At 46.5% G+C, this 72,089-nt stretch overlaps 2 protein-coding genes and 1 pseudogene across 6 annotated transcripts; 1 reads left to right on the top strand and 2 right to left on the bottom strand.

The window, feature by feature from the left end:
• The window catches only part of LOC123441385, an 8,308-nt pseudogene extending 4,315 nt beyond the window's left edge, over positions 1–3,993 (bottom strand).
• A 15,294-nt stretch (positions 3,994–19,287) lies between these two features.
• On the bottom strand, positions 19,288–48,078 carry LOC123442630. 5 transcript variants are annotated; one of them, XM_045118729.1, is made up of 8 exons: positions 47,928–48,078; positions 46,989–47,823; positions 29,157–30,707; positions 26,423–27,431; positions 25,397–26,172; positions 20,323–21,202; positions 19,497–20,180; positions 19,288–19,385 (listed from the first exon to the last, which is right to left on the bottom strand). In XM_045118729.1, the coding sequence occupies exons 2-7, from the start codon at positions 47,771–47,773 to the stop codon at positions 19,518–19,520; spliced, it is 5,664 nt and encodes a 1,887-aa protein (XP_044974664.1). In that variant the 5' UTR covers positions 47,774–47,823; positions 47,928–48,078; the 3' UTR covers positions 19,288–19,385; positions 19,497–19,517. The 5 variants fall into 5 exon arrangements, with proteins under 5 accessions (XP_044974664.1, XP_044974668.1, XP_044974663.1 ...); XM_045118733.1 differs by having other exon boundaries at positions 19,288–20,180; positions 25,397–25,523; positions 25,668–26,172; XM_045118728.1 differs by having other exon boundaries at positions 19,288–20,180.
• A 178-nt stretch (positions 48,079–48,256) lies between these two features.
• LOC123442629 (disease resistance protein RGA4-like) lies at positions 48,257–53,984 on the top strand. The gene is made up of 2 exons (XM_045118727.1): positions 48,257–49,140; positions 51,537–53,984. The coding sequence occupies exons 1-2, from the start codon at positions 48,398–48,400 to the stop codon at positions 53,623–53,625; spliced, it is 2,832 nt and encodes a 943-aa protein (XP_044974662.1). The 5' UTR covers positions 48,257–48,397; the 3' UTR covers positions 53,626–53,984.
• Positions 53,985–72,089: the final 18,105 nt, after the last annotated feature.

Genomic DNA, 72,089 nt, shown 5'->3' with positions numbered 1-72,089 from the left:
CCTGAATCATAGCTTGTTTTAGGTTAGAAAAAGCAGTAGTTTGAAGAGCTGTCCAGTGGAAACTGTCTTTCTTCATAATATCATGCAGTGGCCTAGCAAGGGTACCAAAGTTCTTAATAAACCTTCTGTAATATCCACAGAGACCTAAGAATCCTCTGAGTTGCTTAACTGTAGTAGGAACTGGCCAATCAGCAACTGCAGTTATTTTGGCAGGGTCAGTTGATACCCCTTCTCCAGTGATGACGTGGCCCAGGTAGTCCACTTGTGTGGAAGCAAACACACATTTAGATTGTTTAACAAAGAGCTGGTGTTCCTTTAGGAGCTGGAGAACAATTTGTATGTGCTCCAAATGTTCAGAAAGGGATTTGCTGAAAATGAGGATATCATCAAAAAATACCAACACAAACTTCCTGAGATATGGACCAAATATGATGTTCATCAGAGCTTGGAAAGTCCCAGGTGCATTAGCTAGTCCAAAGGGCATCACCAGGAATTCATAGTGACCAAAATATGTCATGAATGAAGTTTTGGGTATATCTTGCTCATTCATTCTCACCTGGTGATAGCCAGATCTTAAATCCAATTTGGTGAAGTATGTAGCTCCCTCGAGTTCATCCAGAAGATCCTCAATCACAGGTATGGAAAACTTATTTTTGATGGTTGCAGCATTAAGTTTCTTGTAGTCAATGCACATTCTCCAGGTGCCATCCTTTTTCATGACCAAAATTGCAGGGGAGGAATATGGACTTTCACTGGCTCTTATAATCTTATCTCTGAGCATGGAGTCAATTTGTCTCTCCAGTTCATTCCTTTGCATGTGTGGTACTCTGTAGGGCCTAGAGTTTGGTGGTACTGATTGGTCCTTAAGGGGAATCTTGTGGTCATGGTCTCTCTTTGGAGGTAGTCCCTTTGGTTCCTGAAAAACTTCAGGGAGCTGTTGCAATACTTCCTGAACTGGTGGTGGAATTTCCTGTGGAGCTGGTGCTTTGAGAGAAGTGTCTCTGATGAGATGCAGAACATACCCAGGTGCCCCTAGAGCTAATAATTTGTCCACTTCATTTGCTTCTATGGGGGTTGCATCAGCTAGTGTGTCACAGGCTCTAATTGTCACTGGAGTTTGCTTATCCATCATAACAGAAATCTGTCTTGGGTTGTAATGAAAAGCCACACGGCTATCTTGTTCCATCGAATCACTGCCTAGAACTATATCATTTCCAGGAAGATCCAGTACTCTGAACTGTTGTGTAAATTTGGTATTTCCTGCAATAAAAGTTGTGGGTGGAACATAGGAGCCAGACCACAGTGTCCTTCCTCCAGCAACAGTTACTGCCCTAGAAGTGTCTTTCAAGATGGTGCAGTTAGTAGATAGGGCAAATTTGAGGCTGATGAAGGTTGAGTTGCTTCCAGAATCTACTAAAGCAATCCCCTGTTTTCCTCCAATCTGCACTAACAGAGATGTAGTGTTGACATTGTTAGACTTCATTGCTTGTGCAGATAGTGTCATACAATTCTCCTCTTGTTGCAGCTGTACTTCCATCTCCTGTTCCTCTACCTCTTCAGTATCTTTTGCTTGTTCAGTGGGATCTTCCCCAACCAATACATTTAGTGCAGGAGCCATTTTGCATTTATTTCCATGAAACCATGCATCCCCACATCTCCAACACTTACCAGGTTCCCTGGCTCTTTGGTTGACAATAGCAGGTTTAGATTCAGTTGGTTTCTCCTGCAAGGTAGTGGTAAATTTCTGATAACCAGTGGTAGACTTAGTAGTTCCAGAGTAACTAGTGTAGGATATCTTCTCAGCAGCTCCCCTTTCCAGGTCCACTGCTAACCAATAGGCCTCTGTTAGCCCAGTAGGTCTCAAGGCTCTAACTTGGAACTTGATTTGAGAACGCAACCCATTGACATAGCACCTTACAAACCAAATTTCATCCATGATAGGGTTATCAGACTGGACCTCTGCCATTAGCTCTTCAAATTGGTCAATATATTCACACACAGTGAGAGTGTTCTGCTTGAGGGTGTTAAATTTGTCAGTTAGCTCATAAGAGCTAGCTGATGAGAATCTGCGCAAGATCTCTCCACAGAATTGTGCCGAGGTTAACTGCTTTTTAAGGATCCCAGAGCGTCTTAACCAAACATTGGCTCTTCCTGTCACATAAAGCTGTGCTAAGTTAACCTTGAATTCAGCTGGTCTCCAGCCATCTGGAAGTATTTCTCACACTGTCTGATCCACCCTGCTGGGTTATCTCCATCAAAGCGGCGAAAATCCATACGTGGACCTTTAGTGATGCTCTTCAGGAATTGTGTACGCATCTCTTGGTCATAATGCTTCTGGAAGTCATCCCAGCTCTCACGAACTCATGGTGGTTGAAACCCATGGAAACCAGGTGTTCTGGCCATCTTATATGCTGCAGTAGGAGTGGCATTGCCCAAGTGTATTTCCACTGGTTGATTGGCTCCGAACCCTGGTGGAATAGCAGGCCTGGGTACCTGGATGGGTGGTAAGTGGGTTGGGATCTGTGCTGCGGCCAGTCTTGATTTTTCCTGTTCCATCACCAGTCGTCGTCGTATTTCTTTAGACATGTCTCTTTCCACTATTGATGTTTCTTTTTGTGGCAGATCAGGTGATGATTTGCCCTGTTATGCTGAACTTGAGGCTTCCGTGGTTCGAAGGGATTTGAGAACGTCTGCCATAGTCGACAGCTGTGAACTAAGGGTTGAGACTGCTTTCTGCACTCCATCAAGAACAGAGACCATTGTGTCCTGTTTGAGGTTTATGCTGTGGACGTCTTTCCGCAAGTCATCAACCTCGCCTCTCAGATCTGCAGTTTCTTTCGGATGCTGCATGAATTCGCCCTTCATGACGAGTAGATCCGCAACTTCCGACTCCTCCAGGGTAGATTTGGAATGCCCCATCATGATACAGTGGCACAGAGAGGAATTTTACGGCTGGAATAGCTCCGGTAACCCGATCTGGCACTGAATCCTACCGCAGCCTGAGAAAAACGCCGTCGAAACAGCACCACCCGTTGCTTGACCTGGGATTTTACTGGAGGAGCAGGGTGCTTCTTCAACCAGTCTCTCTCAACGAGCTGCCGTTGAATTAGTCTACCGCCGCCGTACCCGCCGACCCCGCCACCATCGCCGCCAAGTCTGCCGAGAACAAGGGAGGGAAGGGTGGGAAATTACTTGTGGTAGCTACGATCTATCTCTTTCTCGGAGGAAAGACTCCGCTCATGATACCAATTGTCACACCCTAGCTAGGAATTTCAGCAAGAATGCGATGAACTCGTTCACAGATCGAAAGAAGAAATGGGAAAGTAGCCCCTCTAGGGTTTATATTGATATAAAGTGTACTGTAAAGTAAATAAGCTTCTTAGCAATTCTCAATGCTCCTTACAGACGCGAGCACCTGACTTTATAGCCTGCTGGCGACAGACAACGGCAATCGGCAACGGAACTTAAACAGTATCGGCAAGTGAAACGTTACAGTGGCGGCGAGCTGCGCGAGCCGTTGGATACAAGCGATCTCGACCGTTCGTTAACTGAAGATGGCGCCACACTGGTCTTGTAGGTTCAGTACTGACACAGTTGCCGCGGGGCAATAGGCCAAATTGCTACACGCCGAAGTGGGAAAGGCTGGGGTTTGGGAGCAGCCCCAGGGACGGCTGCTTCCCGACCGTGTAGACGAAGAAGCGGGTGGGGCCCCTGTACTGTAGGCTGAAGAGGACGAAGGCATCCTCGGCACAGATGAGCCAGGCCTTGTGCTCGCGATTGATTCCAGGGCAGTTGACGGAGAAGTGGGAGATGCCCGGCGAGTCGACGAGCCAGAAGGATACCTCCACGGCCTGGCCGTCCTCGGTGCGGCACTCGGCGGTGGTCGCATTCCGGTCCATCGATACGCGCCCCGTCCTGCAGAGGATGGCCGAGTCGGGAAACCCGGGGGGGCGTCGGGGTCAGGGGGTTGAAGGGCATGGTGGGGAGCGCCATGGGTCTAGAGGCTAGGGCAGAATTTGGGGATTAGATTGCCATTTGAACACGGAGTCGTGGAGGGCTGGTGAGAGGACAAAGGGGGTCCATCTCGTCTGTCTGACATGGATTTTACTTTCTTCTGGTTTGATTTGAGGTCCGCTCTATAAATAAAATCGAAATACAATCTATGGACAGTGTTTGGTTAAGCGGGTCATTTTTGGCACTTTGCATACTTGTCTGAGTTGAGTCTGTCTGAGCGTATGTAAAAAAGAAATACTAACATATCTATGTTAATTGATTTCATGCATTTTCTTTAGTTGTGTCAAAATAGAAGTTATGTTGTTTTGTTGTGGATTGGTTTGAGGTAAAACAAAGATCCGCTTGTTTGGTTACGTTCGGGATAATAGTGTGGTTGTCTCCTTGTTGATGTGATGAGCTTAACAGAGGTATAAATATAAAGCAACTAGAAACAAACTTCAGGTCACATCAAAGTTTAATCACTCATAAAAGTTTAATATAATACGATAAGTTTTAAACGATACCGCGGAACGTAGTCTTAAACGAACAAACGAGAGATCATTTATCTGTTCACGACGAATGCCTCATCGTGCTTCTTGCACTTGGTGACCACCTCCACATTGTCGTTGTTGAAGACGGTCACCTTCATGGTTTTTGGAGTGACCAACTTGAAAGTCAGCATGTACCCGGTCCTGGCCTGGTGAACGGTAGCGAAAGTGGCCCAACCCTTCACCGTGACACTCCATGAGTAGCTGGTGTTCGTCTTCACGCTAAATTATGTAGGCACGGCGGGGAAGTTCTTCATAAAATCCAAAGGCAAAGTCAAAGCCTCCAACTTCGGAGCAAAGATCACCTTGCAGAAGTGGGTTAGTCATGTCACCTCATGATAGTGCTCGTAGTTCATTCGGGTGCGGCATGACCTCCTTGCCATTCTCCAAGGATGTCACCACCTCCTTGCCCTTGTCCATCTACATTATCAACAACATGCAGTTTAAAGGTCAGCATTCGATCCTACCGGCCTAACGCTCCTATATTAACCCACACTTCTTACCCAGCACCACACTCGAACCCTCTCTCATTTTCACCTCCTCTCTCATTTTCACCCCCTCTATTCTTCAACATCTCTGTTTCACAACCTCTCCCTCACCATGAACTACAACCCCAACCCGTTCCCATGGGGCATGGGATGGAGGGCATTATTCCTCATGTGCTCGCTCGATGATCGCACGAAGTTCAAGAGCACAATGGAAGTGTGCTCGAACTTCACGAGTGTGGCTGAAGTGCACAAGGAGGTTGACGTTGTGGAGTTGAAGACGCTGATTCGGACCCAGTGAAGGGAGCTATGTCAGTCGACAGCCTTTGTTGGGCCATGAATCAACCCAACTCCGGCGACGCTCGACAAAGGGCCAAGTGGGCCAAATACTGTTGGAATTATGCCCTAGAGGCAATAATAAATATATAGTTATTATTATAATTCCTGTATCAAGATAATAGTTTATTATCCATGCTATAATTGCATTGAATGAAGACTCATTTACATGTGTGGATACATAGACAAAACACCGTCCCTAGCATGCCTCTAGTTGGCTAGCCAGTTGATCGATGATAGTCAGTGTCTTCTGATTATGAACAAGGTGTTGTTGCTTGATAACTGGATCACGTCATTGGGAGAATCACGTGATGGACTAGACCCAAACTAATAGACGTAGCATGTTGATCGTGTCATTTTGTTGCTACTGTTTTCTGCGTGTCAAGTATTTATTCCTATGACCATGAGATCATATAACTCACTGACACCGGAGGAATGCTTTGTGTGTATCAAACGTCGCAACGTAACTGGGTGACTATAAAGATGCTCTACAGGTATCTTCGAAGGTGTTAGTTGAGTTAGTATGGATCAAGACTGGGATTTGTCACTCCGTATGACGGAGAGGTATCTCGGGGCCCACTCGGTAATACAACATCACGCACAAGCCTTGCAAGCAATGTAACTTAGTGTAAGTTGCAGGATCTTGTATTACGGAACGAGTAAAGAGACTTGCCGGTAAACGAGATTGAAATAGGTATGCGGATACTGACGATCGAATCTCGGGCAAGTAACATACCGAAGGACAAAGGGAATGACATACGGGATTATACGAATCCTTGGCACTGAGGTTCAAACGATAAGATCTTCGTAGAATATGTAGGATCCAATATAGGCATCCAGGTCCCGCTATTGGATATTGACCGAGGAGTCTCTCGGGTCATCTCTACATAGTTCTCGAACCCGCAGGGTCTGCACACTTAAGGTTCGACGTTGTTTTATGCGTATTTGAGTTATATGGTTGGTTACCGAATGTTGTTCGGAGTCCCGGATGAGATCACGAACGTCACGAGGGTTTCCGGAATGGTCCGGAAACGAAGATTGATATATAGGATGACCTCATTTGATTACCGGAAGGTTTTCGGAGTTACCGGGAATGTACCGGGAATGACGAATGGGTTCCGGGAGTTCACCGGGGGGGCAACCCACCCCGGGGAAGCCCATAGGCCATGAGGGTGGCGCACCAGCCCTTAGTGGGCTGGTGGGAGAGCCCAAAAGGGGCCTATGCGCCAAGGATAAGAAATCAAAGGAAAAGAAAAAAAAAGGGAGGAGGTGGGAAGGGAGGGGGACTCCCTCCCACCAAACCTAGTCCAACTCGGTTTGGGGGGGGAGAGTCCTCCCCCTTGGCTCGGCCGACCCCTTGAGGGTCCTTGGACCCCAAGGCGAGGCCCCCCTCCCTCCCACCTATATATACGGAGGTTTTAGGGCTGATTTGAGACGACTTTTCCACGACAGCCCGACCACATACCTCCACGGTTTTTCCTCTAGATCGCGTTTCTGCGGAGCTCGGGCGGAGCCCTGCTGAGACAAGGTCATCACCAACCTCCGGAGCGCCGTCACGCTGCCGGAGAACTCTTCTACCTCTCCGTCTCTCTTGGTGGATCAAGAAGGCCGAGATCATCGTCGAGCGGTACGTGTGCTGAACGCGGAGGTACCGTCCGTTCGGTACAAGATCGTGGGACTGATCGCGGGATTGTTCGCGGGGCGGATCGAGGGACGTGAGGACGTTCCACTACATCAACCGCGTTCCCTAACGCTTCTGCTGTACGGTCTACAAGGGTATGTAGATCACTCATCCCCTCTCATAGATGGACATCACCATGATAGGTCTTCGTGTGCGTAGGAAAATTTTTGTTTCCCATGCGACGTTTCCCAACAGTGGCATCATGAGCTAGGTTCATGCGTAGATGTCTTCTCGAGTAGAACACAAAAGTTTTTGTGGGCAGTGATGTGCGCTTTGCTGCCCTCCTTAGTCTTTTCTTGATTCCGCGGTATTGTTGGATTGAAGCGGCTTGGACCGACATTACTCGTACGCTTACGAGAGACTGGTTTCAACGTTACGAGTAACCCCCTTTGCTCAAAGATGACTGGCAAGTGACGGTTTCTCCAACTTTAGTTGAATCGGATTTGACCGAGGAGGTCCTTGGATGAGGTTAAATAGCAACTCATATATCTCCGTTGTGGTGTTTGCGTAAGTAAGATGCGATCCTACTAGATACCCTTGGTCACCACGTAAAACAGCAACAACAAAATTAGAGGACGTCTAACTTGTTTTTGCAGGGTATGATTGTGATGTGATATGGCCAACGATGTGATGTGATATATTGGATGTATGAGATGATCATGTTGTAATAGAAATATCGACTTGCATGTCGATGGTACGGCAACCGGCAGGAGCCATAGGGTTGTCTTTATACTAACGTTTGTGCTTGCAGATGCGTTTACTATTTTGCTAGGATGTAGCTTTAGTAGTAATAGCATAAGTAGCACAACAACCCCGATGGCAACACGTTGATGGATGATCATGGTGTGGCGCCGGTGACAAGAAGATCGTGCCGGTGCTTTGGTGATGGAGATCAAGAAGCACGTGATGATGGCCATATCATGTCACTTATGAATTGCATGTGATGTTAATCCTTTTATGCACCTTATTTTACTTAGAACGACGGTAGCATTATGAGGTGATCTCTCACTAAAATTTCAAGACGAAATTGTGTTCTCCCCGACTGTGCACCGTTGCTACAGTTCGTCGTTTCGAGACACCACGTGATGATCGGGTGTGATAGACTCAACGTTCACATACAACGGGTGCCAAACAGTTGCGCACGCGGAACACTCGGGTTAAGCTTGACGAGCCTAGCATGTGCAGACATGGCCTCGGAACACATGAGACCGAAAGGTCGATCATGAATCATATAGTTGATATGATTAGCATAGGGATGCTTACCACTGAAACTATACTCAACTCACGTGATGATCGGACTTGGGATAGTGTAAGTGGATCATGAACCACTCAAATGACTAGAGAGATGTACTCTTTGAGTGGGAGTTTAGCATATAATTTTATTAAGTTGAACTCTAATTATCTTGAACATAGTCTAAGTCCACTTTGAATATATTTGTGTTGTAGATCATGGCTCACGCGACAGTCATCCTGAATTTTAATACGTTCCTAGAGAAAGCTAAGTTGAAAGATGATGGAAGCAACTTTGTAGACTGGGCTCGTAATCTTAAGCTAATCTTACAAGCTGGGAAGAAGGATTATGTCCTTAATGCTGCGCTAGGAGATGAACCACCCGCTACGGCTGATCAGGATGTTAAGAACGCTTGGTTAGCGCGTAAGGAGGACTACTCAATAGTTCAATGTGCAGTCTTGTATGGCTTAGAACCGGGACTTCAACGTCGCTTTGAGCGTCATGGAGCATTTGAGATGTTCCAGGAGTTGGAGTTTATCTTTCAGAAGAACGCCCGGATCGAGAGGTATGAGACCTCCGATAAATTCTATGCTTGCAAGATGGAGGAAAACTCGTCTCTCAGTGAACATGTGCTCAAAATGTCTGGGTACTCAAACCGTCTAGCTGAGCTGGGGATTGAACTCCCGCAAGAAGCTATCACTGACAGAATCCTTCAATCACTGCCGCCAAGCTATAAAGGCTTTGTGTTGAACTACAACATGCAAGGGATGAACAAGTCTCCCGGCGAGTTGTTTGCGATGCTGAAAGTCGCAGAGTCAGAACTCCGTAAAGAGCATCAAGTGTTGATGGTGAGCAAGACCACTAGTTTCAAGAGAAACGGCAAAGGCAAGAAGGGCAATTCGAAGAAGAGCGGCAAGCCTGTTGCCAATCCGCCGAAGAAACCCAAAGCTGGGCCTAAGTCTGAAACGGAGTGTTTCTATTGCAAGGGTATGGGTCACTGGAAGCGCAATTGCCCCAAGTATCTGGCAGATAAGAAGGCGGGCAAAGAAAAATCAGGTATATTTGATATACATGTTATTGATGTGTACTTAACCGGCTGTCGTAGTAGTGCCTGGGTATTCGATACCGGTTCTGTTGCTCATATTTGCAACTCGAAACAGGAACTGCGGAATAGGCGAAGGCTGGCGAAAGATGAAGTGACGATGCGCGTAGGAAATGGTTCCAAGGTTGATGCAATCGCCGTCGGCACAGTGTCACTTCAGCTACCATCGGGATTAGTGATGAACTTAAATCATTGTTATTTAGTGCCTGCGTTGAGCATGAACATTATATCTGGATCTTGTTTATTGCGAGACGGTTACTCTTTTAAGTTTGAGAATAATGGTTGTTCTATTTCTATGAGTAACATCTTTTATGGTCATGCACCGAATGTGAGAGGATTGTTCATATTGAATCTTGATAGCGATACGCATATACATAACATTGAGACCAAAAGAGTTAGAGTAAACAATGATAGCGCCATATTTTTGTGGCACTGCCGCTTGGGTCATATTGGTGTAAAGCGCATGAAGCAACTCCATGCTGATGGACTTTTGGAGTCACTTGACTTTGATTCACTTGACACGTGCGAACCATGCCTCATGGGCAAGATGACTAAGACTCCGTTCTCCAGAACAATGGAGCGTGCAAGTGACTTGTTGGAAATCATACATACCGATGTGTGTGGTCCGATGAGCGCAGAGGCACGCGGCGGATATCGTTATTTTCTCACCTTCACTGACGATTTAAGTAGATATGGTTATGTCTACTTGATGAAGCACAAGTCTGAAACATTTGAAAAGTTCAAGCAATTTCAGAGTGAAGTGGAAAATCATCGTAACAAGAAGATCAAGTTCCTACGGTCTGATCGTGGGGGTGAATATCTGAGTTTCGAGTTTGGTGCTCACTTAAGACAATGTGGAATTGTTTCGCAGTTAACACCGCCTGGAACACCACAACGTAATGGTGTGTCCGAACGTCGTAATCGTACTTTGTTAGAGATGGTGCGATCTATGATGTCTCTTACTAATGTGCCGTTATCATTTTGGGGTTATGCATTAGAAACAGCTGCATTCACTTTAAATAGGGCACCATCAAAATTCGTTGAGACGACACCATACGAACTTGGTATGGCAAAAGGCCAAAGTTGTCGTTTCTTAAAGTTTGGGGATGTGATGCTTATGTCAAAAAGCTTCAGCCTGAAAAGCTGGAACCCAAAGCGGAAAAGTGCGTCTTCATAGGTTACCCAAAAGAGACAGTTGGGTACACCTTCTATCTCAAATCCGAGGGCAAAGTGTTTGTTGCTAAGAACGGAGCTTTTCTCGAGAAGGAGTTTCTCTCGAGAGAATTGAGTGGGAGGAAGATAGAACTTGACGAGGTTGTCGAACCTCTCATCCCTCTGGATGGTGGCGCAGGGCAAGGGGAAACCTCTGTCGTTGCGACGCCGGTTGAGGAGGAAGTTAATGATGATGATCATGAAACTCCAGTTCAAGTTTCTGTTGAACCACGCAGGTCGACGAGATCACGCGCTGCTCCAGAGTGGTACGGTAATCCCGTCTTATCAATCATGGTGTTAGACAACAATGAACCTGCAAATTATGAAGAAGCAATGGTGGGCCCAGATTCCAACAAATGGCTAGAAGCCATGAAATCCGAGATAGGATCCATGTATGAGAACAAAGTGTGGACTTTGGAGATACTACCTGAGGGCCGCAAGGCTATTCAGAACAAATGGATCTTTAAGAAGAAGACGGACGCTGACGGTAATGTGACCGTTTATAAAGCTGACTTTCTCACCCGTAGCGATGCTTAAGTCCGTCAGAATCATGTTAGCAATAGCTACATTTTTCGATTATGAAATGTGGCAGATGGATGTCAAAACGGCGTTCCTTAACGGTTTCCTTAAGGAAGAGTTGTATATGATGCAACCCGAAGGTTTTGTCGATCCTAAAAATGCTGACAAGGTGTGCAAGCTCCAGCGATCCATTTATGGACTGGTGCAAGCATCTCGGAGTTGGAACAAACGCTTTGATGAGGTGATCAAAGCATTTGGGTTTATACAAGTGGTTCGAGAATCTTGTATTTACAAGAAAGTGAGTGGGAGCTCTGTGGCGTTTCTAATATTATATGTGGATGGCATATTACTGATTGGAAACAACGTAGAGCTTTTGGAGAGCATAAAAGGTTACTTGAATAAAAGTTTCTCTATGAAGGACCTAGGAGAAGCTGCTTACATTCTAGGCATTAAGATCTATAGGGATAGATCAAAACGCCTGATAGGACTTTCACAAAGCACCTACCTTGATAAGGTTTTGAAGAGGTTCAAAATGGAACATTCCAAGAAAGGGTTCTTGCCAGTTTTACAAGGTACAAGATTGAGTAAGACTCAGTGCCCAGCAACTGATGAAGATAGAGAGCATATGCGCTCCGTCCCCTATGCTTCAGCCATAGGTTCTATCATGTATGCGATGCTGTGCACTAGACCGGATGTTAGCCTGGCCATAAGTATGGCAGGTAGGTTCCAGAGTAATCCAGGAGTGGATCACTGGACAGCGGTCAAGAATATCCTGAAGTACCTGAAAAGGACTAAGGAGATGTTTCTCGTGTATGGAGGTGACGAAGAGCTCGCCGTAAAAGGTTACGTCGATGCAAGCTTTGACACAGATCCGGACGACTCTAAGTCGCAAACCGGATACGTATTTATTCTTAATGGGGGTGCAGTAAGCTGGTGCAGTTTCAAGCAAAGCGTCGTAGCAGATTCTACATGTGAAGCGGAGTACATGGCTGCCTCGGAGGCGGCTAAGGAGGGTGTCTGGATGAAGCAGTTCATGACGGATCTTGGAGTGGTGCCAAGTGCACTGAATCCAATAACCTTGTTCTGTGACAACACTGGTGCCATTGCCTTAGCAAAGGAACCACGGTTTCACAAGAAGACCAGACACATCAAACGACGCTTCAACCTCATCCGCGACTACGTCGAGGAAGAGGACGTAAATATATGCAAAGTGCACACGGATCTGAATGTAGCAGACCCGCTGACTAAACCTCTTCCACGGCCAAAACATGATCGACACCAGAACTGTATGGGTGTTAGATTTATTAAAATGTGATTCACATGGTGATGTGAGGGCTAGATTATTGACTCTAGTACAAGTGGGAGACTGTTGGAATTATGCCCTAGAGGCAATAATAAATATATAGTTATTATTATAATTGTATTGAAGCAGTTCAAGATAATAGTTTATTATCCATGCTATAATTGTATTGAATGAAGACTCATTTACATGTGTAGATACATAGACAAAACACCGTCCCTAGCATGCCTCTAGTTGGCTAGCCAGTTGATCGATGATAGTCAGTGTCTTCTGATTATGAACAAGGTGTTGTTGCTTGATAACTGGATCACGTCATTGGGAGAATCACGTGATGGACTAGACCCAAACTAATAGACGTAGCATGTTGATCGCGTCATTTTGTTGCTACTGTTTTCTGCGTGTCAAGTTTTATTCCTATGACCATGAGATCATATAACTCACTGACACCGGAGGAATTCTTTGTGTGTATCAAACGTCGCAACGTAACTGGGTGACTATAAAGATGCTCTACAGGTATCTCCGAAGGTGTTAGTTGAGTTAGTATGGATCAAGACTGGGATTTGTCACTCCGTATGACGGAGAGGTATCTCGGGGCCCAATCGGTAATACAACATCACACACAAGCCTTGCAAGCAATGTAACTTAGTGTAAGTTGCGGGATCTTGTATTACGGAACGAGTAAAGAGACTTGCCGGTAAACGAGATTGAAATAGGTATGCGGATACTGACGATCGAATCTCGGGCAAGTAACATACCGAAGGACAAAGGGAATGACATACGGGATTATACGAATCCTTGGCACTGAGGTTCAACGATAAGATCTTCGTAGAATATGTAGGATCCAATATGGGCATCCAGGTCCCGCTATTGGATATTGACCGAGGAGTCTCTCGGGTCATGTCTACATAGTTCTCGAACCCGCAGGGTCTGCACACTTAAGGTTCGACGTTGTTTTATGCGTATTTGAGTTATATGGTTGGTTACCGAATGTTGTTCGGAGTCCCGGATGAGATCACGGACGTCACGAGGGTTTCCGGAATGGTCCGGAAACAAAGATTGATATATAGGATGACCTCATTTGATTACCGGAAGGTTTTCGGAGTTACCGGGAATGTACCGGGAATGACGAATGGGTTCCGGGAGTTCACCGGGGGGGGCAACCCACCCCGGGGAAGCCCATAGGCCATGAGGGTGGCGCACCAGCCCTTAGTGGGCTGGTGGGACAGCCCAAAAGGGGCCTATGCGCCAAGGATAAGAAATCAAAGGAAAAGAAAAAAAAGGGAGGAGGTGGGAAGGGAGGGGGACTCCCTCCCACCAAACCTAGTCCAACTCGGTTTGGGGGGGGGAGAGTCCTCCCCCTTGGCTCGGCCGACCCCTTGAGGGTCCTTGGACCCCAAGGCAAGGCCACCCTCCCTCCCACCTATATATACGGAGGTTTTAGGGCTGATTTGAGACGACTTTTCCACGACAGCCCGACCACATACCTCCACGGTTTTTTCTCTAGATCGCGTTTCTGCGGAGCTCGGGCGGAGCCCTGCTGAGACAAGGTCATCAGCAACCTCCGGAGCGCCGTCACGCTGCCGGAGAACTCTTCTACCTCTCCGTCTCTCTTGCTGGATCAAGAAGGCCGAGATCATCGTCGAGCTGTACGTGTGCTGAACGCGGAGGTGCCGTCCGTTCGGTACTAGATCGTGGGACTGATCGCGGGATTATTCGCGGGGCGGATCGAGGGACGTGAGGACGTTCCACTACATCAACCGCGTTCCCTAACGCTTCTGCTGTACGGTCTACAAGGGTATTTAGATCATTCATCCCCTCTCGTAGATGGACATCACCATGATAGGTCTTCGTGCGCGTAGGAAATTTTTTGTTTCCCAGCGACGTTTCCCAACAAATACAGGGAGTGCAACCATCCCAATAACCACCATGCCACAATGTTCTGGACGACAAGGACTATGGTGGATCCGATGGAGGAAGAGGACGAGGTGCATATGGTGGTCAGAGCGTCGAAAGAAGAAGAACACAAGGTGCAGATGGTGGCTGGGGCGCCAGCAACAGGTGACCATGCAAGACCCATCGTTCTTGACGATGACGATGAGCAAGAAGGCGATGGCGAAGAATAATACAAGAAGCCTACGCCCATCACCGCTCGACGCGACTCCAGGGTCATCGCGGCTAGACAAATAGGTAGTACCCCAATCCCCACCCCCCGATGTAATCTACAAATTAGACAAGACCTGAAGATGAGGGCTATGAATCCAATCCCCCACTCTCTATGTGTTCAATCCCCTTCCTAACTCTCCAATCTCGTGCTCAAATAAATCTAGACCGAGTCATCATGTACGATGTAGAGAGGAAAAAGGACTTCTTTCCATGGTCGATGCGTTCCGGCGTAGGTCTGAAGTCATTGTGATGGTCGCCGCTGACGTAGATCCTAGTGCTATGGCTTCGGTTGTTGTCGCAGCCGGTAAGAGTGGGGAAGAGGCGAGAGAGCGGTGAGGAAGGGAGGTGAGTGTAATTTATGACATCGCTTCAGGACACAACGTGACGACTCGAGACTGCGTCCATGCGTGCAGCTACTCACACCCACGTGCCTAGGGTTGCAGCGCTCGGCCCTCACTCCACAAAGCGTTCCTCTGGATGCAGGGCGAGAGGTGTTTTAATGTTAGTACTATACAGGCCAACCAATCAATGCGTGTAACCAAGCGGACCATTTTCTTTTCGCATGGGCCTGGCTGACGCATATGCGGATACCCAAACACGCCCTATGTCTCGCCGTCGGACTCGCTGAAGGGGCGACCGATATTGGCCGGCCCCGCGCGCGGCTTGCTACAAGCGATTTTTCTTATTTTTCTGGTTTCTGTTTTAGTTTTTTGCATTATGTTTGTATTCTTATATATAAAAAGTCTACTCGTCATCCAGGGTGCAAAATAAGTTATTCCTCATCCAGGTAATCTTACGATCATTTTATAAATAAATTTCATTTGAAATGCAAATAGTTACATTTATATTGATTCACTACATGAAGTTTGACATAACAAAACAAACATATAGGTTATAAGACCAGGTAATTTACCTATATATATATATATATATATATATATATATATATATAGTCTATTCATCACCCTAGCTGCAGAATAAGTTATTCCTCACCCGAGGTAATCTTACAATCGTTTCATAAATAAATTACATTTGAAATACAAATAGTTACACTTACAATGATTCACTACGTAAAATTCGACATAAAAAATATTGATTATAAGACCAGGAAAGTCGCATTTTATGTATAATTTACACTATGTTTTTTGGTAATTTTGCGTGACATAATTGTTTTTTTGTAATTTTGCGTGACATAATTTCTTACGGTCTCTTTTATGTGTGAAATAAAAAAAAATTGTGGAATGTAAAATTATGGTGCATTGATACGAAAATAGAGGGGTTGAAAAATAACTATTCCTCACCTAAGCACTATTCTGATCCTCGTATGAGAATAACTATTCTGATCTCAGGTTGACTCGTCCTAGCAGTTGCACTTGAACTTCCTGGGATGCTCGGTTGAACTTCCGTGAAAAGTGTCCAAATGGAGCTTGTGATATACAGTTTAAAGATATGGACACCCTCGTAACGGTCTAGGTTGAATTTTTATCAAAATGTTCACGGTTTAAGACCAGTTTTGAAAACCGTGTTTGTTTATATAAACGTATTTTTATCCTATTTCTAAACCGTTCGTCGGAATGAGGCAAATAAGATGGCGTTGAATAGCTGGTGCAAATCCCCTCATTTCATACGTTGATAGTTTTTTCAAATTCCCTACGGTTAAAAAGAAATTTAGAAAACGGCTGAATTTCTGAAACCGAACAATTCGGGTTCGTATTTCGGGGTTAATTTGAAAGGCTAGTCCCATTGACGCAAATAATATGGCGTTGGAAAGCTTATGAAGATGTGCATTTTTTCATATAAAAAGTTTCTTCTAATTACTTATGGTTTAAAAGTAATTTAGAAAATGACAGAAGTTGTCCCGAGTTCGTATTTTTGCGTTAATATTTCAGTGGTTTTTAGGAATGAAGCAAATGATATGGCATTCGAAAGCTTGAATAAATGTGAAACTTTTATACTCCTTCCGTCACGGTTTAGAAGGCACAGTTAGACTTGCGTGCGTTTTCAAAATAGACAAAGATTAAGACACGTTGCATTTACTCCTAGCAGCTAATTAGTATTCCATTGTACTACTTCTATATGCATGCGTAGTGTGAGTGCTATTTTTTAACTCATTTCACAGCCACTCAATAACCATCTAGGTCCTAGAGAATTTGCATGCACGCCTTTTAAACCGTGACGGAGGGAGTATGTACATTTTTTTTTCTAATTGCTTACTGTTTTAGGTCAGTTTTAAAAATTACTAAAAACGTATTTATCCGTAGTTTTTACAAACTCTATCTGAATGGGGCAAATAATATACCGTTTAAAAAACTATAAAAAATGCGAAACTCTTTCATGTAGATGATTTTCTCTGATTCCTAGCCGTTGTAGGGGCACGGACCTAAAAGCTTACCGTGATCAATTCCATCCTCGACTATTTTGGCAATGCTTCTGGATTTTCCCAATCCGTTCCAAAGGCACAGACCTGCAAGACCTTCTCATAGTTTTCCCGTTTTCCCGGCAAAGATCGCCTCCGTCACGGGAAAACACCTGGGTCTACCACTTAACTTTCGCCGACTAGGAAAGGTTCATCTACAACCACTGATCGATAACGTTCATGGCAGGCTACCCGGATGGAAGGGCATGAACATCGCTCGAGCGGGTAGGGTGGCTCTTGCCAACTCATCCCTCACATCAATTTTCACATTACACATGACACACATCTCACTGCCGAAATGGGCTAGTGCTAAACCTGAGAATGGTTTTATATTTGAATCATACTTGAACCATACCCGTTCATTTATCCTTCAAAACCATACTTGAACCATACCCATTTAATGTCATTTTTAGCCCAACCAAACCGAACCCACTATTTTTTCCACCCAAACCAATTTAAACCCGATACATAACCGTGGGTTTAAACCCAGTACATAACTATGGATTTGCTTTAATGTATATGATCGCATAAATTTACATGTTAAGAAGCAAATGGGATATAAAAGGCATAATGCATCTACAACAGTTTGGAAACAAAGTTATCCTTGAGATACAGCCAGCACACAGCAAGAGGCAAAAAGAACATCCTCATGGCTAAAAAGCTCACTAACAAGTGTATTAAAATCAAATTGCTTAGCGAAAGCACAAGCAAACACTTTCGATTTTCATGTGGTGTTTCCCCATAATACATAGCGATTACAGCATGCACGCGGATCAAAGGTACTCGTTCGCGGTCGTCGTTGATTATTGCATATAACCAATGCCTAGAAATCGATTTTGACCCATAGTTTATAACCGTTAATAACCAAACCGTTCAAACCCATAACCAACTATACCCAAACTAGTTTCTCCACATAACCAAACCAAAACCAAACTAAAAAAAATCTCAGCCCAATAAAACTTGAACTAATCAAACCCAAAGTAAGAACCGAATCGTTACACCCAGTTTTTGAATAACCATTCTCAGGTTTAGCTAGTGCCAAGGAGATGGGGGGGGGACCTAGAATTCTTTTGGGGGGGGGGGGGGGCTTAGACTTCGCTGGCTCTCTGGCTACAATGGAACGACCAAGAGAGACCGGGCCGGAACTCGGCTCCCCTGTGATTCTTCGAACTTGGCCCTATTCAGGGCCTCCACGGCCATTACCATCGGAGACAGACACAAGTCATCCTTTTGGCACGACAACTGGACCGGTATGGGGGCACTTCGGTTGCAATGCCCTGGTCTCTTCGCCCTCACTCCTCGAAACATATCGATTCACGTGGAGCTCCGAAATGATGCTTGGATCTGTAAGGCAGCTAGGATGAACACGGTGGACCTACTTCAGGAATTTATTCATCTGGCTTCAACCCTTACCTCGACCACTCTCGACGCACACACTTCGGACTCCATCGCTGGGAACTGACACCCCAATGGTATGTACGCGGCTGGGTCAGCTTATCGGGCTCAATTCTCGGGCTCTTTTCCGAGCTTCTCGAGCGATAAAATATGGAGGCCACATGCGGTGTTAATGTGCATGTTCTTCTCCCGACTTGTCCTTCACAACAAGATCCTCACGACTGATCGGTTGGCCGCGCGTGACTTGCCACATGACCGTGTCTACAGCTTTGCCTTACTGCACTTGAGAAGGTGGAGCATCTCTGCAAGGACTGCCCCTTGACTTCCGGTATCCGTCAGCCTTGTGTTGTCCTGGGCGGGAGAGCCATCGGCTTTCGTCGCTCTGACGGCTTCCTGGTGTGACGGTAGCCTGAAGAACGACGACATCACTCTAAGAAGGCGACACAATGGCTTCCTCTGTTCCTCATTTACATAATGTGGAATTGCCCTGAATGAAAGGAATCGCTGCATCTACCGAGGCAAGAGAGTGACATACATCGAGGTGGCATATCTCGTCTACGAGGATATATCACAGAGAGACTTGGCCTTCAGGAAGGCCCTGAGTAGTTTAAATTCATGAGTAGTTAACTTTTGGTTTCGACTGGGATCTTTAGGATCTTGGGGTTTCTGGCATGTCTCTTTTTAAGACATTCCAACCTGTAAATATTTCACTCTCTTCTTAACGAGAAGGCAACGCTTCTACTATCGGTTCTTTACTCTCTTCTCAATGAAAAGGCAAGGCTCCTGTCGGTTCGCCAATAAAATAATGTACAACCATACAAATCCACAATACTCGAAAGCGAGTACAATAAATAATTATGAGCAGGTGTCGGAGACATCTTTAATTAAAAGCAAAAGCACATAAACAAAGAAATAAAATATCGGTTTATTTATTTGTCACCCGAATTGTGCTGCACTCGCGCGCTTGGTCGGTTGATCGAATTGCTGCTCTTCCCTAGCCAATGCTGTAATGGCGCCGTTCGACGTGTAAAAAAAGAAGCCATTGGGTACATCGAATTTAAAGTAGGTTCATATATAGGTATGTAATTTTACATGGCCGGCCGTTCCCCGCATACCTCGCGCGTTTGCAACTTGGTCTACCCGCTGGTGGTGAACGTCACTTGAGCCTCCATAGTGGGTGCATCGATCTTCATTGTTTGCTCAGTACCCATATTGGGGTCGAAACGGAGTTCTTGGTCGAAGCATATGGGTTCCTCATAGCTGGAACACACAGCACGCAGACTGACGTTAATCTCAAGGACGCGCTCGAGCGACGCCGCAATGAAATCCCTCATTAACTTGAGTGGAATTGAAACGGCAGCGTCCGAGGCATTGACCTCGGGTTTTACTGCCTCCTCCATCGGATGGCTGAAGAGCAGGATGCTTTTGCCCCAGTAGTACCAGTTGGTCGCTCTGATTTCACCGTAGATGCCAGCGACGGTGCCAGCTTCTACGTGTTCCTTGATATTCAGCTGGACCTTCACGGTGGCCTCCACGGCATTGCGGAGCACCGCGTAGATTAACTCTGCGCTGGAGCCGGCTATGGTGACCCTGTGTCTCCTGAGGTTATTGTAATGGTACTCGTCCGCAGCTCTTTCGTCGGGATGACCATCCCATACCAAGGTGAGACGGGGGCTATGTGCGGTTGGGACGCAATGGACTTGGATGTGGACCTCCCCGTCAGCTGAAACGGGTCTATAAGTTGCAGTGGGTGGCAAATCCTCCTCTTCCTTTTTTTCACCACGAAAATCGATAATACACTGCAGATGCACGCATATATATATATATATAGTCGGTTGTTAGAAACTGCTGACAAAATCATCATATATCATCCCACTGTATATCATCTGTTGATAATGAACTTTTCATTTTGATTGATTGATTCGTACCGTACGTACGTACCTGATCCTGATCCTGAGCCTGAGACGAAGGAGCATCATGGTCCTTGTTGTAAATGATGACTTTGCTGCCTTTCTCGTCCACAGCGGAGATGGTGCCACTGAAACTAGGGTAAGCACGGACGTAAATCACCTCCACAAGGGGATGGAAAGGGTTAAGCACCATTTTCACTAGAGCTGCTGCGTCTTCTTCCCTGTCCAAACCGATGTTTCTCACTCTCCTTCTCCTGCCAAGCAGAAAGCGAGATATATTGTCCCAATTATCTCTGTACTGTATCTGCCGCTCGGTGATGGAGCATCCACTGTCCCATCCTTTCTTTATCGTGTCGTAGATTTCTGTGAACCGTGCGGCCTCACATATCATGACCATCAGGCGAGCCAATCCACGCTTGGTGTCTTCGGGAACTTCATTTTGGTCCTTGTACTCTGAGAGCTTTCGGACGGCATCCATCGCGGACTCCCTGCCCAGCTCCAGCTTTCGCCAACGGTCTTCAGCTTCACCCAACAAGTGCTGATAGCTACCGTCGGAACCTAATGAGACTGTGGACTCTTCAAGCCAATAAATGGAGCGGAAATAGTACCAGCCACCGTACTGATTCTTGAAGCAAGCGAGTAACAGGTTGTCATCCCGAACGGCTAGAGTCACCCTTTCAGAACATTTGTCGCCCACTAGCGTGATCATAAACAACCTCGCTGGCTTACCACGCCGCTGCCTGGCAAGGACAGGCCGCCCATGGACGTCAACTTTGCCTGGGTGGTCTGCAAGCTTTTCACACAAGTCGTCCATGAACGCAGCGTAATCACCACTACCACAGTTGAAATCCATATACACACGTTCAGGCTGCTCCGTGGACATTCCTGCATCTGTCCTTGTACTTGTCAACCTGCGTAAAATAATAATTTTTATACTCCCTCCGTCTCAAAATAACTGTCTCAACTTTGTACTAGGAAGCCATCCATGACACAAGTTGACGAAGAGGTCCGCTTACAAAGCGGATCAAAGATATAAACAAAATTACAAGAGTTGTCCTACTCTATCCCAGAGCAAACTAATATTTTGCCAAGAAATAGAAACGAGCCTCCTAGGGAAATAACCGGACATCAATGCACCGCTCATGCCAAGTTGTCGCCGGGGTGAGCCCCCTGCCCTCCCTCTCCGGTGTGTGGAACCAAACTAGCCCGCTCATGCCGACAAAGCACGGACATAATGAACCTAGGACCCACGACAACGTCCTCAAAAGGGTGACGACACAACACGTCGCTGCTAATGAGACCGGAAAGTGGTTAAGGGTTTTCACCCGTAGCCTGGGCGCGGAGAGAGGGACCACAAATCCACAATGATGCCCTCAATGTGGATGCGGCACCGACGGGCATTACCGCCGCTCGCACCTGACTACATAACTTTCAGCTGGAACCTCTCAACCTTGCCACATCCAGGAATCACGAGCACCAGCCCACCTCTGAGGATAGGCTTGCCGCCATCCAACGAGACCTCCAAAGCATGATCTCGGAGCCGCCATTGCCGAAGCACCACGAACACCAAGACCACCCACTGCAATATCCTTGCCACCCACACGGGCAAGGAAATCCGCCACCAACGCCGCCAAGAAGCTCGCCGGAGAGCCAACCCGAGGTCACCGATTCAGCGTCTAGGGGCCCACCCTAGCCCCCGCGCACCAAAACCAATTACCAACCCGCGTGCACAACACTCACCGGCGGCGGGACGAAAAGGTCCCCATTTTCAATCCCATGGCACAACTAGGACGAGGCCATGCCCCGCGGCTGCGCGGCCACCACCCATTGTGTCAACCGGCTCTCCTAAATCGATCTCGATATCATACATAGGCCAGACCTGGAGTGGGGAGAAGAAGGAAGGAAAAGGGGAAGGGGAGCACGGGCCCAACAATTGTCGTCCTTGGGTCTGAGCGGGCTTGGCTGCCGGCTCTATCAGGCCACAACAAGGAGTAGGGTGCCGTCTGAGTTGCCCCTTGGAGCGTCGCGACGGCTGGGCAATCGGATTGAGGAGTTCGAACAAAGTGCAAAATGATAGACTAGATTGGTGCTCAATGCATTAGTGAATTATATCCATGAGGAGGAGTATATATGGACATAAACAATGTTTTTTTGCTTGTACTTAATTGGCAATGGGATTGTATAAGGCTGGTCGTAGTGCGGTGTATCATATACTAGTATAATGGATATGATACAAGTGTTTTGTATCGCATAGTATCATGTGTTGATATCATAAAACAGTTTCTTTATTGTCACGCATAACACATAGTAACACATCATCTAATATGATACCGTACCATGATGTGATACTCAACCCATTATTTTTTTTCACTTAATTATATGACACCTCATTAAAATTGCCTAGTTGACATGCATGATACTACCTATGATACTCCCATTACGGACAGACTAAGAGTATAAAACTGCAGTATGTTCGCCGCCTCCTCCTTTCTCCCCACAACAGTTGCCTACTACTTCTCCATCTTCCCTTCCCCTCGCCGTCGCTAGCGAACAATGGCTGGGCTAAGTCCCAACACGGGTCAATGAAGGCGGCGGCTGGGAGGTCTCTGCTCTGGTAGCCCTCGGCGGCGAGAAGCGAGCTACAACGGCGAATCGAGGCACAAGATATGGATGTGAAGCGGTGACGTGTGGTGTTTCTGGCCGGACCGGCGGTCTCTGGTGGCGAGGCATCGGTGGTTATGATCCCATCTGAAGGTATGAGGGCGGGAGCGGCCTTTTTTGCGTCCCAATGAGGTGGTCCTTGGCTCGGGCGCGCGGATGGTACCGTGGTCCTGCACTACTAGGCCCTTCTGGCAGGGGCTTATGATCTTGAACCTTCAGATTGAGCAGCAACAATGAGTATATATTGTTTTGTAGGAGATATACCCAGTAGGCGATAATAATAGTTATTATTTATCTTCAAGTTCATAATCATGTTTATATTCCATGTATGATTATAATGGTCCTTGAGTCCGCATATCCATAAAGTCTTCGAGGGAAACCCATGTGCACGTGTGGAATAATGAACGCTAAATGTATTCCTAGTCGTGTCTCTTACACTAGCTTAGAGTGTTGCATGATGGTCATGTTTTTTTATCATGGGCATTACTATGCCGACAACTTTGAGGACACAATGTTGGAAGAACACTTGTGTTAAATCAACCCAAATTAATGTTATGCTATGAGATGCATTCGTCACGACTTAATGGTTTATAACACAAAGAAAGTTAACATTTGCATAATTTCTTAGACCATGAGAGTAACAAGTTTCTGCATGATTGCTTCATGAACTTTGGGGTTCGTTAAACGTCATTCGTAACAGGGTGGCTACTACGGCGGCTTTCGAGTTCGCCAAAAAGTATGAAAATGAACTAGGTAGCTTAAGATTGGCATTTTCTCCTCCATCAATAGAGAGATATTCTTTGGGACCTCTTGGTGTTACGAAATCCACCATATTCTCTAGTTCAGGAGTGAAAACCGTATGACTAACCCTAGTTGGTTAGAATAGGCAATGGCGGTGTTTTTGCATCATTACCGTGTTGAAGCCATTGTCGTAATTTTCTAGGACTTCATATTCAGGGTGAAAACCCTGGATCTGACTACTGGTGGTTAGACCCGGCAACAACAACGCTAGATCCCCATTACCTTTTGAGAGGCGTTCGTACTGAAAAACCTTTCTCATTGTTCTTGTGATGTCAAAAGATGGTTGGTTCGGATATGATCGTTGTCATAGTTTGTCGATCCTTGTTTTGATCGCTTCAGAGTTTTTTTCTTTTCTTTTCCTACATCTAGACATAGCTTTGGTCTTTTATGACTTTGATCTTCTCTTGCATCTTTGTTTGCGTGTGCGCTGGTGTTGACTGTGTACATCATAATCATGCAAAAATAAGATGCCTCTCATCGTGTTTCTAGTTGAGACAATAAAATCTACCGAGAATGTCCCAAGTTCTAAGGATTGTGCAGGAAACGGCCCATGCCGATATTATTTTTTGCTATTCTAGGAAAAATAAACATAAGAAGAATCCAATTAAGAAATGGTAACCCAAGTCGATGGATGATTAGAAATCCTAGTTTTTTTTGGAAAGACCCTCATCTGTTATAAAGACTCATCGAAAGCATAAAGTGTCCCAAATATAATAAAAATCACATCGAATTCCTTAGACTACAAACGACTACTGCCGCCATTAGAACAAGCTGCCAATTGCTCTCTGTTGGCACTCCCCTATAGGAGCTCGTGGCCTTACGTTGTCGGTGACAGGAGAAGTCTTCGTGCATGTGCTCGGAAGGACCAACACCCTAGAACCACGGTCATCTATGTTGGACCCATGAATCTATCTAAAGAGCCTAACACAAGATCTTGCCACCATGCACGCATGACGAGAACCCTAGCCTCATCGCTCCAAGGGGACGGAAAGAATCTACGTCGTCGGCTCCTTCCTGATGGACGAACACGAGGATGGATTGGAGCCCGCAAGAACAACACAAAGATAAAGTGACGCCGTCCGCCCGAGCGTTGACGCTCTAAGGATTAAAAAGCCTAATCCAAACTACTAGCTGGATTCCCTCCTCTCGCCCAACCGTTTTAGTGGCATCCGACATGCAGGGGGAGGCGAATCCACGGGCCTATTAACCCTATTAGTCGTTTTCCTAGAAAAACCTTACTAGCCTTTGTTCGGTTTGGATCTGTTCAAAGGGGAAGCCAAAATCCCTCTCAATCCCTTCCATTCCCCTTGACCGAACAAACCAACTGGCATGTCTTGGAGTAGCATCGTATTCTGTATATACACGTACCCATATGTAATGCGTACGACACATCCATGTATGGTTTACATACGAGGCACTCCAGCCACCGTCCGATGCAGTCTTTCCACATTCTTCAACCATCTGATTTCATGTCGGATGCAAATCATACAGGGAAGATGGTATGGACAGCAATTTAACTTACTCCCTCTACGACGTTATGCCAAACTATAGATAGTTGGATCGTACGAAAAGGAAGGTTTTGCTACTAACAAACAAGTCTTGGAAGATGGAAAACTGAAGCACGTTAAGAATAGTGGACTCACCCTGGAACTTGGGTCGTGGGCAGCGCAGGCAGTACGGCGATGTGACTTTGTTCCGGGAGAGGGCAGAGGTCCAGCGATGTGACTTGGACCACCACACCATGCCTCTCGATCTCGCCGACATGCTGATCTATCAGAGAAAAATCCATATCCTCCTTCAAAGGTTCATTTTCCCACCGATGCCTTAAATTGACCCTTATCTCAAGCGGCGAGCCAAATGGCACCGCAACCATCGACCGCGCAAGTGGAACCAAGGTATAGACAACATCTATACCTTGTTGTATGTAACGTCTCTTCCTTGCCATCTCTCGTGCATGGTGAATCTCCTCCCATGCCCCCCCTTGTGCCCAGACATCCTCTTCACCGCGTCTCCTCCTTTTCTCCTCCTCTTGTGCATAGCCAAGCTCCTTTGCCTCCCATTCTGTACGGCTGAAGAGCAGCACGCTGTTGCCGCCGTAGTGCTGGTTGTGCGCCGTGATTTCACCGTAAAAGCCGGCCGTGTCATCGGCAGCCACTTTTATTTGGACGGCGACCTCCACGGCGTCACTGAGCACCGCATAGGTCACCTCTGCGAGTTGGCCTTTCTCTGTGGTGATGCGGTTGGTCAAGACCTTGTTGTACACGGCTTTGTCGTGGGAGTAGCAATCCCAGAACATGTCAGCACTGACTTTACTAGCAGGTTCGTTGGAGATGCCGTCGACTTGGATAGCAAAGCTCCCATCAGCTGAGATGCCTCTGTATGGTCCAGTAAGAGTCAGTAGTGCCAATTCCATCGTACCCTGCATGCATGTGTGCGAAATACCCCCATATATACATCAATATCATCACCGCGTGCTAGTAGTACTAGTGCTAGTACTAACTTAAGGAGTATTCTACATACTTAATAAAAGTAGATAATGAAAAACTCACATACTCCCTACGTCACAAAATAAATGTCTTAATCTTAGTACAAATTTATACTAGAGCTAGTACAAAGTTGGGACAGTTATTTTAGGACGGAGGGAGTATAATATAAGTAGCACTCTGTACCTGAGACTGAGACTGAGACTGAGACGGAGACGTAGGCGGAGACGGAAATCCGTAGATGTGAGTGGGACTAGCATGGTGGCTGTAGATGGTCTGGCCGCGTCTGCCATCAAAAACAGAGATGGTGTCAACGACGACACCGGAGCCAGCGCGCACGGCAAACACTTCCACAAGAGGTCGGCCTGCTCCTCTGGTAATGGTGTTGTTGGCGGCGACAGGTGTGTTGAGAAGCACCTGAACCACAGAGAGTGCCTCTTGTCCGGATTTGACATTGATTTCCTTGGACAGCATTGTGGTAGTTTCATTGGGTCCCCAACTTTTACAACCTGTTGCTTCCCACTCCAGCAGTGCGGCCGACATTTTTCTCCAGTACCAGATGTACAATGCATCTTCCTTTCTGATACGGCTATTCCGTCCTTCCATGTTGCTCCAGCTAGCCAGCACGGTGTCGAAGAATGGGGTCATCCTCGTTGCCTCGCACAACATGAGCATTAGGCTCACCAGTGCCCGCCTGGTGTCTCGGTCAGCCGCTGCACCTTCCATTTTATTATTGTAGCCCGATAGAAGACTCACGGCTGCGATCGCTGATCTTCTGCATAGCTCGAGCTTTGCCATTTCTTCCCTGACTAGTCTGTTTCTTTCTTTCGGATCGTCATGGTCTACCAGTAGCAAGTCTGTATAGTCAAAGTCACACTCCAAAAAGGTCGATGCTGGAAGCATCCGCGTGCTCCTCCCTGTGAATCCCAACTCGTACCACCTCCCGTTATTGGCCTGGAAGCCAACAAGGTTGAGATTGCCATCCCGAACAGCAAGGGTTGTTTCATTCATGCCGGCCACCAGCTTGATGTGCATCCACCTCTTTGGCTCTTTAGGGAACAGTTGCTTGCCTAGAACAGGAGGATGCCCTTGGACATGTTCAGCAATAATGAGGCGGATGAGTTCAGCATAATCACAATTGTTGAGGTCGAAGATCATGTGCACTTCTATACCAACTGCCATATTCTGCCCACCACTGTCAAAGTACAAGAGAATATAGTCAGGAACAAAACACTGGCAGGGCAAGACTCCTATAATCTCACTACACATGTTTACTCTTCAAATAGGTTGGATACGGTAAGAAAAAAAAAGAAATATGTTGGATAATACCCGCAATAAAAAAAAGGGAATATGTTGGATACACCGAAAGTATTAATAATTAAGCCTGCTGCCAATTGAATAGGCTGCATTTCTACGGTGCTATACCAAATTATAGCCGAATAACATGAAAGTGGATTACTATTAAGTATATCGTTCAGAGAATCTAATATTGAAACAAGTGTGGGAATTTATGGGTTTTGCCCATATGAAAAAACATATAAGCTCCCAGTTGGGATGACGTGTCATTAATGGTGACAAACGTTTCATCGTCTGACCTATGGATGCATAGCCCCAAGAATAAAAATGTATGAAGGTGAGAGACTCCCCAATCCAAAAAGGAGAAATGTATCCATGCTTTAAAACATCCAAAGTTTTTTGGTTATTTAAGTTATAGGAACCTGCACATAAAGAGGGGTTCAGGTGTTGCTCAAGTGGTGGATTATGCAATACACTCATACATATAAAGCCAAGCCTCGAAGACAAAGAATATAAGACACCCTAATTTCCCCATTGAACATTTTTGAAATGGTCTATAGGGGTAAAATAGTCCACTTGAACATTTCATTAAACCACGAAATACGTGGTAACTAGTAACAGATAATAGGATGGAGACATAACAACGGCGTCAGCTGCTTATGTGATGAAAAGTTGGCCCAAAGCCATAAAAATAGCAAGGAAGGGACCCCGGTGAAAGAGACTAAGGACCAGTTCTCTTGGCGGCTTAAAACATAAGGGAAAACTTTCATGGCGATGGTCCTTATGTCTCCTAGCTAGGCATGCTTTGTTCCGGGCGTTCTTTTTTTCATATCCTTTTCCCTTGCTACTTGTTTATGATCTGATTTTCCTTATGAAGGGACCAATTTGTTTATGTTTTCGATATGGTTTTCCTTATAAACTAGATCAGCCAAAAACATGGGATAACTGTAGGCTTGGGCAGCTTTTGAGCAATATATATTCAGGTGGACACGTCGCAGATGGAGAGCAAAACCTAAACCAAGGCCGTACAGTTCTGCACCCATCTTTCAAAGATCATCTTGCATATAAGCCTTACGGCATAATCCACACTATTATGATTTGGTCCTATTGAAAGTTAACGGTGCAGACAATTATCAGTTTTACTAAAACAGAGTCGATTTTTAATCACCGGATATGTGCAGAGGTATGTGCAGGACTTGTGCTTTATGGGAAAAGCAAAGGAAATACGTTCTAGATGGGGTCCAAACCCACGCCCTTGAATGGGCAGTTCAATGGCTTACAAGTAACCACTAGACTAATTGCACTTTTTGTGTATTTTCCAGAAATTACTTTTTGTGTATTTGAGTTGCAGTTTTTTCTTGCAACTTTTCTTATAAAATTGCACTTTGTATTGTGTACTTGCATATTTTTTGGGCGTAGTTACACTTTTGAAGTCGACTGTATGAAATTTGCAAGCGACTGTGGTGTAGGTAGCCCCACATTTTAGCTTGTCTGTACTTACATCGGAGTTTTTTTTCCGGCGAACTGAAAATAATAATGTGGGAGTATTGTGAAACATAGTAGTATGCAAAATAAAGGAGAATATATTTTAATCTCCGCAATAAAAGAGCAGAAGTATTTATACCTGGTATGTCTTTCATTGTCTTGACTTGATTCCACAAAAGGAATAGGATTTCTTGCATCGTTGGTAACAGCATTCGTCAAGGCAGAACCCTTGTCAGCAACTGCACCCCGAAATTTCAAAGTGATCTCTTTAAGGCTTGCCAAGTGCTCGATGATGATAGGCTTCTTACCATATTGACGTGCTGTGGGGGCATTAATACATAGACTGAGCTTCTCAATTTTAGGCATTGCACTCTCTTTAATTAAGAGACGTGGTGCATTGCACCTGAACGTGAAGAAATTGAGGACTAAGAATCCTCTCTTGCCAAAGACGACCCATTCTGTGGGTGCTATCTTCAGGTCCACTGAAAGAGAAGTTAGGGCACCCAATTTTTGGAGGATGAGAATATCTTTCCTCGATAGCTCTCTAACTGCAATTTTTAGACTGGAGAGTCTGGTAAGTCTATCTATACCCCATGGAATAGCAACTATTGTTGCATCCACTTCCAGTATTTCCAAATATTGTAGCCATTGAATTTCCCTTGGAAGTTTGACGGCAATATTACATGCGATCTTGAGGTATCTCAGTGGAAGTAATTTTTTAATTCTGAAGAGGCGAAAAGTATCCTTATCGTCATCAGCCCAAACGTGGAGAACTAAAACTCGAAGAAGCTCGCACTCCTTGATGAAATCCATGCATCCATAGAATCCAAAAAATGCAAGTGATCGAACTTCAGACACCATGATTCCCGTGGGTATACGTGCACTCCTTGCACCACCAAAGTGGACAGACAGACGGCGAACTTTCTCAGGAAGATTTATACCTGATTGAAAACAGTCCACGATACAGACGAAATTTTCCTCAATGGATTTCGTCACAATAAGATCGTGCACCATGTGTTGAAGTGTACATGACTGCACCCCTCGGTAATCAATGTCTACAGCTTGGACCATGCCTCTCCTGACAAGCTCATCAAAATATCCCCCAGCAATTTCCTCTTTGTTTTGTCCTTCCCGTATAAAACCTTCAATTACCCATTGTTTCACCAAGTCATCCTTACTGACCGTGTAGCCCTCTGGATTCACAACAAGGTACAGCAAGCATGTCTTCAGTTCAGGGGAAAGATTATTGTAGATAAGCTTAACAACTTGTTTTATCCCTTCGGAAGTAGGATTTGCCCTCAGAGTAGAAGGCAAAGAATCTCGAATGCCCATCAATTCCTGGAGGTTTCGTTTGCTTGGCTCTGGCAACATGCTAGCTATATTTACAATTGATAACGGTAAACCACCACATTTCTCGATAATCTCGGATTGAACTTCTTCGAAATCCCCAGGAAAACTGACTGCATCTTCAGAGCCAAAAACCACACTGAAGAATAATTTTCGTGATTGATAATCCTCAAGAGGTTCCATCTTAATTATGTACTTGGACTGATAACTACAGCATGCCGATGCTACATCCTGAATTTGGGTGGTTGTGATTATTGTGCTGTGACAACCAACATCAGGAAAAGCACGCCTAATAATATCCCATACCGAAATACTCCATAAATCATCAAGTATGATGAAGTACCTGGTCAGAATTAGTGAAATCCCATAAGAAAGAAACAATAATAGGAAATATACATCTTATTCAAGATACATCACAGAATACCAATAAGTGGCGACGTCCCAAAAGTATTGGGACCATATGCCAAATTTCAGAAAATAAGAAAATGCACTTCATTAAATTAATGAGATAATAAAAAAAGATTCATGATTTGATGTTACAATTGTCGTAATTTTATAGTATATAACATCCCAAAGGAAGGTTAATCCTTTGGGAAAAAGAATATCTACATTGTATCTCACCCCCAACTTTAAAATTTGATATGCATATTATATATTCATGAAATACACATACTACAAATAAGTAGGCCGTGCCTACTATTAGAGTTATATTTATGGTGGCCCTTGGCCTTTAGTATTCTGGCCTTTGGCCTCTCCTATACATGTATATATGATGGTTTTTGCCTCATGATATATAATACTATAAGTTGTTATTTCTAACTTGGTATTAGAGCTTTAGATACTTTTTTCGCACGCCGCAACTCGTGCACAGATCCAATTGCCCCGCAGTCGCGTTTCTCCGTTACGGTTGCACTGCTCCACACCCTCCGCGTCGCTGTCGTGCTTGGCTACTACTGCCTTCCCCTACGTGCAGTTTTCTTTGCTGCTCTACGCCTCTACCGGATCTGCAAGGATCGATCTGAATCTGACTTCGTCACCAAAGAACTCTGTCATCTGCAAGATTGCGCTTAACCTGGACAAGGACTTGTTCGGTGATTCATGTAGCAGGACGATCTGGACACGGACCCTGGCAGCGGTTCGAGCCGAAGGATCCCTTCCACTGCCGCCGCTGGCCGCTGGCCGCCGGCCGCCGGTTCCCAATGCCCTCCGCGTCCGCGTCAGCCAGCCGCCGCCCAGGCCGCCGTCCTCATCCGCCTACTCACGCTGACATCCGCGCCCGCCGGTCTCCGTCCAAGATCGGTTCCCGCTGATTCATCGCACACTCGCGTGAGTTTTGACGGCGGGACGTGAATCGACCCATCCGCTAGCCTGTAACATCTACCATGGGCTGGTTGTGGGAGGATCTCGGCCAGTTTGGCCTGCTTCCGGCTGCCTAGCTTCGCCTAAATAAAGTGTTATAAAAAAGATTTAATAACGTCTCACACGTGTGAGCGTTAAGGAATGTTACCCACACGTCCCGTGTGGTGTGTAATGGCAGGCATATGGACAAAATAGCTAACGCCCACACGCTCGGCCTCCTGCCTCACGATTTGCACATCCAGCCTGCCACCTCGCGGTTTTGTGTGCCCTCGAATAATAGCTTCACTCAGTTGTCATGTAACACCGAAAAGACATGGCAACTGACAGACATGCGAGCACGGTCAGTTTCACTCAGTTGACATGTAACACTCGGACAGGCATGCGGGTATGGCAGTTCCACTCAGTTGTCATGGGAAGACATGACAATTTATAGGCATGTGATACAGTAGTTTCACTCAGTTGCCATAGGGAAGACATCGCAACTCACAAGCATGTGGGCACGACAGTTCCACTCAGTTGCCATAGAGAAGACATAACAACTCGCACGCATGCGGGCACGACAGTTTTACTCAGTTGCCATGTAAACACTGGAAAGACATGTCAACAGACATGCATGTGGGCACGGCCAGTTTCTTCAGTTGCTACGTAACACTGGGAGACATGACAACTGACAGCATGCGGGTATGTGGGCGCGACATCAGTTCCACCACACGTCTGGTAGGCAGCCGCGTGTGGACGTGCGCGAAACAGGCGTGTGGGCAAACTCCTTAACGTCCACAACCAGTCCCTTCCTACGTGGCATAAAAAAAGCCAAAAAATGCCAACAATAATGCAACTCCGAACGGATGCGGATCCACGCGTGTGGGCGGTTTGCAAATGCCCACACGTGTGGGCATTATCTTTCCCCATAAAAAAAAGGCACAATGCTTACAATATCCTGTACATTGACCCCTTCTCGTACATTGCTGACGGTTGCAGCTATACATCGACTCCTTGAACAGTTGCACCGCCTCATAGTGTTGGTCGTTCTTCAGCGTCTGTTCCTATGACTTCCGCATCTGGTGATTGTCGCCCTACGTTGACTCCTCTCGCGGTGACTGCTCTGGGCCGAGTCCGCCAGTGGCTTTCACATGCGACTCCACATCGACTTGTTAATCTCGACTGACCCTACACGGGGCTTCCACGGGTGGTGGTGACTGCCCATCGTTGATAGGTATCTCTACCTCGACCTCTTCTCTCGTGTCCCTGTTGGCACGTGAGATTGCACAACTGAGATGCTTAGGATTCTTCACTGACAGTTTCTGCGACTGACTCTTCTAGCAGTGAGAAATCACCTTCTACTCATTCAGGTATATCCCCATGGATTCTTGATACTGGAGCATCTTTTCATATGACTTATGATTCTTTCACTTTGACCTCCATTCGACCTGTCGAGTCTCCTGTTCGTGTGCTTACGGATGATGGCACTCCCCTTCTTGTAGCTAGTCGAGATACTCTTAGCACTTCTTCATTTCATGTTCTCTCTGTCGCTCATGTTTCTCGACTTACCATGCAGCTCATATCTGGTGGTCAGACTGTTGACTCTATTTATAGGGTCATTCTCGATTTTGATTCGTGTTCTGTTTAGGATCGTCGCACGGGCGCTCTACTTGGTGCTAGCCCTCGACTCTCTAATGGTCTCTAGGAGCTTGACTGGCTTTATCTTCCCTCTTCTACCACCGCCACCAGTCTCACAACCCCTGTTGCTGCATCTACCAGCTCTTTTCAGGAGTGGCATCATCGTCTTGGCCATTTATGTGATTCTCATCCCTCGTCTTTGGTTCATCATGGTGTTCTGGGGTCTGTCTCCGGTAATGTTTTATTGGATTGTCTGGGTTTTACGCTTGGTAAGAAGATTCAACTACCATCTCCTCATAGTGAGTCATTGTTTGAGCGTCCTTTTGAACTCGTTCACTTTGATGTTTGGTGTCCGGCCACCTTCTCTTCGAAAGGGGGTTATCGCTACTATATTATTTTTGTAGATGATTTTTCTCGGTACATTTGGATCTATTTCATGTCTTCTCCTAGTGAGGTCTTATCTATATACAAAAAAAACTACTGCCATGTTTTCCACTCATATTCGGTTTTTTCACGCAGATTCAGCTGGTGAATACATCTCCCATGCGCTGCGAGGACTTCTTGCTGAGCAGGATATGCTTACTCGGTTCTCTTGTCCTGGTGCTCATGATCATAATGGTGTGGCGAGGCTGATACCACTTCCACCTATCTCATCAACAGTAAGCCATGTACTGCTCTAGAGGCTAGTGTTCCTCTTGAGCGTATTTCTGGTCGTTCACTCGATTATTCGGTGCTTCATTTATTTGGTTGTGTTTGCTATATTTTACTTGCCGCTCATGAACACACCAAACTGACTGCACAGTCTATTGAGTGTGTCTTTATCGGATATAGTGATGAGCATAAAGGCTACCGGTGTTGGGATCCCGTCAGTCGTCGGATGTGTATTTTCCAGGATGTCACCTTTGATGAGTCACGTCCATTCTACCGGCGCCCATCCTCCTCGGGCTTTTCCATAGAGGATATCTCTTTTCTTACATTTCCGGATACACCTCGCGACCTCCCAAAGCGTCCTCGAGACCTCCCAAATACACCCCCACCGTGACACTCTCACGTAATAACGAGCCGATGTTGTATACGCCCAGGGGCCCCCGAGGACGCGGAGGGGTCCCTCCCACGCCTAGTGGCAGCCCTACGCTCTGCGCTGGGGAGAAGACGGAGGCAATCAACTTAGTCCACCAATGACTATGCCCACAGCTAGCAAGGAAATCAACACAGTCCACCGACTATGCGAGCCTAGGTGCTAGACGCGGCATTTGCTTGCTTCTTCCTGGATCTTGAACTATCTTGTGCCAGATTTAAATCTGACGATTTTAAAAGTTGATGTTTGAAAAACAAAAGGGGGTGGATTTTCTTTTGCGCTTTCTCGTTTCGCCGGTTTTGAAGCCTCTTTTTCTGGATGACATTTTCTGAGGAGCTAAACGCTCCGCATAGGCCCTAGGCGCCAAGGAGCGTGAAAGCAAGGACTTGCCGTGCTAGGGGCAAACATTTTCAATGGTCGACCCCCGCTCGAGGGGTCCAGATTGGAGCACGATACCCCCACAAAGAGTCTCGGGAGGCCTCAGGGCGTCCTGGGGCGATGACCAAAGGGACAGAATGGGGAATCGCTCGAGCGCCAAAGGGGGCTCCTCGACACCACCTCAGGAGCCTTGCCGGCCATAATGCCACCCGTCACCCCTGGTGTCATAAAAAATGTGCGGGACCGGGACCCGCAGGCATAGAGTACCGGAAGGGGCTCCACCTGCGTCACCTACAAAGTAGGAGCTATCCAGGAGGAGCAACGGAAGGGACCGACGCAAATCCACGAGGGCCTAAGGACTAAGCCGCGACAAGAAACGAGGCCATCGACCAAGCGTGCAGCAGCACAAACGATGCCTCGGGAGGATGGGACCTCTTGAGGGCCTTGACTGTTGTTGCTCCCGAGCGACGACTGGGTCATCGACGGGCCTATGCTAGGAAGCCAAGCCGCAACGACTACCAGCGAGCGAGCCATCGATTCAAGAGCGAAAGGAAAATGGGAGAACGACGAAGGTAACACACAAAAGCCTAACGCCAAACATTGCTCAGTTCATGGTCCAACATTATAGGGGCAGGATAACAGAAGCTGGGGGACGCCTAGGGGGAGAGGTCATCGACACCACCCTTGGCGCCGGCAGGCTCAGCGTCGGAGCTCTCCTCCTCGCTGGAGATGGGCACCCAGACATACCACTCCACCAGGGCATCCACGTGTGGGCGCACTTCGTCCCGGAGAAGGAACCGGGGCTCAACAGGCACCGGCTCAACGACATGCTAGAGATCGAGCTCCAGGACGAGGCGACACGGGTTGGAGAAGACAAGCGTCAAGGCAAGGCCCAGAAGCTCGCGTGCGTCGGACGTGTTGTCCTCCTCCATGCGGGAGACACCGGCCTCCAGCGTCTCCACCACCTTCTGGAAGAAGGCGAGGTAGCCCCGTCGCTGTTCACCCTTCGCAGCATCTGGGCATCCCCCACAAATCGGCGCGTTGCGCACGCCGCCCGCCCGGCGATGCCCGCGAACTGCTTGTCGCACTGGGACGCCATCATCCGGGCATACACCACCTCGTCTTGGGTGGCCTGAACGGCGTGAGCCGCCTCCTGGACCTTCCTCGGCAGCGAAGCCAACTCCGCCTTGGCCTCCATTTCGCCCTGGCGGGCGGCCTCGGCGCTCTCGAGTTGAGCCCGCAGCCCCTCCGCCTCCTCCTGAAGCTTGTCGAGCTTGAGCTTATTGGTTGTGGGCGCTCTAGAGAGAAGGGAAGATCAACCACCAAGCAGCGGACGAGACAAACAGGAAAAGGTAGTGCAGAAGGGGGACTTACTCATCACTCAGGGCCCAGCGGTGGCGGACGCGCGGCGCCCTCAGGGCCCTCCACCGCTGGTCCTCGGGGCGGACGAGGGCGCGGACGAAGCCGGGCGCTTCCCCCTGCCAGAATCGCCCTTGGAGACGCCATGGAAGACTAAGAAATGAAGGGGAAAATAAGTTTTTTCTCAGTAGAGCGAAGGAAGCAGAGAGGGAGGCTCAAGTTCGCAGTGCCTCCCCTTGCCAAGGCGGGGCACATTTATAGGTGAGCCGCGGCCACCAAGCATCATGGGAGCACGAGCGTTGCGCGCCCCTCGGGCGCCATGAGGTGGGCCTGCAGGCGCATTGTGTTGGAAATATGCCCTAGAGGCAATAATAAATTAGTTATTATTATATTTCTTAGTTCATGATAATCGTTTATTATCCATGCTATAATTGTATTGATTGGAAACACAATACTTGTGTGGATACATAGACAAAACACTGTCCCTAGTAAGCCTCTAGTTGACTAGATCGTTGATCAAAGATGGTCAAGGTTTCCTGGCCATAGGCAAGTGTTGTCACTTGATAACGGGATCACATCATTAGGAGAATCATGTGATGGACTAGACCCAAACTAATAGATGTAGCATGTTGATCGTGTCATTTTGTTGCTACTGTTTTCTGCGTGTCAAGTATTTGTTCCTATGACCATGAGATCATATAACTCACGGACACCGGAGGAATGCTTTGTGTGTATCAAACGTCGCAACGTAACTGGGTGACTATAAAGATGCTCTACAGGTATCTCCGAAGGTGTTCGTTGAGTTAGTATGGATCGAGACTGGGATTTGTCACTCCGTGTGACGGAGAGGTATCTCGGGGCCCACTCGGTAATACAACATCACATACAAGCCTTGCAAGCAAAGTAACTTAGTGTAAGTTGCGGGATCTTGTATTACGGAACGAGTAAAGAGACTTGCCGGTAAACGAGATTGAAATAGGTATGCGGATACCGACGATCGAATCTCGGGCAAGTAACATACCGAAGGACAAAGGGAATGACATACGGGATTATATGAATCCTTGGCACTGAGGTTCAAACGATAAGATCTTCGTAGAATATGTAGGATCCAATATGGGCATCCAGGTCCCGCTATTGGATATTGACCGAGGAGTCACTCGGGTCATGTCTACATAGTTCTCGAACCCGCAGGGTCTGCACACTTAAGGTTCGACGTTGTTTTATGCGTATTTGAGTTATATGGTTGGTTACCGAATGTTGTTCGGAGTCCCGGATGAGATCCAGGACATCACGAGGAGCTCCGGAATGGTCCGGAGGTAAAGATTGATATATAGGAAGTCCTGTTTTGGTCACCGGAAAAGTTTCGGGGTCATCAGTAGTGTACCGGGAGTGCCGGGAGGGGTGCCGGGGACCATCGGGAGGGATGTCACGCCCCAAGGGGTCTCATGGGCTATGGGAAGAGATAAACCAGCCCCTAGTGGGCTGGAATAAGTTCCCACTAAGGCCCATAAGGTTTGAGAAGGAAAAAACACAAGGTGGAAAGAGTTTCCAAGTGGGAAGGTGGAATCCTACTCCAAGTAGGATTGGAGTAGGACTCCTCCACCTCCAATTTCGGCCAAACCTTGAGGGTTTGAGGCTGCCTCTTCCCTCCCCCTGCCTCCTATATATACTGAGGTATTAGGGTTGATTTGAGACAACTTTTGCCACGGCAGCCCAACCACATACCTCCACGGTTTTACCTCTAGATCGCGTGTCTGCGGAGCTCGGGCGGAGCCCTGCTGAGATTAGATCACCACCAACCTCCGGAGCGCCGTCACGCTGCCGGAGAACTCATCTACCTCTCCGTCTCTCTTGCTGGATCAAGAAGGCCGAGATCATCGTCCAGTTGTACGTGTGCTGAACGCGGAGGTGCCGTCCGTTCGGCACTAGATCGGAGCGGATCGTGGGACGGATCGCAGGACGGTTCGCGGGGCGGATCGAGGGACGTGAGGACGTTCCACTACATCAACTGTGTTCACTAACGCTTCTGCTGTACGGTCTACAAGGGTACGTAGATCACTCATCCCCTCGCGTAGATGGACATCACCATGATAGGTCTTCGTGCGCGTAGGAAATTTTTTGTTTCCCATGCGCTGTTCCCCAACACATTGCCGCCCACGTCGCCTCACCTGTCAACCGTGTGGTCACGTCCGTGAGGGCCGTTAGGCGTGGGTTGACCACACTGATGCCATTCAATGAAACAATGATGGTCATCGCGGTTCTTGGATATCGTGCCATCATGGTCTGGTGCGCCCCAGACTCCTCGGGGAGCGATAGCGTCGCCCCGTTGCGGCTGGACACGTGTGCCGCCTAGCCCACACACAATTAGGGCCCGCGATGCTTCAGGCACCGTCAAGGCTTTGCCAAGAAGCCAACCCGAGCGCGCCTTGGGCTCGGTGGCTACTGTCGGCGTTCTGGGAATGGGGGTACCCAGACCTCCCTGCCTACGGCCCAGGGTTGGCCCACTTCATCGATCGAAAGCCAACAAGACCGGCATCACTCAAGGCAAGGCCCTCGCGAGGGAGCAAGCTTCGTGAGGAGAAATAGTATCAAGACCCGTAGGGGGCCTCCTCAGGGCCCCTCCGAAGCGGCGGATATTTTGACGCGAGACCCAGCCTCAGGAGAAGGGTGACGTGGGGGGAGGACAAGCGAGCAGTAGACAACAGGACTGTGAAGTTTCCCCTTTAGTGCAAAGGGGGCAAAGGACGTACCAGGGATCCCCAAGGCATCTCCCAAAGGTTTCCATTCTAGTGCAACAAGGCCACCACCGCCGCCGGCAGGACGAACGTCATCCCTGGACCCGTCCCTGCTACGGAGGCAACCACTTTGCAGGCGAAGACTACTTTTGGGCAGGGGAGAATGTTCCCCTATCCCCCTTCGAAATTGGCCGTTGTGGGATCCCTTCCCGCCGAACCAATAAGGGAAGAGGACTAGGGCCACCACTATATATAGAGGACAGGTTACTTCGTTGAGGGGGATCCAATCCATTCATTCACCCATTAGCACCACACAAAGGCCACCCAGCCTCCGGAGGCCCTCGAGCACTGTACTAGTTCATCCACCAACCTCCACGAGAGGCAATCCACCAAAGCAGGAGTAGGGTATTACGCTTCCCAGCAGCCCGAACCTGGGTAAACTATCGTGTTCTGTGTCTTCCTCACCATCGAGTGAGTTTTCTGCCATCCACAGCGAATAAAGAGTTAGGTGAGGCGAGCCCGCGATAAATCTTTGCACATGCCCCTGAGTTCGAATCTTTAGGGTTTTGAGGAGCCTGAAATCCGACAGACACATCCTCAACGACGGGGATCCTTGCGGGGGACGCCAGGAGACTTGTCCACCTTCTCCTCGCGACATCAGCAGGCGAGGGCGGGGCTGCGCTGCTACCAGGCACATCGCTCGTGCGATGGTTCGGCGTGCCATGGTCGCTCTCTCGAACCCCGGCCGGCGGCGAGAAGCCGCGTGCCTGGCCAGGGGGCTGGCCAGCCCTGTTGCCCATCGGAAGCCCACGCAGAGGAAGGGCCGGTCACTCCTGAAGCAAGAACGCACGTAAAATGTGGGCAGACGGGGCGGGGGGTGGTTACTCATCCTTGGCGGTCCACCTCTTCCCCTTCTTCAGCGCCCTTGGCAGAACCTCAGCGCTGCCCTTGGGTCGGGCCTGAGGTGCAGGCTCGCCACCTCCCGCTGCCGCAGCAGGGGGCTCCGCGCCTGCTATGCCCCCGTCTCGGAGGCCATCATGACATGCGCGTCCCGAGGCCCCTCGTGGCCTCCTGTAAGCGCCCCCACTAGTCGAAGCAGGGCATCGCCCGGGCAAAGTCTCCCCTGTTCGTGTACTTGTACTAGAGGGGCCCCTTATGGGGGAGGCCGTCGATGGACTTACCAAGCAGAACCTGGAGCACCCCGTCGAGCGAGTCGCCCTGCAGGATCGTCTTGTCCGAAGAAGGACCACTTCATACGAGAGTTACGTTGAAGCTGGGCAATTTGCCGCCTGAGGAATTCCCTCATGATCAGCGCGGCGGTCACCCCCGCTTCCTTCAAAGTCTCCAATCTCCCCCACACCAGCGACAACCTCAGGTCGGCGAGTGGAGGATGCTCCCACGTGGAGCTCGACGCTTCCGGGAAAGACAAGGTCAATAGCAGGGGTTGCACTGCCCCTCGTCCAAAAACACCCATTGCTGCCTGAAGCCTTTGGCGACGTGATCGATCTCCATATCGATGCATTTGCCCGCCGTCACGCCCGTTGCCTCAAGGGACACGCACCTGGAGCGTTGGTCGGGCGCGGCCAGCTGAAGGGAGAAGAATTGCCGGAGAAGCGCCACCGAAGGAGGGACGACAAGGGAAGCCTCATAGAGAAATGCGAAGGACGGGAAGAGGAAAAAACAGACCTCGGGTCAAGGTGTAGTGCATGAATCTGTTAATGCATGAGCACGATGTCGAAGAACTCCGAGAATGGAGTAAGTAGGCTGGAGAAGAGTTCCGGGCGGTGAAGAGCGATGGAAGTTGCCGACAACTCGGTGGGGAGGGGGGCTCGAAGCCGGCAAGATCTTGGTTGGCCGCCTTTCGCTCGAGGTGGCCGCGACCATGGGGAGGATCTTGTTGAGCCCCTCGCGGTTCAGCACCGTGGACCTGCCCAATGTGGGTCCCAATGTCTAGCGTCCTTCTTCCGCCACCATTCCCTCGCTCTCCCCGCTCGGAGGAGTTGCGGCGGTGCGGTGGGGGAAGGGCGGTGGCTTCTTTGCAGATGGGAGCAATCTTATGCAAGAAGAAAGACGCAGGGAGACGACGCGAGGCAAGAGAGAGGAATGACATGCCAACCGCGGGCGCGGGCTTTGTGCCAGTTCGGGTTGGTTACCGAGGTGTCATGGGAAGCACCAAGGGCGTCCCATAACTGGCCGAGCGCCACGCTGCCCGGGCCCGCAGGTAGTTAGGGCCCACTTCACCTTGCCCCTCCCGTTGGGAGGAGTCGTACCCAGCGCGGGCCCGGGGGCTACTGTCGAGCCCTTGGGACCGGCGGTATCCAGGACCGTCGGCATGCGGCCCCGGACGCGATCCGGCCGATAAGTTTGGTTAGGCCCATCGGCCAGCCCAACAAATAGGACCCTTGCGAGGGCCCTCACCACGCGAGGTGAGCACTTGGAGGTTGTCACCAAGGGCCTCGGGAGGGCATCCGTCATGAGGCTTCCCTTTGAGACCCTCGTGTGATAGGCCCGCCGAGGGCGACTTGGCGGGGCCCCGTGACCCGGCTCCTTCACGTGGATGAGGCGAGCTATGCAGGCGGTGTAGGAGCGGTGCCAGCACGCGCTTACAGGGAGGATTTCCCCTTCGATGCTAAATAGGTTGGGCCAGCTAGCGTGCTCCCGAAGCGGCCCCAAAGGTTTCCCGTTCGGTGCAAGGGGGCTAAATCTAGGGGCTCGGCAGGACGGAGGTCATCCCCGAGCCCACTAGCACGTCATGAAGAAAAGTTTTTGCACGCGAAGAATGCCTTTGTGAGGGCGGATTGCAGTCTTGTCCCCTTTCGAAAATGGTCGTTGTGGCAACCTTTCCCGCCAATGTTTTTGGGGGAAGAGGACCAAGGCCAGTATATAAGAGAGGCCCAGCCTCCATAGAAGGGACCCAACCTCATCCCCCGGCTAGGGCAAGAACACACCTTTGTACTCGTCTTCCACCTCGAGCAATCCCATGACAAGCAGGAGTAGGGTTTTACACCGCGAGGTGGCCCAAACCTAGGTAAATTGCCGTGTGTTTTAGCTCATTTTCCTGGCTTGCGCCGCCGGAGAGTCGCTGTGTAGCCGCGATGCAGAACAGGGTAGGAGAGAGAGAGCACCCCAATGTTCGAACCTTTCCTTGGGTCCGCGGAGCCCTGATTCCGACAAGAACTAACATGATTGATGTTATTTTTAGAAGAATTACTATGGTGTTGTTTTTGTGCCGAAAATAAAAGTTTTCGGAATCGTGTGAACCTTTTTGATGACTTTTTCTGAAATAAATAAGAAATACTGGAGTGAAGAACCACCAGACGGTTGCACCAGGTGCCCTCAAGCCATCTAGGTGCAGACACCCCCTAGGCATGTCCTGATAGCTTGGGACCACCTCGTGTCTCCGTTTAGCATGATTCCAATGCTGAAAAATCCTATAAATACCAAAAAGTCCAAAAGTTAACTTAGAACTTTTGCTCCATTGCCACAAGCCTCTGTACTGAAGAAAACTCATTCGGAGTCCTGTTCCGGCAACTCGTCGGAGGGGGCAATCATCACTGGGGCCATCTTCTTCATCCCGGCGGTGTCCATGACGAGGAGGGGGTATTTCACCCTCGGGGCTGAGGGTATGTACAACTAGCTATATGATTGATCTCTCTCTCTCTCTCGTGTTCTTGAGATGTCACGACTGGTGTGTTATGAGCTTTGTTAATATAGTTGGATCATATGGTGTTCTTCCCTTGCTATCTTGAAGTGATGAAATGGATCTTTCTGTTTGAGATTTCGTTATATGAGATTGAATACATTTGGTTTGAAAACACCTGATGTATGTCTTACATGTGGATACCCATGGTGACAATGGGCTATTCTATTGATTCACTTGATATATGTTATGACATCAACTTGCTGATTCCGGTGACAATGAGGGATCTATGCACATGGGGTGATGCACGTTTTTATCCTACCTTCTCTGATCAAAATCTTGGGGGTACTCTTTGAATTTCTATTGCATGGATTGAATATGAAGAATATGAAATTGTTCAATGCATATCATATAATTGACTCACGGATACTTATGGTGATATTGGAGTATCTAGGTGACATTGGAGTTGATTGATGTGTATCATATAATGTTATTTTAGTATGAAATCTAGGGATGTTTGTGACACTTATAGTAATAGCTCAATAGATTGATCGTAAAGGATAACTTTGATGTGATTCTACTACCTATAATAATTTCATCTTATGTTATCCCCTAGATATGATATTTGGAGTGATTCGTTGTCGCACATTGAGGGGCGATCATATGATTCTATTATGTTAACATTGTTGAGAGATTTCACTAGTAAAGTATAAACCCTATGACTTCTTTCCAAGCATTAATATACCATTTTGCTCGCTGTTTAACACTTGTTATCTTGCTATTTTATATTTTCAGAATTAAAAAACCTATATCTACTATCCATACTACACTTGTTTCACCATCTCTTCGCTGAACTAGTGCATCTATACAATTTGCCATTTTATTGGGTGTGTTGGGGACACAAGAGATTTCTTGTATTTGATTGCAAGGTTGTTTGAAAAAGATCATCTTCATCCTACGCCTCTCATGGATTGATAAACTTTAGATCATCCACTTGAGGGAAAATTGCTACTTTCCTACATAACTCTGTGCTTGGAGGCCCAACACAGTCTACAAGAATAAATTTGTATAGTAGACATCACAATGCACGGCGGACAATCCAGAGAAGGCAAAGCAAAAGGTAAGCCACAATGTCGTGGTAAGGCGGATCGATCTAAAGAGCGGAAGCAATGGAACTTGGATATGTCCAAGCTCAAGTGATATAGCTGCAACCAGATGGGTCACTATGTAAAGGATTGTCCGAAACATAATAAGCGGGAGATCAAGGAAAATTTGGCGAAGCAGGAAGACGAACGTCCACGTGTTCTGATGGTTGAAGTTTGTGATCTAATCCAAAAGGTGGTTGTGAAACCGAACCAAAAGGTGATACTTCATGAGAAGAATGTAATATCGATGTTATCCAGGAACCAAAATGTGGCATGGTATCTAGCCACAGGTGCAAATACAACTTGACGGGGTGCAAGGAGAAATTCCTCGAGCTGGAATATGATGTTGAAGGCTCGGTGAAGTTCGATTATGGTTCAAATATGGAGATTTGCGGGCAAGGTTTTGTCCTCTTCGAGGGTGTCGCAGGCGAACATTGGATACTCATTGGACTTTACTACATCCCACGGCTTCGCAACAACATCATCTCCATCGGAAAACTTGACGATAATGGATGCAAGCTGGATATTGAGAACGGAGTGATGACGATCTTCGACAACTATGAGACATGATAGCGTGTGTGAATCACACACGCAACATGCTCTATATCCTCAACCTTGATCAATCTCAACCGGAGTGTTGTCTCACCAAGAGTGATGATGATTTGTGGTTATGGCATGCTGGATTTTGACACGTTAACTTCTACGCCTTGAAGAAGATGTCAAAGATGGAGATGCTATCCAGGATGCCATTTATCGACCATGTTGATCGAGTATGTGACAAGTGCTTGGTTGTAAAATAGCACCGCAAGCACTTCCCTGCTCAGTCTACCTATTGTGCAAGAGATGCACTCAAACTGGTCCATGGTGATCTATGTGGCCCTATCACCCCCGAACTCACGAAGGAAAGAAATACTTCTTCCTTGTAGTGGATGACTAATCGAGATATATGTGGTTCGTTCTCCTATGATCTAAAGATGAGGCGTTCGAAGCATTCAAGAAGCTACAGGCTACAACATGGATGAAACACAAACTGAAGGTTCGCGCTCTACAGACAGATTGGGGCGTAGATTTTATGTCGAACGAGTTCAGTGACTACTGCGAGAATATTGGCATAAAAGGTTCCTCACGACACCTTATACGCCACAGAAATATGGGGTTGTTGAAAGGTGCAATCAAACGGTCATTAAACGGTCATTGACATGGCAAGGAGTTTACACAATATCAAAAACTTCCGGGGGGGGGGGGGGCTTTTTAGGGAGAAGCTGCCTCGACGGCGGTTTAACTTCTGAAACCGGCTCCAACAAAGGCGGTGATCGGCAAGACTCCTTGTAAAGCAATTTACGAACATAAGACGAATGTGCCTTATCTATGGACATTTGGGTGCGTGGTGCATGCGAAGACGGCGGAGCCGTTTCTCTCAGAGCTTGCCAATAGTAGCACCAAGATGGTGTTCATTGGATACGAGAGGAGTTCCGGCACCAAAGCATACCGCTTCTACGACCCACGAACCAAGCGTCTAGGCATTTCACGTGATGTCTTGTTTGTAGAAAACCAAGCGTGGAATTGGAACGCGACAATCGACGATGCTCCAACGAGTAACATATTCACAGTTGAATTTGCAACCGATGATGATGCAGGGGAGGACGTACATGTGGTTGGAAAGACGCCCAACCATGGTGACCACAATGGAATTGATCACCATAGTGCTGACACCGTCGACGAAATGCATGTGTTGTAAGGTGGTAGTGACAACAACGCGCACGACACTGGCTGAGATCTCGGCGGCAACATCGACAACGAAGCACATAGTGACGACGATAATCAAGATGATGGTCACGGTCACGACGACTACGCCGACAACGCGGATGTCGACGACACGCTCGGGACTCAGTCATCTACCTCAAGTGCATCGACGTCGACAAAATTTGTGTAGCCTCCTTTGCAAGACACAAAGGACTCTTTCGGGCCTCGTCTCTACAAGACCCTCAAGAAAGTCTACAAGCACACAAAGTCAGTTACGCTCGACTACTCCGGACTATATTTGCTCAGAGTTAAGCCAGCGAGCTTTGTATAGGCGAGGAAAAGTTTAAGCTGGACGCACGCCATGGATGAGGAGATGAAGGCGATTGAGAATTATGGCAGGTATACTTTGACAACGCGACCTCCAAACCAAAAGGCCATCGGGTTGGATTGGGTGTACGAGTTAAAGAAGGAGACGAAGAGTGACATTGTGAAGTACAAGGCAAGGCTCGTCGTGAAGGGCTACGTACAACGTCAAGTAGTTGACTATGATGAGGTGCTTGTATCGGTTGCTCGACTCAAAATGGTGATAGTGCTCCTAGCTTTGATAGCACAAGAGGATCGAAAAGTTCATCGTATGGATGTTAAATCTGCTTTCCTCAACAACGATCTCACAAAAGCAGTGTACGTGGAATAACCTCTCGCTCACGAGAAGAAAGACAAAGAACGAAAAGTTTACAAGCTCAAGAAGGCACTTTACGGGTTGAAGGCCGCACCAAGAGCTTGAAACTCAATGTTAAACCAAAGTTTGGTCACACTCGGGAGATAGTCTACCAAGCACCGAAAAGCAGGTAACGATTGAAGACGCGACCAAAAATGAGCATTGGCGCCAAGCACTGAACGAGGTGACAATAGTTAAGATCGTCCCTAAAATGCTGCGAGTAATGGCAAAAGCAATGCCAAAGAAAATGCCTATGGATAGTAGCAGTTGAGTTTGGGATCCGGATCGTACAGAGGACGTCGTTTAGGGGGTGAATGTCAGAGCTAAACACGGATGTGTATTCGAGTAGTACTCTAGTTTTCTGTTCTGTCAAGACGTTTCTTCGACGACGCCGAAGTAAATTCGATCGAGTTGTCGCTAGAACAAGCCAGCTTCACGCACGGAAGTAAACGGCTGTACACAACATGTACGCTAGCTTCCTGGGAACAAATTAAGCTACTACTTGGTTGCTTCGTCGAGCTAGCTTACACGTAGCGTAGGTGTGTTCTGAATTTTGGCCGAAAAAAGTTCGGCCGTCTCGGCCCGGGGCGAGAAGTACCTTTCAGCAGACAAATATATTTTGGTCAAATTTCGTCTGATTTTTTTGAAAATGGCCGAAATTTGGCCATCTCGGCTTCGGGCGAAAAATTCCACAAACCGAAAATCAAAACGCTCCGGTGGTTCGATCAAGCGAGTTAAAAAACAAACACTATGCATGTACTGTCATTGGCAGCAGCCGTGGGGAGAGGAGCCGAGAAGAAATGAGATGCTTTTAAACTTAAATTTGACAATAGTTTGAGAAAATATATATACCTTTTGTGTTGCAGATAATGTTTGATATTTGCGATGAGGGACTGCGCATCCAAGCAGCAAGCAGGCTGAGAGACACCCTCACAAACTGAATATGGCAACTGAATCTGTGTGAAAATGGTGGTTAGAAGCCTCCTCATGTCCGGGTTGGGAGACACCCGCACAAATGCCCCGCACTCGAACTGCCCACTCCTCTGGACCTGGTGGTATAAACTCCTCGCGAGTGTGGTCTTGCCGGTGCCCTCAAGTCCAACCAGAGATACAACCTTGAGCCGGTCCACCTTTTCATTATGCAGCATGTCGGCAAGCTTATCCATTCGTCCGCGCATCAGTTCCCGATGTACAACTGGAAGCATTCGTCCCACGGACAAAAGTTTAGGCTGCTTGTTGATGCTTTTGTGATCGATTTTGTACCTTTGCCTTCTCCCATTTGCATTCTTGGCTCGAGCCTCAAGCATCTTGAATTCGAACTGGGCATTTTCTTGCTTCTCTTCTGGCGTGAGCAGGGCATCATCATCCATGTAGTTCTTGGTGTCGTAGCAAAGTTCCCGGACCTCTCTCATCCAGCACTTGGCCGTGAAGCTCAGAGGTTCCTCCGCCTCCGACTGATGCATGAGGGAGACACTTAATCCATCGAGCTCCTTTCTTAGCCTCTGAATCTCATCCTCGCTAACCACGTTCTGTACAGTGGTCGGCGAGCGGAGTTGCCGGAGGAGGGGACCAGCAGGGCCCAGCGAAGCAGTAACAGGAAAAGCCATCACCCTCCCAAGATCATCAGGATCATCCATCTTCAATGGCCTAAACCGAGAGAGACCGAGCAGAATTAATCTGCCTCCTCCTGAAATATGGAACCCCGGCCCGATGGATTAGTGTCATCCACGGATGCCGAATGAAAAGATAGAGAGATAGAGAGAGAGAGAGAGAGAGAGTTAGCGCCATTACCGGGCCGAGCAGATCAATATGCGCGCACGTCGACGACCAAGTGCTGGATTACCCCGCCAGCCGAGGAATTCTTGTTTCAATATCAGGAGAAAGCTGGAGAGGAGACTAGACTAAGACATAGAGTAGGTTGGGTTGATACTTGGTAGTGAAAAGTACCCGCTGAACTGAACTCCAGTGAATTCACAAGAAATGTATGCATAAAAGCCACTACAACTTTATGATATTACTTATAATAATTGCAGCATTGCCCCCTTTTGTTTTTGCAAATTTACACTCTTACCTCGTCGTTACAAATCAGCCCCCGCACCCGCATTTCCTGCTTCTTAGATGTGAGCCACAAACAAACCGACGCGTTCGCTTAAGAGCATGCATTATTGAGGTCGACGCTCCTCTCGAGTCACACCCACACTACCAGCCAGCCACGGAGCTAGGCGATTCATGTGTCCATCCAACGAATCACATCGAGATAGATGGAGTTCATCGGAGTTGGGCTTAGCATGCTCTTCAATTCCATCTTGCCGCATCTTGCAAAAAAGATGAAGGAATCAAAGCTAAATAAGATTGCCATCCATAGTGATATTGATGATTTCAGGAGGGAGGCTGACTTGCTGGAATCTAAACTTGAAGATGCCTACTCCCGGCATGAAGGTGCCCACAAAGCCAAGCTGCTGGAGACCAACGGGAATCTCAAAAACCTATGTCATGATACGCACGATTGTATCCACCAGTTCACGCGAAGGGGGTCTATGAAGATCACGGAGTTTACAAAGAAGATCAAAAAATTGAAAGACGATGTCTACAAGTTAAGCAAGGACACCGACAAATTCATGGATTCAGTCAAAGAGCAGCACCTTGGACGCCCTTGTCGGTATGCTACTTCCAGCGATTTCGTTGGCAGGCATAAGCGCCTCGCTGAGCTGCAGGAACTTGTGCATGATCTTCCCGGTTGCTGGCAGGAAGAGCCCAAGGTGATCTCCATCGTTGGCTTCGCTGGCTCAGGTAAGACCTTTCTTGCCAAGGAATTCTATGAAAGCACTGAAGTCGGCGTGAAATTCAAAAACCGCACCTGGGTTACTGACGCTGGCAGCCATGCCGAGGTTGCCAAGAACATACTCATGGGAATTGACAAACGAGGCAACCATGCTGAGGATGCCTTGGATCTCCAGCGCCTCTGTGACAGCCTGCGGAATTACCTAGAAACGTCCACTCATCAGTAAGCACTCGTACTTCTTCAATATGCTAATTAGTTTGTTTTTTTATTGAGAAAAAGGCTTCTTACCGATTAAGCTAATGGAATCAAACTTCTTTCGAGTAAGCCATCTTTTATATGTAAATCTTCTAAAATATAACTCTGGACATTTTTTCTAAATGAATATGATTTTTAAGAAAGGGAGGTTCAACCCCGGCCTCTGTATCAATCGATGCATACATCCATTTTTATTATTTATTTCATGAAGGTCTGATAAGATCATACATCAAGCCACCAGAAGCCACCACTCACACCTACAAACATGATAATGTTGTGTGCTCTCACTCTACATATCAAAAACCATTGTCATAATCGATCCATCCCTATAACGTATCGGAACAACAAACGGAGCAGCAAATCTAAAGCATATACCACTTGCACAAGTTCTAGAAGCCGTCATCATCATCGAATCACTGTCCCATCTTTAGTAAAGAGATCCGTATCACCCATGCCAGTCCGTCCATCCGTCGTCGCCACCACGGCGCCAAGGGCGCAACCGTCCTGCGCTCGTCCATCCTGACATGAAGGCTCGGAAAGATTTGTCATGCATAGCACTTACCGAGTAGGCATGACACGGTGTAGCACCTGTCGGCCACGCATAACTTGACATCTCCACCGAAGCTCCGATCAAGACGAAGCCGCTCCACCACCTTCCTTTGTCTTCCAGCGCTGCTCCAGAAAGGATGCTCCCAAAAGAAGCAGGACACCGTAGTGCCGCCATCGTCCGATATGAAAGACCAGATCCTAGGGTTTCCCCGGAGCATTACGAGCGGGTCAACAGTAGTTACACGATGATGCCTTCATCCAGGTAACGGCCAGAATCGCCGTCGCCTGCCATTGGCTCGGTTTTCAACGGCAACTATGTCTTTCCCACTCGCAGCCGGGACTGGATGACAGATTGCAAGATCCAACCATCCAGCCTCAGGCCGACCACCTCCGACGGAGGAGATGACCGCCACTGCCGGGTGCACTGGCCAGAATAGATCTGATCAGAGGCCGCCGAGCAATCCACCAGGCCCTCCATACCGCCGCAGATCTGAAGTCGGATGACGCGCTACCGCCGCATAGCCCGTCGACACCATCCGAACCAGGTCAACCACCGCACGGAGCTGGCCGTGTCTGGCCATCCCGACATGCCTGCAGCCGTCGTCGCCCGAGGCAGGGCGGGCCACCGTCGTCGTCGACGCAGCCATCGTTGTCGCTCCGCAGATCGGCCATGCCTCCCCGCGTGTATGGGCCCCGCACCACCCCTTGGGCGCAGAAGAGAGGCATGCCTCCGCCACCGCCATCGGCCCCCGAGGGTTTGCCCAACGGCGTCCCTCGACGGTGATGGAGGGAGGAGAGGATGGAGTGCGCGCCCCCGACGGCTAGTGTTTGGGCGCCGCGCGAGTCGCCCTAGCGGGGGCGACGTGGGGGCTGGACGCGAGAGCCTGACTTCAAGCTAGACATAGGTGCATCCTCCTAAATGAATATGATATTAAGTATTAACTAGTACAAAATAACCAGGGTGGATTTGCATATCTAGATTTTCTATATATATTGTTATAATATTTTTTCATACTATTCACCCCTACGCTAATATTAATAAAAAAAACTTATGTCCAGTGCAACATTTGAATCTTAGGAAACATGATTAAACTTTGGTACACATATTTTCCTATTTTATGCTAGGTTGTTGACAAAGACTTTGATGTGTGGCCATGTAAGTTCAAAAGCATCGGGGGTATATGTGTCCCACAATGCAAAGCCATTTGCTTAGATATTCCTTCTCAGATTGTTTTTACAATTTATTATTTAGGGCTTTTAGAGAAATCTAACATTGATGGTTAAAATCTGAACCTTGTTGCCCCTTCCATCCTCTGCCTCACCATTGCCCTCACTTCAGTTTTTTTAATACCATGCCAACTTGACCCATATGGTTCGTTGTCTTCTCATCTTACTGTAATTCTCTAGCTCTCTTTCTAATCAAAATCAACAGAATGGTATCAAAACTGGTAATATGTTATGCCACCCACGCCCATCATAACTTGTCATTTTCTGATTGAGCCCACAATATTGCTTTCTCCACTCGTCGCAGAAACAATATCTACCATTATCCTCCCAAGCTACAAAATGTTATTCCATCTAGTATTTCTGCTATGGTACCATTGAAATATTAAAAATCATGGAAGAAGATTGTAGCCATAATGTGCAGTTCAAGAAAATACAATCTGATCCCATATAAGAATCTTTGTATATTAAGTGTATTATTGTTGGCAACAAGTACTTTTCTAAACTCTCTTTATTCAACATTACAAACTTTACATATAAAAGGCAAGTCATGTTCATTATCCACGTCATTTTGCCTATTTGCCATGTAGGTACTTAATTGTAATCGATGATATGAAGAGGTGGAACATGTGGAACGATATAAAATATGCCTTCAAGGATGTGAAAGGCTTAGTCCTTGTGACAACGACCATTCAAGAAGTAGCTAACACTTGCAGCCAAGGCATTAATAGTTATGTGTACAGGTTGTCACCCCTCGATCGGGAGGAGTCTTTAGAACTGTTCAAGAGAGACTGGGGCCATAAAGGGGATTTTGGTCATGCTGAAAAAATATTGAAGAAATGTGATGGTCTACCGCTTGCTATAGTTGATGTGGCCCATTATTTGCAGCGTCAGGGAGAGTTGACAAGTACTCGATGCAATGATGCTTGCAGTAATCTTGGTGCACTTTTGGTGAAAGTGGATGACTGCGAGTTGGAACGAATGCAATGGGTGCTTATGAATACATACACCAGTCTGCCTGGTGCTATCAGATCCTGCTTGCTATATTTTTGCATGTACAAGCGAAATATGGATGCACTCCCCAAGAGGAGTTCTCTGATGTGGCGATGGCAAGCCGAAGGATTTGTTGACAGAAAGACTGGATGTAAATATTTGAACACCCTCATCAACCACAACATCATTGAGTCCATGGAAGTACAAACAGACGGAATAACAAAGAGATGCCGACCTCATGGAATGATGGCCGAGTACATTTCTAAGATCTCCAAGTTCGAGAAGTTTGCTGCTTTGGTGTCTGATCCAGTAGAGATGCCAAACAATGACGTCCGCCGGCTTTCCTTTGAAGCTGGCAGTGCTGCAGATGATGGGAAATTTTCGAAGATGGATTTAAGTATAGTCCTGACTCTCGCAGTTTCAGGAAAAGGATGCAAAGCTATTCTGAATTTCAAAAAGTATGAGCTGATTGCAGTTTTGGATCTGAAAGAATGTACTAATCTGGAACACAGTCATGTCAATTATATATGCAAGCTGGTGCATCTGAAATACCTGAGCCTCGGGGACAGTATAGGGGAGATACCAAAGGCCATTGGGAAACTGATACATTTAGTGACGCTGGAGATGAGCACAAACAAAACAGTGAAGGTGTATAAAGACGTCCTCCAGCTACCCAAGTTAAGACGCCTCATTGGAAGGTTTATTATGCTTGGAGAGAAACAAGATGGTGTCCTATATAAATTCTTGGAGAAAGAGAGTGTCCTAGAGACGATTACAGGGTTTGTGACCAAAGATGGCGAAAGTTTCCCGAAGCTGATGCTTCATATGTGGAAGTTGAGGAAGGTGAAAATAGTTTGCGATGCCACTAAAGAAAATGCCACATGCAAGAAGGGAAAGCAAGCAGATGACAAGGAGGATCTTACAAAGGCGATCAAGGAGTTCCTTCTTAGAGGCACGGATACTTTTCAAGACAAGCAGAATGGACAGAGCTGTTCCCTATCAATAAACTTCACAAATAACAATGGTAAACCGTGGGCCCCACCCCTGGAATTTCTAAAATGTCCCGGCAGTCTGTGCTCGCTCAAATTGCACGGCGGGTGGGGACTGTTCAAGTGTCCTAAACAGTTTACAGAGATATCTGGTATTACGAAGCTGTGCCTTTCACACACTACCCTGGAGGGTAAAGATATCCTTGCCAGTCTGACTAATATGACTGCACTGGAATATCTCAAGCTGGTAGAAGTAATTCTGGGGCCCCTCACGATAGAATCGGGAACATTCCAAAGATTGATGAGGCTATGCCTCGTGGGTGACACAATCCCAGAAGGCATAACAATCCAACGTGAAGCTCTGCCCCATCTTGTCTCACTTCATCTCATCTCTCAAGCTCCCATCTTTAAAGTTGAAGAAGATAATCAAGTCCAGCCTCAGGTTGAAGACCAGATCTCTGAAATTGAAGATAACCAAGTTCAGCTAATGAACATAGCAGAGCCTAATAAGGTTGTTGGCGACCAGATCTCTGAAGCTCAAGATAATCAAGTGCAGCTTCCGAACGGATGCCTCGAAAGTCTAAGGGAAATCGCACTCCAATGCGGAGTCAACCATGCCATGCACGCAGCGTGGGAAAGAGCTGCAAAGGGCCATTCCAATAGGCCCGCCGTTCTGTTGCTTCCTCCCAACGCATAATTAAGCACGGACAAGGTCCCCAGCCGCCGTTAGCTGCTTCCTAATAAATGATGTATACTCGCCCCTGTTTGTATTCATCAACGGAGCCACTTCTTTGCTTGCTTGCTGCAAGGATCGGGACAGCATTGATGGATGCTTCAGTTTGGACATACCGTCATGTGTGCTTGCTTTCCTTTGTCTCCCATGATCAAGTTTACCACGTTGTTCACCTTACCTTACACAAACTACCTGAGTGCTTGTGCTTGCAAATTGTTGTATTTTTATTATATGGTGAAATAATGATTGCTGTTGTTGTATCTTAATTATATTGTGCAACATGGATTGCAATTGGTGTGTCCTTATTATGTTGTGTAAGAAAGCTATGGAACCTAAATATTTTAATGGTTCAACACCAACCGTGACAAATAATATTTACATACCCATGCATATCAAGCAGCATTGTCCACTTCCCTTTTATGCTTATCACTCTTCTACTTCTTCTTGCTCTACCAACTATCACAGTAGTTTATTTGCAAGAGAAATGTTCCATCAAATAAATCTAGGATATCTTCCTCAACCAACTACCACAGTAGTTTATTTGCAAGAGAAATGTTCCATCAAATAAATCTAGGATATCTTCCTCAACCAACTATCACATTAGTTTATTTGCAAGAGAAATGTTCCATAAAATAAATCTAGGATATCTTGTATACGAAAGTCACCGAAATTGGTATTCCACAAATCTCGTGTGTTGATTGATGTCTGGTGGCTAGGGGTTGTTCTAGGCCAATCAATTGAAGGATCTAAAGTGGTGTTTCGTTTACCAAAGAAAAGGTATGATCTTTATGCTCAGACTAGTTTTACAAGGTGAAAACTTAGATTCCGCACTCGGATGGTTGGATCCAGTAACGGCGGTGATTGAGCGCCGCTTCTTTTATAAAAGCATTGATGTCGAACAAACTCGCCATGAGTGTAGTGTCATGAGATGGTTGGTGTGGATACGGTTATCGTTGTAGTTTATCAGTCGCTTAGTTTTTTTTCCTCGCCTGAACATAGCTTTGGTCTTGCATGCCTTTGCTATTTGCCGGCATATTTTTTCTATGTGTGCGTTGGTATTGGTTGTGTGCATCCTATCTATGTAGAGGCCATGTGTGTGCTTATTGTGTTTCTCTCCTCTTCATGTTTCACTTTGAGTCAATAAAATCACCCTTTATGGATGCGTAAGATGCCGGTTGTGAACTCATCTTGCTTGCATCCCCTTGATGTGATCTTAATGTTTCTCCTACATCAAGACTTATGTATTTTGAATAGCAACAACAAGATTTGGGACTGCAAAAGTTATGAATTAGAGCAATCTCGGTGAAGATTGTGAAATGACATCTTAAAGAAGAAAAAGGTGTTGGATCTGATCTTCACAACCTTAGGAATGGTCTTTCTCTCTCCCTCCTTCCCTCCTCCTCCTCCTCCTTCTTCTTCGAAGGAGGCTCAAGTCAAATTCATCACTCTAGTTGGTGGTTGCCAGGATGGGAGGCTACCTTCTTCCCTCGCGCACAAAGTCTAAAATGGCCCTAAGCCATAACCCTAATGGGTAGTGGTTTCTTGCACATCTTTGGGCTTCCTAAATTAAAGGCTATAAATGACCATCTCTTTACCTCCCACAAGAGGAGGATATCTTGTCAAGCGTTAAATAATTGTATACGTACAACCCTACATTACATGGATTTACATAGATTGATCATACGTCCTCCACATTAGTTTGTTTGTACTCCTCGTATTTTGGGTTTTTAACTAATCAAATATACATGAAAAGGGAGTGCAACTCATATGGTTATGTTATTTATGGTAGAACCAACCCATAAGGATTCACGTCCTTGAATTGGCACCGGTGCTCACAGTTTTTCAAATTTATCTCAGGCTTTCCAGCGATGTTCCTTCAATAGAAAGATACGTTCCCTTTGACTACAAGATACCTGTGGTGACCTTGTTAATCTCAACATGTTTTGTCGGTTCAATACCTTGAAGGTTTTCATAAAGCTGGACATCTCTGCGTCCATATGGATGAGTTTATAAGTGTTTATGTGAATATCTACGGTTGTAATGTGTTAAAAAAACAATGGATTATAGATTGTATGTTTGTCATTAAATAATTCATTAAAATAAAAGTTAACTAAATTTGTATGAAACATATTTTGCTATCAAATTGTGATAAAAATTTAACCCAAAATCTATATCTATACCTTACTAATAAAGAAAATAGGTATTCTTAGTCCCTCGTGCTATTTTATAGAAAAACCACTAATATTTTTCATACTAAACGTGCAGTACATATAATGTTTTTTTCAATACTCATACCTTCTAAACCGTAACTCCAAATTTAACATATTATATATGAAATTTGATTAAAAATATATATAGAATCTGAATATGATGTTATTTGACATGTTAACCATTAAAAATACTATTTAATGTGCAATCTTAATCAATAATGCATTATCCGGTTTTCTTTCATACCGGTATTGATCCGGATTGGGGATAAACACCTCACCAAAATCAGAATTGGAGAAGAAAATGAAGATCACTTGCCTGTTTCTTTGTACATATTAAATCTATATGCAAGCCGTGTAGATATAGAAGACCTGTGGAATCTTGAACTACACTTTTGTAGGCTAAGACCATCTTTATTTTGGCCGTAGCTACAAATTCTCAGATTATAGACCAACTTTTGTAAATCAAGAGCATGTGGTATTCTTAACCATTCAGAAAAAAACTATTTAAGGTGCAATCTTAATCAATAATGCATTGTCTGACTTTTTCCATGCCGGTATTGGTCAGGATTGGGGATAAACACCTTATCAAAATCAGAATTGGAGAAGAAAATGAAGATCACTTGCCGTTTCTTTATACATATTAAATCTAAATGCAAGTCGTGTTGAAATGGAAAATCCGTGGAATTTTGAACTACGCTTTTATAGGCTAAAACCATCTTTATTTGAATCGTAGCTACAAGTTCTCAGATTATAGACCAATTATTTTAAATAAAAAATATATGATATTTTTTTTCTCCGGTTGCAACGCATGTATCCTTTTGCTAGTATCTACTAAAAGATGCAAAATATGGAAAGATCCAAATTCAGAGTTGAAGCGGTAGCAGCAGACTCCACGTCAGACAATTAAGGCACGGCTCTTACATGTGCAAAGTTACCCAACCATACCGCAACTTTGAAGTATTATCATCAGCTGATCAAGTAGTTGCAGTATAGTCCTTAATATTTTCATAATTCATTTGATGAAGATAGTACAGAGTTCAGCACCCTGTGTACTGTGCACATATTTCATGAAAGATATTTTTTCGATAATTATTAGCAGCACGCGGTGGGTCGATACATGCATTTCAAAGACTTTTGGCCACCGCCAAAACACCATTTTGTATCATCTATTGAAGTTGCTCTTGGAGTTACCTTTTTTTTTGAAGATGTAAAAAGAATTTTTTGAATATGTAAATTTCTATATCTCCAGGTTTAGATGTTAAATTTGTATTTTCTATTAGAGATGCTCTTCCACATCCACACCCTAAACTTTCCAGAATTATTATCAGTCAATCAACTGGTTGGAACACAGTCCCTTATGTTTTGATAATTCATTTCATGAAGATATTACTCGTTTCAGCACCCTATGAATGTAGATAAGGTCAGATAAGGCCCAGGTCTGTTGTGCGGCCGCTATGCTGCGGTGGATTGAGAAGAGTGAAATATGGAAGAAGAAAAATGCAAACTTAAGGTTCTAGTAGTAGTGAGTGAATGCGAATTTGCCATTTGGTCCCATGTTCCAGTCGTACTCTAGATGGAATCTCAGACTTTTCGCCGTGTGCTTGCCACCACAAATTAGGAGGTCCACACAAGATTTGAATGCTTGGTCGTCCATTCACCAAGGATGATATGGACGGATGCCATACATACATGAATCAAGGAGATGACAACGAACTGCCAATGACTCGTTCAACAATTCTAATTTTTTTGCGCAAATCTCCTAATCTATTTATCTTTAAATATGGTAGTACAATAAACATCAGAAATAATAAAGATTATATCCAAATTCATATACAACCTAGCGATGACTACAAACACTGAAGCGGGCCGAATACGCGCAGTCGTCATCGCCCTTCCCTCATCAGAGTCGAACAAAACTTGTTGTAGAAGACAGTCGGAAAGTCGTCGTGCTAAGACCCTATAGGACCAGCGCACCAGAACAACAAACGTCATCGATGAAGAGTAACGTAGATCTACAGGAACCAATCTGAAAACACACGAACATAGACGAATGACGAACATATTCGAGCAAATTCATCAAAAACAAATCCGCCAGGGACACACCTCGACATGCACACGCAAGATGCACCACCAAAACGAGCGTTGGACAAGAAGTACCTTATTCCATCTTTAAGGAGTCATCGTCGTCTCATATTTTGAACAGGACATAAACCCTAACAAAATTCAAAAAACACATTTAAAAATGAAGCCCTTCCATGGGCAAGGGCTGGGAGCCATCACGTCTCCATGACCTCAAGGCCACCGGAGACGAGGCGGACCAGCGCCGGCACCGGTGGGAGGCGAAGAAACCCTAATTTTCTTAGAGGAGGGGACGGCTGCGTGAGCAAAGGAGGACCCACTCGTCCAATAATTCTAGCTAGCTAGGTACAGTGGTTCTACAGCAAGTGTGTGCCTACTTCCAAGCATGAAGTGTTCGCATACGAAACAAAAGAATGTAGTCCACATAAATTTTCTCCATATGACGCTGATATATTGTTGGTATGCGTATATGATGTCGGTATTTCCACGGAAGATATATGAGGCTGATAGAAAAGACCTCGCCAAGTGCACCGATCGAGCTAGAATTATCATCAACTGGTTACTACAGACTCTTAATTTTTACAAAATTATTGTCATGTACTCCGTCCATCCAAAAAAACTTGTTCAGGCATAGTTTTTTTCTTCAAAAAACCCCTTGGGCTTATAAATCCGTTGCAATCAGGCCCTTCTTCCCCCCCCCCCCCCCCCCCCCCCCCCCCGCCCGCCGAGCCACCGTCGCGAGGCTCCTTCAGGACCAGCGCCGTCCAATACGTGCGCCTCCCAACTACACCACTGCCGCCCTCCTGCGCCGCTGCCCTCCACCACCGACTTTCGTGGGAATGAACCTAACAATAGTACTAGAGGTACGAACGAGGGGCGAAGCCTAGCTACGGCGCAGTGGTTGCACTCCAATGTACGAGTTCGGGACCCATTCTGGATGGTAAAGACCCTATGTCTCGAGACTGGAGGCTAGTGTTTTCTTATGGGTGGTGTGAGAATATAGAATGCTCAACCCTTGCTCAGGAGCTCGGGTGCTGCTTATATAGAGTGCGCCACGACCGACCGAGCGTCATTACAATGGTGAGTTAACGCTAATAACTATGAAAGCTACTAGTAAAAGCAGCACTAACTCTAGCATTACTGGTAACGCCGGTCTTAACTGCACTTCATGTGCTAGTTTAAGTTTGTTGTCGTCGCAGCCTCTTCGTCGTCCACACTTTGCTTTGGTCCGAGTGTCGAGGCACGTCCGACTGACAGAAGATGGTCCGAGTGACCTTGAGAATTCGAGTGAGAACCTATTTTCCCGAGTGAGACCTAGACTTCACCAGTAGCTTCGAGGTCATTGATGTCCATGTGGGGCCTTAGCTGGGCCTAGGAATGCAGGTCCGTGGCCCTACCCCTGATGTACAACCCCGTCAGTAGCCCCCGAATCGGTTGAGATTTTACTGGCCGAGTGAAAGGCACTTCTTAGTGTCCTCGGTGTCTCGGAGACGCCGGTGCCGTAGCTCAGGGAAACTTCGCTCAGACTCTCAGTAAACCACTACGGATTCAGGAGTAAAAAATTCCGAGTGTTCGAGCATGTCTGCATGCTTGCAGTCGGTAGAAATTGTTTATCTTTCGGGAGATAAGTTCTCGATTCGGACGATCGTGAGCCTGGAGCTCCGAATGCCCAGCGGGGAGTTAGGACGGATCCTATTCGTGCTATGGTAAGGGCGATCAGGTCACCCTCTCGTCTATCCGAGTGATTCGAGTCTCGTAGAAGGACGAGCCACTGGATGTTTGGTTCACTTCATTCTAAGCCTTGGACGCGGAATCCATTTGGGTCGTGAGTGCGGCGGAGTTTCCGTGTTTTTTGAATTGAGGGAGCGTGCTAGGGGGAGCGGAACCGACGGCGACGTGGGAGTTGGAGGAAGTGGTGAGGCACCTTGATTCCTGCGCCTGAAATGTTGATGTCGCGGTGCAAGCATGTTGTCCTAGGGATCTTGCAGATCCCCTCTTGGCAGGCGGATTACTCAATGGGGAATATTCTGGGCAGCCTATTAAAGGGACAAGACACAGAGAGGAGATGATCATACGCCCATATCTGGAACAGTTCACTCCTCTCCTCAATCCCTGCTGCCACAACTGAGAGTTCTCCCCACATACTCAACTTCCACCCGCCTGAACACCTCGCCGTGCGACATGGTGAGGGGCGCGACGGTGAAGTCCGGGCGATCTAAGAAGGGCTCGCACAAGTCCTCGTCGAGTGCTGGAGTGCTTCTGTCGGTCTGGATCCACGGCGACTGGCTGACGGGCCGCGTCTCCAAGGGACGCCTATTGGAGCTGGAGGGCGAGTGACTCGTGGCCCTAGGGAGCTGGCAACTGCCGGAGGAGGGTGAGCGGGAGCCTGCGCCGCGAGGGGACGAGCGAGTGCTCCTCGTTACCCATGTGGAGAGAGGTTTTTCCATCCCCTCGCATCCATTCTTCCGTGCATTTCTCGATTTCTTTGGTGTGCAACTTCATCATCTCCCCCAACATCGTCACGCATTTAGCTGCTTTCGTGTGTATGTGCGAGAACTTCCTCGGATGCTATCTGTTGGGGATATTACCCCGCCGTATAACCCACCCTATGGGGTCGGGTCATGATTATGGCGGCTTAAGACTCTACTCAAGATGGGACTGGACGAACAAGACCAAAGGTGCAAGGCGGCTTGTTCCAAAAAGTCACCTCGCGGCTCTCTACTACGAAGGTGACAGGTCAAGGCCCACGAGGTAGAAGATAGGCAGAGGATGACTTTGCTTGAAAGGCAAGGCAAGCTAGCACTACTAGGGAAAACCTTATACACAGAAGATTACCAGTAGCGCTTTTTAAAAGGAGGCGTTGCTGCTACTTAGTAGTAGCGCGTTTACAAAAACAGCACTACTAATAAACTCATATCAGTAGCGTGGTAGTTATAAAACGCGCTACTACTATAATTGCCACACCATTCCCGACAGGCTAGGTATAGTAGTAGCGCCCTTCCTAAGCCAGTGTTGCTGCTATTCTACTTAGCTGTAGCGCTTGGCACCAACTCGCGCTGCTGCTATACCCACCTTATCCACCCCGTGCGCTCCCTCTCTCTTCCTCACTCCCGGCCACTCACTCCCCCCTCACACTATCGCTCCCTCTCTGCCACCCCACCGCTCGCCGTCGCCGTCGCCGTCGCCTACCCCTCCTCCCTCTATCGCTGTCACCTCCCCCTCCTCCCTGGACTCGGCAATCCTCCCCCTCCTCCCTCCTCCCCGCCCACCTCCTCCATCCTCCCTCCACTCCTCCATTCCCCGTCGGCCGGCCCCTCCTCGCTCCGTCTTCCTCTGTTGTCCTCCTTCTTCCTTCCTCCTTCAGTCGCTCCTCCTTATCCCTCCTCCCCGCCCCACCTCCTTCGTCCTCCCCTCCACTCCTCCATTCGCCGTCGGCCGGCCCTCCTCGCTCCGCCTTCCTCCTCCGTCCTCCTTCCTCCTCCCTCCTTCAGTCGCCCCTCCTTCTCCCTCCTCCCTCCTCCATCCACAACCCCTCCTCCCTGCTACATTTTGATTTAGTAGGCTAGTTGTTATTTTCTTGTTGATATGCAATATTTTGATTTACTTAATAGTTTGTAGTTGATATATAACAATTTTGATTTAGTATGATTAACTGATTAGTAAAAATTTAGACATAGTTGATAGTTTTTAGTTGGTATAAGCCTCTGTTCATATATAACACTTTGATTTAGGATAGTTTCTAGGGTTTAGTTGATAGTTTCTAGTTAACTGAATTATTACTAGGGTTTTAGTATATTATTTTTAGACATAGTTGATAGTTTCTAGTGATCTTGAAATTATTTACTCATTTGCTAGAATGAACATGTCATATTTTGTTTATGCAGAAATCAAGTATTTGCCCCTGCCTCATCCCCGCAGTCGTCCCCATCGCCGACCCCCTAAGACCTCTAGGTGAGAATAGCCAAATCCCCATGTTGTTGATATAGATGATAATGTGTTGTAAATGTCGATGATGAAAATGCTAGTGCTATTCGCCATGTCATTGATGTCGATGATGATCTTGGTGTTCTTGTTTGCAATGTACCTTCGAGTGGGCTATGTTTTGCCGGAATGTTGATTCATTTCCGTTCTGGCAAATTTCAGGAGCTCCATATGTCCACTTTTTAGCAAAGGTCATGCCCAAATTTTCCATGAATTTCGGCATGACTAGTGCTACAAACTATGACATATGGAGTGCCATGTAATTGCCGAAAATGGGAATGAAGAGGAGAAGTAGAGGAAAAATAGAAGAGAAGAAGTAGAATAAAAAAAGGAGAAGTAGAAGAGGAAGGAGAGGAAGAAGAGGAGGAGAGGAAGAAGAGGAGGAAGGAGAGGAAATTATATTTTTTAGGTTAATTCTGTTTTAGAATTATTTAGGTTAATTCTGTTTTAGAATTATTAGAGGAAGAAGAGGAGGAAAAGAAGAAAGGAAGTATTATTTATGTTAATTCTGTTTAAGAATTAGTAGTGATCTGTCATATAAGTTTCCTCGTAGTTGCGTTCAATTGATTTTAAATGTTTCAACTATGAACATAGGATATGTTTGACGATGAAAGAGAATTCGTTATGTGTGAATACTGCGAAGAAGAGGGCGGCATGTGCAACACGCCTCACCTAGTTGGTGGTAGGCGCTTCAACATCATGCTGGATGAGAACTTCGTAGTGGATACAGTATGTCACAACGACAAGTCTTTTTTCGTAATTAAGCATGACTTCTTTTGCTTCAACTTATAATTTTTATTTTTTACTATTCTACTAGCGTATCCCCTGTCATGCAAGAATTTATGTCTTGGATAAGTTTGGTTTCAGTACTAAAAAAACTATGGAGGTAAAGAGAGTTCACTTGAGGACCGAACATGGTTATACTTTTGCCGTAAAGTTGTACAATGCAGACACCTACTCCTATTTTGAGTGCACAAATTGGCAAGCACTATGCAAGGCTTATGCATTTGAGCCTAATATGCTTATCACCTTTGATATTCATCCGGAAGATGAAATTGAAGGTAATATCGACATCTGGGTCGATGTGCATACGCGTGCAGTTCTACCATTATGTGAGTTTCTCAACCATATTTATTAAGTAATTTATATTTTTTATTTAAAAATAGTTGACAACTTATTTTCATTGACAGCTTACTTTCATTCTTTAAAAAATATACGGAAGATGGTAGACAGAACCTACTACTACAATGATGAAGCAGAATTAACTTATAAGGCGAAAGACCATCTTATCGCATTTATTAATGATCTTGAGAATTACAATAGCTATTATCAAACTCCTCCACATTATGGTCAATACGTGCCACTAGTGCATGAGGTGAACTACGGTAACATCCATGGAGATTGCATGGTAAGATTTTCGACTATTACGACATACATGCATATTTTGCATAAATTCTTCTAAAACTAAACTACATTGCCAACTGCAACGTTATTGCTATATTTTTCAACAGAAAATCCCGAAGGATTGTGTGCCTTATCTGATGTTTCTGAGAGGTCGTGTTGATGTTATGAGCTTACGGCCAGCACGGCCAGATTATCCTACTCATCACTCATGTTCATACTGGATTTCTAAAACATTGTGCGTAGGCCAAGAATTGGAGACAGGATGATCTCCATTCTCCATAATGGAGAGTCAGTGCCTATCTTGTTTTATGATATTGTACCTAAGAGAGGGTAGAGTAGGTCCTATGAGAGAGGAGTAGGTCCTAGGTACAATGTGTTATTATGTGCTACAATGTGTTAGAGTTGATGATGATGAGGAGGAGAAGTTGTGATTATGACTAGTGCCCAACTTGTTATATGATGTCTCATTGACGAAAATGATGATTAAATAGTGTTGATGGTAATGACTATGATGATTATTAGCTATAGTGTTGTTGGTGATGATATGATGCAAGAGTTTTTATATTAATATGATGATGATGTTGATCATGATTGGTTATTATATCATTGGGGGAAGGAAAACGGAATAGATTCATGTGGATGGATCAAAAGTGACCAAAAGTTGAATTAGTAGGATCTTCGTCCTACTAATTCAACTTTTGATCACTTTTATTTCATTTGGGTGAATAAAATCCATGTTTATTCCTCACAATGATATAATAATTCATCATGAACATAATGATATAATAACCTCTTAATTGGTACTGCATCAAAATTTGTATAACGACGTTGTAACACCCCAAAAATCGGGTTATCGATTTTTGTGCTGTTATTCCTTCCTAGCTTTTCTCTCTCGGATTTTTTTCCTCTGGAATTTGGCAAATGACCAGGTGAACCCAGTCTATCCTCAACCTCTTAGTGCTTTTCCCATGTCCTTGTGCCAGTTTGTTCTTGCTGAGTAACCCCGAACCCCTTTTGAAACCCTAGCTCCGAAATATTGGAACTAGGAATCCTGTGTTTGTGTTTTCAAAGGAGCCATCCTTTCCATTGCTTTGTTGATCCTCCAAATATTCCCAGAGATCATTATTCCCTCATAGATCCCAGATGTGCAAAAATATTGCCAAGTCATATGCAATATTTCCCCTTTGGAATTAATTCCTGTTTCAGCTTGTCTGAGGAATTAAATCCAAGAAAATAGTTATCCATCTCCAATTCTCATGAAAACTTGTAGAGATATTCTCTGTGATCCTATTGAGCTCCCATAAAATATTGGCCATCATAGAATAAAGGAAAATTGCATTCTCCTATTTTATGCCAATATAGCATTTTGGGGCCTTTCCAAAGGAATTACCATTTTGGTAGCTAGGAAAAATCCCAAATATTTGTGGTGCTTCTCATCCTCATATGATCATCATTTCCATCAAAATATCAAGTTCCCCAATTCAAAAATTGAGCACAATCTCCCTTTGCAAACTCTGTCCAGATCTTTTGTTTGCAAAGGAAGTGCTTGATTCCTTGTTCCCCTTGAGTTGATTTTTGCAGAGTGGTTCATTTTGTTAAGTCATCCTTTTCCACCAAAATTTAGACCATTTCGTTATCCCGTTCTTCCCCAGCAAATTATTTAAGATTCTGTCCAGATTGGAGCATTGTGAAGGAAGTACCATTTATGTTTGTGCAAATGGTATGAATCTTTGCCAGTGCCCTCATATGCCTAAATCATGAGTCTACTCTAAATTTCAGCCATTTCCATTTAGCCATTTGACCCCAGCATCATCTTCTTCATTTCTGGTCAATATGCCAAGTTACAAAGGAAGTACCCCATAGACTTATTGGATGGTGCTGAATTTTGGCTAGTATAGTGAGTGGTCAACCTCAGCCAAACATCATGCCAAGAGGTGCACTGTGGTGGCCACACCACAACACAAACACCTTGTTGTTGGAGACTATTTGACCTTGGTTCTTTCACGTCAGAGCTGTAGCATGGAGTTTGATGGGTCAGTTCAGCTCAGTGTTGCTTGGAGAACACCCTAGACAAGGTTTGACTGCTGGAGGGGCAAGGCAAGGCCATGGCCACGTGGTGACCATGTTGGGGAACGTCCCATGGGAAACAAAAAATTTCCTACGCGCACGAAGACCTATCATGGTGATGTCCATCTACGACAGGGGATGAGTGATCTACGTACCCTTGTAGATCGTACAGCAGAAGCGTTAGAGAACGCGGTTGATGTAGTGGAACGTCCTCACGTCCCTCGATCCGCCCCGCGAACAATCCCGCGATCAGTCCCACGATCTAGTACCGAACGGACGACACCTCCGCGTTCAGCACACGTACTGCTCAACGATGATCTCGGCCTTCATGATCCAGCAAGAGAGACGGAGAGGTAGAAGAGTTCTCCGGCAGCGTGACGGCGCTCCGGAGGTTGGTGATGACCTTGTCTCAGCAGGGCTCCGCCCGAGCTCCGCAGAAACGCGATCTAGAGGAAAAACCGTGGAGGTATGTGGTCGGGCTGCCGTGGAAAAGTCGTCTCAAATCAGCCCTAAAACCTCCGTATATATAGGTGGGAAGGAGGGGACCTTGCCTTGGGGCTCAAGGAGCCCCAAGGGGGTCGGCCGAGTCCAAGGTGGAAGGCTCCCCCCCCAAACCGAGTTGGACTTGGTTTGGTGGGTGGGAGTCCTTCCTTCCCTTCCCACCTCTCCTTTTTTTTTTCTTTCTCTTTGATTTTTCTTTCTATGGAGCATAGGGCCCTTTTGGGCTGTCCCACCAGCCCACTAAGGGCCGATGCGCCACCCTCATGGCCTATGGGCTTCCCCGGGGTGGGTTGCCCCCCCCCCCCCGGTGAACTCCCGGAACCCATTCGTCATTCCCGGTACATTCCCGGTAACTCCGAAAACCTTCCGGTAATCAAATGAGGTCATCCTATATATCAATCTTCGTTTCCGGACCATTCTGGAAACCCTCGTGACGTCCATGATCTCATCCGGGACTCCGAACTCTAGTAGAAAACAGGGCATTGAGCCAACCACATTGGACCCGGATTGGATATAAACCGGTTCTAAAGGGTCTGTCCACTGGGCCCCCTCCCTGCAGCAAATGGCCGCAAGGCCTTTAGGACCGGTTTGTAACACAAACCGGTCCTAAAGGTTTTTGGACCGTTTGCTGCAGGGAGGGGGGCCCATTGGACAGACCGTTTAGAACCGGTTTGTATCACAAACCGCTGCTAAAGGTTTTCTCATTTTTGCAGCAACTGCGGGGCCCCGCTGTCAGACCCTTTAGCACCGGTTTTTAACACAAACCGGTCCTAAAGCCCTCCTCTCTTTCCTCCCCGAGCACCCCTATATTCCACCCCGAGCTCAGCTCCATTTTTTCTAGCTCGAGCTCAACTCCATTTTTGCTCTCTCCTTCCTCTTGGGAGCTCTAATCCATCCCCATTTTTCTCCACCATTTGTCAAGATTGTTGGCACCCATCGGTCCTACGGTTAGCATCAACATTCCCTCTTCCGGCATTGCAAGTTTTGCTCGTTTTCTTGCTCATTTCATTTTTGTTGTGCTAGCTAGGTGTTTGATGAAATGCCTAAGCTAGAGAGAGTTCATCATTTGTTATGTATACATATGCAATTTGAGCTCAAATTTAATTATGATTTGTGGTTTTTTTTAGTGTCGCGCGCCTTGTCCCCTTCCTCACCGCCGTCGATCGCCCCGTCACCGACACAACCTTGGTGAGCTTATTGTTTTTATTTACCAAAACAAATTTTGATTTGTATGATTTACATATTTATTTGTATATAATTTTCTTATTGTGTAAGATTTTTTTTATATGTATAGCGCCATGGTTTTGATATCCGTCCCCGTTGGCCCTCGTCCAGTCTATGATTCGGATGTGGTATATTATCTTTTATAACTACATATTTTCATTTCCTGATTATATGACAATTAATTACGCCGACCAACTTGACATAGATATTTTTATCTAGGAGGTAGTGGAACCGGAAATGCCAATCGACCCTGTTGTTGAGAAGTTACACTTAGTTGAACAAGAAAATGTTGGCCTGAAAGAAAGATTGAAAAAAACTGAAGAAAGGTTGGAAAAAACTGAAAGAGAGAAGATGACCTTGGAAAAGGTTCTTGCCGGTGTCGTCGATGGTCACAAGAGCGAGATGGACGCAATGCGTCTGAAGATTAGAAAGATTAGAAAATATGCAATTAGTAAAGAGGCTTGGTATCATTATGCCGTCGGGTCAATTGTTACCTTTGTTGCGATTTTGATCGCATTTGTTGTTGTTTTTAAATGCATTAATTAGAGAGAGTTTTTATGGTTGGTTTCAGTGTGTGTTTTTATGAGAACTATATATGTATGGTCACTACGCTACTTTGGTTTTAACGTGTGATGAACTTTTTGTATTAATTAATTAATTTAGTCATGATGATTTAGCATAATGGTTTTTGATAAATTTATATAATGCAGATGAACCGGCAATGGATGCACAGTGATCGACGTCGTCCCGAATTCCTTAATGGTGTGCATAGTTTTCTCAATGTGGCTGAGAAAAACAGGCAGAATGGATTTATTTTTTGTCCATGTAAAAAATGCCAGAATAAGAGGAATTTCCCTAACTCAAGAACCATACACACCCACCTGTTGCAAGAAGGCTTCATGCCCAGTTATTTTTGTTGGACCAAGCACGGAGAAAGAGGGGTTGTAATGGAAGACAATGAAGAAGAAGAGGATAATGATAACTATCCTATGTTCGGTGAAAACGGTGATACTGAAATGGGGGAAGACGAGCCTGAACTTCAGGACATTGTTGATGAGTCTGATGATGATCTTCATCAGGTCATTCGTGAAGAACAGATAAACTGCGGAAGTGAAAACGAGAGGTTGAAGTTGGAGCGCATGTTAGAAGATCATAAAAAATTGTTGTACCCAAATTGCGAAGATGGCCAGAAAAAGCTGGGCACCACCCTGGAATTGCTGCAATGGAAGGCAGAGAATGGAATAGCTGACAAGGGATTTGAAAAGCTGCTGAAAATAATGAAGAAGATGCTTCCAAGAGATAACGTGCTGCCCTGCAGTACGTAGGAAGCAAAGAAGGTTGTCTGCCCTCTAGGATTGGAAGTGCATAAGATACATGCATGCATCAATGACTGCATCCTCTACCGCGGTCAGCACGAGAATTTAAATGCCTGCCCGGTATGCGGTGCATTTCGGTATAAGATCAGGCGAGATGACCCTAGTGATGTTGAGGGCGACGATCGCCCCAGGAAGAGGGTTCCTGCCAAGGTGATGTGGCATGCTCCTATAATACCACGGTTGAAACGTTTGTTCCGAAACAAAGAGCATGCCAAGTTGCTGCGATGGCACAAAGAAGACCGTAAGGAAGACGATATGCTGAGACAACCCGCTGATGGGTCGCAGTGGAGAAACATCGACGATAAGTCGAGGACTTTGCACGTGACCCAAGAAACTTAAGGTTTGCTCTAAGTACAGATGGCCTGAAACCGTTTGGGGAGCAGAGTAGCAGTCATAACACCTGGCCCATGACTCTATGTATCTATAATCTTCCTCCTTGGTTATGCATGAAGCGTAAGTTCATTATGATGCCAGTGCTTATCCCAGGCCCGTCGCAACCCGGCAACAACATTGATGTGTATCTGAGGCCACTGGTTGATGAACTTTTAGAGTTGTGGGCTGACGAAGGTGTACGTGTGTGGAACGAGTACAAACAGGAGGAATTTGACCTACGAGGGTTGCTGTTTGTAACCATCAATGATTGGCCCGCTCTTAGTAACATCTCAGGACAGTCAAACAAGGGATACAGCGCATGCACACACTGTTTAGGCGAGACTGAAAGTATACATATAGGCAAGAATGTGTACCCGGGGCATCGTCGATTTCTTCCAGACAGGCATCCCGTAAGAAAGAAAGGAAAGCATTTCAAAGGCGAGGCAGATACACGGAGGAAGCCAACCCTCCCTAAAGGTACTGATATATATGACATGGTCAAAGATATAAAAGTAATCTTTGGTAAGGGTCCTGGCGCACAATCTGTTCCAAATGACGCTGACAACCACGTAGCCATGTGGAAGAAGAAATCTATATTCTGGGAACTACCCTGTTGGAAATTCCTAGAGGTTCGCTCTGCGATCGACGTGATGCACGTGACGAAAAATATTTGCGTGAACCTGCTAAACTTATTGGACGTGCATGGGAAGAAGTCGAGAGATACACCAAAAGCACGGCTGCACCACCAACGTAGGCACGAACGAGACGACCTGATGAATCCAGAGAATTTCAAAGGTCCTGCCAGCTACGCTCTTACCAAGGAAGAGAAGGAGATCTTTTTCCAAGTCCTGAGCAGTATCAAGGTCCCGTCTGGCTACTCGTCGAACATAAAAGGAATACTAAACCTGGAAGAGAAAAAGTTCCAAAACCTAAAGTCTCATGACTGCCACGTGATCATGACCCAGTTACTTCCGATTGCATTGAGGGGGGCTTCTGCCAGAAAACGTGCGAGTACCCATTGTGAAGCTATGTGCATTCCTCAACGCAATTTCTCAGAAGGCAATCGATCCAGCAACTCTACCAAGTTTACAGAAGGACGTGGTCCAATGTCTTGTCAGCTTCGAGTTGGTGTTCCCACCAACCTTCTTCAATATTATGACGCACCTCATAGTTCACCTAGTCCAAGAGATTTCCGTTCTCGGTCCTGTATTCTTACACAATATGTTCCCCTTTGAGAGGTTCACGGGAGTCTTGAAGAATTATGTTAAAAACCGTGCTAGGCCAGAAGGAAGCATGGTCAAGGGCTATGGAACAGAGGAGGTCATTGAGTTTTGTGTTGACTTTGTTCCTGACCTGAACCCGATCGGTGTTCCTCAGTCGCGCCATGAGGGGAGACTGCGTGGAAAAGGCACGCTAGGAAAGAAATCAACAACATGTATGGACGAGCAATCTTTCACTCAAGCACGCTACACAGTTCTAGTTAATTCCAGCTTGGCGGCTCCATATATCCAGGAACACAAGGATATTTTACGCTCGGAATACCCGGAGCAACCTGAAGATTTCATTGCTAAAGAACACGCGAAGACTTTCGGCGGTTGGTTGCAAAGACGTCTCATTAATGACAACATTGTTGAAGATGAGCTATACTTGTTGGCCAAGCAACCATCTTCGACTGTATTGACCTTTAAAGGGTACGAGATAAATGGTAACACATTTTACACGGCAGGCCAAGATAAAAAGAGCACCAACCAAAACAGTGGCGTCCGGTTTGATGCAAAAGACGACAACGGGCAAAGGGTCACATACTATGGTTACATAGAACAGATATGGGAACTTGACTACGGACCTTCCTTTAAGGTCCCTTTGTTCTGGTGCAAATGGTTCAACCTGTCAGGCGTGAAGGTAGACCCGAAGTACGGAATGACAACAGTGGATCACAAGAATCTTGGGTACGGCAATGATCAATTCGTCCTAGCCAATGATGTGGCTCAGGTTTTCTATATGAAGGACATGTCTAGCAGACCGAGAAAAAGAAAAGATAAGGAAGCGAATACATCAAACGATGAGGCAAGGCGCCACATAGTTCTTTCAGGGAAAAGAAACATCGTGGGAGTCGAGGACAAGACAGACATGTCAGAAGATTACAATAAATTTGATGAAATTCATCCCTTCAAAGTCAAAGATGATCCAAGCATCCCGTTAAATGATGAAGATAGTCCATGGTTACGGCGCAATCAGAAGAAAGGCAAGAAGAAAAATAGATAGGGGGTGTTGTTGGTGATGTGTAATAATGTATTAAACCTTTCATGTAATTGTGTTGACCATTTTGATAAATATTAAAAATTTGACCAGTTTCCACTAAATTTGACCATTTTGATAAATATCATTTTTATTTTTTAAGTGTTAAAATGACATTTTGACAATTTGTAAATAAATGTAAAAGAAAACAGAAAAGGGAAACAAAAAAGAAAAATAAAAGAAGAAACAGGAAAAAGAAAAAGGAAACAAAAAGAAAAAGAAAACAGGAAATAGAAAAAAGGAAAAAGGAAAAATAAAAGAAGAAACAGGAAAAAGAAAAAGGAAACAAAAAGAAAAACAAAACAGGAAACAGAAAAAAGAAAAAAAGAAAAATAAAAGAAGAAACAGGAAAAAGAAAAAGGAAACAAAAAGAAAAAGAAAACAGGAAACAGAAAAAAGGAAAAAAGAAAAAGGAAAAAAACCTTTAGGACCGGTCAGTAACAACAACCGGTCCTAAAGGTGGGTTCGGTTCGCGCCCAATTTTTGGACCCTTTAGCACCGGTCTGTGTTAACAACGGGTGCTAAAGGGTCTGTAGCACCGGTTGTTAACACAGACCGGTGCTAAAGGGTCTAGACCTCTCCGGGGTCGCCAACTTCTCGCCTTCCCGCGCGTCTCTCCTCGGCTTCTCTCCTCGCCGCCTCTCTCCTCGCCGACTCGACCTCCTCGCCGCCTCCTCGCCGCCTCCTCGCTGCCTCCTCGCCGATCCTCGCCGCCTCCTCGCCGCCTCCTCGCGCCGCCTCCTCGCGCGCGGCCTCCTCGCGCCGCCTCGCCGGCCGACGATCCTCGCCGCCTCCTCGCCGCGCCGTCGCCTCCTCGCCGCGCCGCCGCCTCCTTGCCGATCCTCGCGGCCTCCTCGCGCCGACTCCTCGCCGATGCTCGCCGCCTCCCCGCCGCGCCGTCGCCTCCTCGACGCCT

Source organism: Hordeum vulgare, chromosome 3H, assembly GCF_904849725.1.
Source record: "Hordeum vulgare subsp. vulgare chromosome 3H, MorexV3_pseudomolecules_assembly, whole genome shotgun sequence".
Lineage (NCBI taxonomy): Eukaryota > Viridiplantae > Streptophyta > Magnoliopsida > Poales > Poaceae > Hordeum > Hordeum vulgare.
This window is presented reverse-complemented; position numbering and strand designations above follow the sequence as displayed.

What these genes read in the sequence shown, in the direction of transcription:
- LOC123442630 (XM_045118728.1), bottom strand. Translation starts at nt 47,773, where the DNA reads ATGGATGATCCTGATGATCTTGGGAGGGTGATGGCTTTTCCTGTTACT. An exon ending in CATTATCTGCAACACAAAAG is followed by an intron (nt 30,708 to 46,988) that starts GTATATATATTT and finishes AATTCTGACCAG; the next exon opens with GTACTTCATCATACTTGATG. An exon ending in GACAATGAAAGACATACCAG is followed by an intron (nt 27,432 to 29,156) that starts GTATAAATACTT and finishes GTACTTTGACAG; the next exon opens with TGGTGGGCAGAATATGGCAG.
- LOC123442629 (XM_045118727.1), top strand. Translation starts at nt 48,398, where the DNA reads ATGGAGTTCATCGGAGTTGGGCTTAGCATGCTCTTCAATTCCATCTTG. An exon ending in CTAGAAACGTCCACTCATCA is followed by an intron (nt 49,141 to 51,536) that starts GTAAGCACTCGT and finishes TTTGCCATGTAG; the next exon opens with GTACTTAATTGTAATCGATG.